This window comes from Bos mutus, chromosome 6 (genome assembly GCF_027580195.1).
Source record: "Bos mutus isolate GX-2022 chromosome 6, NWIPB_WYAK_1.1, whole genome shotgun sequence".
NCBI classification, from domain to species: domain Eukaryota; kingdom Metazoa; phylum Chordata; class Mammalia; order Artiodactyla; family Bovidae; genus Bos; species Bos mutus.
This window is the reverse complement of record NC_091622.1, coordinates 16,519,526-16,591,614: the sequence shown is the minus strand read 5'-3', so window position 1 is coordinate 16,591,614 and position 72,089 is coordinate 16,519,526. Positions and strand designations below refer to the sequence as shown.

The window sequence follows — 72,089 nt, the reverse complement described above, 5'->3', positions numbered from 1 at the left end:
TCAATCTCTAAGCACTGTAGTTTTTTGAGCTTTTAACTTTATATAAATGGAAGGAAGTGTGTACTGTATGTATGTCAATTCTCCACCAAATGATTTATTGATTCAGCAATCCCAATCAAAATTCCAACAATTACTTTGATAAGCTGATTCTATAGTTTATACTGAAGTACAAAGGGTCAAGGATTGGTGAGGAAGTCCACAAGAAAAGTAAAGTAGGAGAACCTGTCCTACTAGATGAAAAGACTTGTAAGCTGTACTGATCAACACATTGTGGTTTTGTTCCAGGGATGGATAAATAGACCACTGGAGCAGAGTAGAGTCTAAAACAAACTCACATTTGTATGGACACTAGATATATGACAAGGTGATACTCTGGAGAAAGGATGGTCTTTACAATAGATGTTTCTTTGACAACTGGGTAATCTAAACCAGAAAAAAGCTCAGATAGAAAAATCAATTCTAACTGGATTAAATATTTAAATGTGAAAGGCTATAAAGCCTTTAGAAAATACATTAAAGTATATCTTCCTGACTTCAGTGTTGAGAAGGATTTTTTAAGACACAAAAGCAGAAATAAAACTAGCTTGGTTCATTCCAAAGTTCATGCTCTTTCGACTGTGTTATGCTTTAGCAGAGGAACAAATATTAATATCTTTGTCCTGTGGCATTCCTTGATCCTGCATTTACATTCATGGAGGGTAAGGGAGAAAGAGAGACTTGATAAAAACTTGGAACAGCCTTGGAAATAAGGCTTTTCCTTAAACACAAAAATATTAAGTTTATACATATGTGATTAACATCACAAAGTAACATCTCCATTTGTGCAAAATTGTGTGGAATGGATTTAATTCTGCTTTCCAGGGGCTGAAGTTGAGTGGGGATGAGTACCAGCCTGAGGTTCAAGTTCTGGAGCTCGTCTCTGCTGAATACAGGCCTCCAGGGTCCTCATATCTGAATGCTTTGTCTTTGATTCTGGTTGGACAATGCCAAGCTTGTGTAATCATGTACCAAAGCCCAGGTGCAGTCGGGACACATGGGCTGTAGTGGACACTGCTGTGCTCTGCCCACGCCCCCTGGGACCTCACCAGGGGACATGTGTGGAAAGCATCCTGTTGCAAGGACCTGCATCTCTTCTGCTTGCTCTCAAGCCAAGTGTGGGACAGCTGCTGCTGCTGCTAAGTTGCTTCAGTCGTGTCCGACTCTGTGCGACCCCATAGACGGCAGCCCACCAGGCTCCGCCGTCCCTGGGATTCTCCAGGCAAGAACACTGGAGTGGGTTGCCATTTCCTTCTCCAATGCCGGCGGTATTGGCAAGTTGATCCTCCAGGAATAGCCATCAGCTCACGTTGCTTGGGAATTGGAAGATAAATAGATTTTAGCTTCCTTGAATATTAGCAAACTTCTGTAAACTCTGAGGCATTTTCCCACTGTCCCTCAAGCCCCCTGGGCGGGGTTGCACCCAAGCTGCCCAAAGCAGTAACCTTCTTCCTAACACACATGCCTGCCCTCCCTCCCTCCCCTCCCATCTCCCTGCCAGCACTCCTTGAGATAATCCACTTGCACAAAGGCTTTCCCAGGGTTTATTCCTGAGGAACCCAACCTAAGACCTGGGAGGATGTCTTGGAGATCAAGGCCCGGGCAAAAGAAAGCAGATGACTGACCTGAGAAATGTGGAACCAGGGACTGGAGGTCTGTAATCCTGAGCTGCAGTGAGAGAATATTTGCTCCCAGGCAGGAGACCTGGACTTAGCTAGGTTTTTCAGAAATGGCTGTCAGGACCGATAAGAACACACAGAGACTAAGAAAGTAGTCATGACGGGATCTCAGACAGAGAAAAGGGGAAAGCCAGAGCTGGGCTGTCCCAGGAGGACTGGGGGCAGTAATTCAGATGGTCAGACCACTCAGCTGTGATCTCCTCCCTTTTTATATACATCCCCATCACGTGGGCATCTGGGTGCTCTTAGTAGCATCCCTGCCATGCTGCATCCTTCTGGATGCAGAAAAGCAGTTCCCAATGGCCCCTCTGCAGGTATTTCCTCAGCAACCAATGGGAAAAAGGAGGCTCAGGTGGACTCCTTGTTTGATCGTCAGGAGTGCAAGCTGAGAGAGCCGTGCTGGCACCCACGTCTACTCCCACTGTGAGAGGATATTAGTATTCCTTGGTTGCAAGTAACAGAAGCAAATAACTTAAGGACAGGGAAGCCTGGCATGCTGCAATCCCTGGGGTCACAAAGAGTCAGACACAACTTAGCGACCGAACAACAACAACTTGAACTGTAACACGGATAAAAGGGGTGGGGGCGGAGGAATATGTCCAAGAGCAGGAATGCAGCCAAGCTCAGTGAGTGACTGGAAAGTGGAACTACGAGGCCCCAGGATTCACACCCTCTTCACATTTTTCTACCATTTTCTGCACAATTGCTTCACTCTGTGTACCCCTTTCTTTGTTCCTTGGTGCACAGTTATGTGACAGGTGAATATGCCTCTTTAACGTACATGTGAGTAATATTTCCTGAATTTACAAGTTATATTTCCAGCCCTATAAAAAGTTTTGGATCACTAACAGTTTCACATTTTTTTCTTTTCTTTTTTTGTGGCTTCAAATATTAAGAAATGAATGCCACAACTGTGTATGTACTCCTGATCTGATCAGTTACAGCAAGTGGACTAAGTTCACAGAGCACCCACATGGCTATTAGGGATCCACCTGTATTAAGTAAAATTCACAAAGGAGGTGGTGGGAGGTCATTAGCTAGTACATTTGACAGAGCCACCTAAAGATGTCTAGAGAGGGGGACTAGATGACCACGGGCATGTCCCTTAACCTTCCTAGGTCTCTATTTCTTCCCAAATAAAATGAGGAGTTGGGAGTAAACACTTTTGTGGTCAACTCCAGCTTCAATCTGAGCATCTATAAACTCAGAGCCCCTCCTTTTCACATTCTATGACATTCTCTAGAGACAGACAACCATTTCTGGGAACTGCGAGAGAGACATTTTACAGGAGAGCTGCCACATTTTAGGGACAATCCCTTTCCTTTCAAATTGGTTTGCATTATTTTCCTTCTGGAAATTGGAAGCAGACTAGGGAAACTATGAAGGTGGCTCAAGGGCAGGGCAGTCCAAGCAGCCTGGATGGAACCCTTCTGTCTCTTTGAACCCCTGGAAGAAAGGGAGATTGCAGACACCGTGTAGGAGGTAGGCAAATGATTAGAACCAGATGAATCCTACTTGCAGGTTAGCTTCTCCTTTCCTTGCAACATATCACACCTTCCTGCCAAGTGACAGACAGTTCATGCTCTTCTAACTGTGAACTTGACCCTAGATGACAATAGCAGGGAGAAGTGAATAAATAAGCTTTCTTCAGTTGCACTCTCTCTCTGCTCCTCCCGGCCCTGTTAGTTATCCACTTATACGCCCCAGTGTACGTCAGATTGTTTTCCAACGCCGGTCGAGTCCAGGTCTCATCACACTTGGAGCTGCTCACACTCTGGCAAGGCTCTAAGCTTTCGTTCCCACTGTCTCCTTTGGAGAGTGAGCAGGGCACTGGAGCTCCTCCCACTTCGCCATGGCTCCCCCATCTAGCCTCTGGGTGCCACCCCAGGCTCCTCCTACTTCTAACAGCCTTTTCTGTCCCCTCTAGGCTATCATTTCAGCAAGCGGAGCCACTGCTGGCCTTCTGCATCAAAAGGTCACCCATTGCTGCGTCCCTGTATTTTCCCTAGAATTCCTGGGCCTGGAACCGTCAGAGATCCTACCCTGGAGTGAACGGTGACCATAGATCCAATTTCCAAGCCGCAAGTCGTTGCAACTGTTCTTTATAATAATAACCATACCTATGGAGCACTTCCTCTTTCCACTCCCTTCTAATTTTCTCAAACAGCACGTGTCAAATGAAGGAGAGCTTTCCTGTGGGAAGACCAGTGCCAGAGGGTTCACAGATAGCTAGAGGTGACACCTGGGCCGGGGCTACAGATAGCGCTGCATATCCTCTCCATTCTCAAGGCAGCCAGCTTTCACCTCAACTCCCCTCCCCTTAACAAGGAGCCGGTAGTCATTTTCTTCTTTGCCAGCTCCTCTTATCTCCCCACTCTCAGTGCAAACAAGGATGGAGCAGGAGGAAAGCAGACATTTGTTTTTCTTTTTAATTGGAGGATAATTGCTTTACAATGTTGTGTTGATTTCCGCCATACAACATGAATCAGTCATGTCCCCTCCCTCTTGCCTCTCCCTGCCCACCCATCCCATCCCATCCCACCCCTCTAGATTGTCACAGAGCTGGCTTAAAATTCAGCATTCAAAAAGTGAAGACCATGGCATCTGGTCCCATCACTTTATGCAAATAGATGGGGAAATAATGGAAACAGTGACAGACTTTATTTTCTTGGGCTCCAAAATTACTGTGGACACTGACTGCAGCCATGAAATTAAAAGATGCTTGCTCCTTGAAAGAAAAGCAATGACAAACCTAGACAGCGTATTCAAAAGCAGAGACATTACTTTGCCAACAAAGGTCTGTAGAGTCAAAGCTATGGGTTTCCAGTAGTCATGTATGGATGTGAGAGTTGGACAACAAAAAGGCTGAGTGCCAAAGAACTGATGCCTTTAAACTGTAGTGTTGGAGAAGACTCCTGAGAGTCCCTTGGACTGCAAGGAGATCAAACCAGAAACCAGTCAATCCTAAAGGAAATCAACCCTGAATATTCACTGGAAAGACTTATGCTAAAGCTGAAGCTCCAATACTTGGGCCACCTGATGCGAAGAGCTGACTCACTGGGAAAGACCCTGATGCTGGGAAAGGCTGAAGGCAGGAGAAGGGGACAACAGAGGACGAGGTGGTTGATGGGATCACCGATGCAATGGACATGAGTTTGAGTAGGCTCTGGGAATTGGTGATGGACAGGGAAGCCTACCGTGCTGTGGTTCATGGGGTCTCAAAGAGTCGGACACGACTGAGCGACTGCATAACAACAACTGGGTTGAGTCCCTGTGTTTCATGGCAACTCTCCACTAGCTGTCTGTTTTACATATGGTAATATATATGTTTCAGTGCTACTCTCCATCTGTCCCTCCTTCTCCTTCCCCTGCTGTGTCCACAAGTCTGTTCTGTATGTCAGTAAAGGAGAATTTTTAACCATGTGTGAGGATACAGACTTTGGTGTGACCAGAGAAAGACAGGGAAGGGAGTTGCTCGGCAGACTCAACTATTCCACACACATCCCCATACACACACAGATACAACAGAAAAATTAATGTGTGAATTACATTGCTCTAATTACACCTTGTTAATAATTCTTCATGTAGCTCTTTCTAAAGAAAAATTTTTTCTAGATTTAGAGCTTTTACAAATAAGTTTTTCCATGGTAGCATTTCTCACTCTTTTCTTCTTTGGTTTCTAAATTGTGTAACATGTTTAGAAAGGCTTTCTGTTCTTTATGGTTATATATATTTTAAAATAAGTTAGTTTAGTTTTAAATATTTTAATCTGTTACCTAAGGGTGTTTAACCAAGTGAAAGGTCTGGACTGTGGATCTAGCTTCATTTTCCTCTTGGAGGCTGCCTCGTTCTCCCAGCCCCATTAAGAAATAAGCCACCAGTTATGAGCAGTTTAAAAACTGGACGTGGGACTTCCCTGGTGGCCCAGTGGTTAAGAATCTGTCTTGCAATGCAGGGGGCAGGGGTTTGATTCCTGGTCTAGGAACTAAGGTTCCACAGGCAGCACATGGAGCAACTAAGACCCAACATAGCCAAATAAATACATATTAAAAAAAGACAATGTGTGGTATCTATCAATTCAGTTCAGTTCAGTCACTCAGTCGTGTCCGACTCTGCGACCCCATGAATCACAGCACGCCAGGCCTCCCTGTCAATCACCAACTCCCGGAGTTCACTCAGACTCACGTCCATCGAGTCAATAATGCCACCCAGCCATCTCACCCTCTGTCGTCCCCTTCTCCTCCTGCCCCCAATCCCTCCCAGCATCAGAGTCTTTTCCAATGAGTCAGCTCTTCCCATGAGGTGGCCAAGTACTGGAGTTTCAGCTTTAGCATCATTCCTTCCAAAGAAATCCCAGGGCTGATCTCCTTCAGAATGGACTGGTTGGATCTCCTTGCAGTCCAAGGGACTCTCAAGAGTCTTCTCCAACACCACAGTTCAAAAGCATCAATTCTGCCTATTATACAGAGTGAAGTAAGCCAGAAAGAAAAACACCAATACAGTATACTAACGCATATATATGGAATTTAGAAAGATGGTAACAATAACCCTGTATATGAGACAGCAAAAGAGACACTGATGTATAGAACAGTCTTATGGACTCTGTGGGAGAGGGAGAGGGTGGGAAGATTTGGGAGAATGGCATTGAAAGATGTATAATATCATGTATGAAACGAGTCGCCAGTCCAGGTTCGATGCACGATACTGGATGCTTGGGGCTGGTGCACTGGGACGACCCAGAGGGATGGTATGGGGAGGGAGGAGGGAGGAGGGTTCAGGATGGGGAACACATGTATACCTGTGGTGGATTCATTTCGATATTTGGCAAAACTAATACAATATTGTAAAGTTTAAAAATAAAATAAAATTTAAAAAAAACAGAAAAACAAAAGCATCAATTCTTCGGCGCTCAGCTTTCTTCACAGTCCAACTCTCACATCCATGTACGACCACGGGAAAAACCATAGCCTTGACTAGACGGACCTAGTTTTGAGTTTTTACATGTACTTTGCTAGTTGTATTTTATATTATTGCTACAGAAGAGTAACAAATAGGTTTACATACATACTACACAAACTACTCAGGAAAAAAAAAAATTGCTCAATATGCTTAAGTATATTCATAGTTACAAAATTGTGGCTCTGGTGAGAAAGTGCAGTGAGGATACAAAAATAAAATAGCAATGTTTGATTAAAATAGTTAAAACAGCTGAAACAGAGGTTAGCATCGTTAACTAAAAAAGATGCACAATCTAAGAGTTGAGAGTTCAGTTTTATTTGGGGCAAAATGAGGATGGAAGCCCAGGAGACAGCCCCTCAGATAGCTCTGAGAGACTGCTCAAGGAAGTCATGGGGGAAGGTCAACATATTAATATGTGATTTTGTTGAAGGGGGAGTTCAGTGCAGTCAAGTGCTTATTTTACAAAACATTTTCCGCCTGTCACAAGGAGCTGATGTCACCATGAAGGGATTTACTGCTTTTCTAGATTGGAGGAAATGCAAGGGTTGGGTTCGTGAACTCAGTTCCTGAAAATATCTATCTAAAGACCTGTTCCACCAGTTTCCCTGGAGCCCTCTCCCCTGAATGCCCCTACCTCCTCTACCCTGAATGCCCCTCAGTGCGTGTTGAAGGTGGAACAGCACAGGGTTCACACGTGCTTTTTGTTGTTGTTCAGTCACTGGCAAGTGCCAATTTGTAGTTGGCAGCATTTATGAAAAGTCAGCAGAAATTTTCAGCCTCTGAGAAGCTACACGTACTTTCCTCTGTGAGTAGATAAAGACAAATTAAGAAGAGTAGTGAGATACATGAATCTGGAGAAGACAAATCTTGGAGGGAGGCAATTTTGAAAGGGCTTTTTCAGGTCAAAATGTAGGTGGGTAAGGCCAATTCTGTTATTTTGGTGGGATCAAAAATGCTCAATTCTCTGCCCCAAATGGGTTTTCATACAAATGGAGAAAATTAAATTGAATTGGTAACATAAGAGGGTGAAACACCCTTACATTCTCCTTACCTGCCTATAAATATTACAAGTATAATTATAAGTAGCCTTGGGACTGGATTCCTTTTCTACAATTGATTTTACCATTTCTTTATTTAATATTTAATACACCAAATGATTTTTGGAAAAGCAGTGAGGAGCAGCAACCTTTGAACCAGTAAAGGCCACGAGGAGTAAAGGCCTTGACACCCTCATAAACGCTGAGTTCCCCAAAGTCAATCTCAAACTCCAATAAGTAAAGGAAAGCAATGTGTTAACCTTGCAAAAGCTTCTCTAAGACCAGGACCCTAATTCTCAGCAATCTGATTAGAATTTCTGCCCCTTAAACCCTGCACCCTAGAAAACCACATTTCAAGTATCTTTATTTGATATATATATATATATATATAATTTATAAATAAATATATAATTTAAAAATCATGTGACTGTATTTTCCTAATTATGCCAATGCCCAGGGTGAGGGGGGGGGAACAGATATTTTGATGGTATCAGCACTAAAAATGTTCTGAGTAGCATTAAGAAGAAGGTTGTAATGAAAATATTTTTCTTGTTATTCATTTATTCATTCACCAACGAATAAATATGTTCCTGTTAGCAAATGTTGGCTTGCAAAAGTAGGAAAACAATTTAAATTAGCTTAATGAGCAAAAAGGATTTACTGGCTCATTTAACTGGAATGTCCAGAGGAAGAGCAGGCTTTAGGGTTGATTTTTTCAGTGGTTCAACGACGTGTTTCTCTTCAAGAGGTATTACTTTTATCCTCAGGCTGCCTAAGTGTCTGTATAAGTTTTAGATTCACATCCTCAAAACAGAAGAGTTCTGTTGTAGCATTCACTCTGCTGGGAACAGCTTAGGCCAGTGGTCCAGGGACTGGACCAAGGAATGGGAAATGCTGACTGACTATGCTAACAAGTGTGTGTATGTGTGAGTGTTGGACATCCATTTGGAAATCTAGCCCTGTAAAGATGAGGAAAAGAAGAAATGCGTGCTAGAGCAGCAGATGGGAAACATTTAGTGTAGAAATTGTTTGTGCTCCATTCCTTGTGTGTGCGTGCTAAGTCGCTTCAGTCATGTCCAACTCTGTGCGACCCTGTGGGTTGTAGCTCGCCAAGCTCCTCTGTCCGTGGGATTCTCCAGGCAAGAATACTGGAATAGGTTATCATGCCCTCCTCCAGAGGATTTTCCCCACCCAGTGATCGAACCAGCACCTCTTACATCTCCTGCATTGGCAGATAGGTTCTTTTACCACTAGCGCCACCTGGGAAGCCTGTGCTCCACTCATTGGAGATAAAAATGCAAATTAGAGCACTGGTGCTCTCCAGGACCTCAAAGGGAGATAGTTGAGAGAAGACTTACTTCCTGAATGACTACACATCAATGTGCTTCAATACACTATTACCAAACTTTTATGCTGTTACCAGTCTCAAGAGAGAGACCAGTGTTACATTTTGCTTGACTTATGGGCACTCAGTTCAGTCGCTCAGTCGTGTCCGACTCTGCCACCCCATGGACTGCAGGACGCCAGGCTTCCCTGTCCATCATCAGCCCCCAGAACTTGCACTCTGGAATCACAGCACTTGTCTAGTGAAAACACACCCACACACAAAATGTAAAGGAAGCGTTGGGTAAGAAGAGAAGAAACCTAGAACATCTAAGATTCTAATTCTTTTTGTTTGTATTTGTTTGTAACAAGTTTCTCATTCTGCATTGGAGAAAAGAAAATGAAACATATTCTTCCTTCCTAGATCTCCTTTATTTTAGGATATTCCCATGTATTTTAGGTGTTCATGTGACTTGTCTCTCACTTGCAAACTATCATTGTAGTAGACTGAATAATAGCCCCTAAGAGATGTCCTGTCCAAATCTCTGGAACTGTGAACATTACCTTATATCCGAAGGGACTTTGCAGATGTGACTAAGGATTTTTGAGATGGGGCGATTACCCTGGATGATCCAGCTGGGTCTGCTGTAATCACAAGGGCCCTAAGAAGAAGGAGGCAAGAAGGTCAAAGATGGAGGGGATGGGATGACAGATATAGAAGTTGGAGGGAGGCACTTTGAAGGGGGAGGAAGTGGATCAGGAGCCAAGCAATGCAGGTGGTCTCTAAAAACTGGAGAAAACAAGGAAACAGATTCTCCCCTGGAGTCTGCAGAAAGAACCAGCCCTGCCAACACCTTGCTTTTTAACCCCTTAGGATTCCTTTTGGACTTCTGACCTTCAGAACACAAAGAGAATAAATCTGTGTTTTAAGCCACTAAATTTGTGATAATTTGTTACAGCAGCAAAGGAAACTAAGATAGTACCTCTCCTCTACTTTCAAACTCACCCCTTTGCTCTCTACCTTGCAGCCACCGTAGAGAGATCTTTAGATTATATGTTTTAGGTAATATATAATGCAAACATGTTTGTTTAAATCTCTTCACAGGCTACTCCATAGTTTAGAAGATGAAGCCCAAATTCCTTTATAAATTGCCTTCATATACCTTCGCCACCCTTGCCTTTTCTCCCTCCTCCTGTCTTCCCTTTCCCTTTCTTTTCATTGGTTCTCATTCTAGACGCTGGGTGTTTGCCACGCTGTTTCTCTGTCTGGAAGGCGGTGTCACCCTTCTCCGTTTCTTTCAAGGTCTTCTGGACCATGAAAACGTCAGGACCGTCCTGGATAGAGTTGATGGCTCTTTTCAAAGTTTCCATCACACTCTCTATGCACCTTGATGATAGGTACACCTTCCTGACCGTGAGTCAGGAAAGGGGCAGGGCTCAAGTTTTAAAAGAATGATATAGCAGTTGACAGTATTCCATAAGCTGGTTAGAACCACCCAGGTCCACGATGGCAGAAGAGTGGACTTCCAGTAGACCTTGAGCCTCATTGTATGTCACTGTAATATATTAACGTATGCTACGCAGCACAGCCACAGGCGCCATGAGAGTTCTGAAGTGAAAGTGAAGTCGCTCAGTCACGTCTGACTCTTTGTGACCCCACGGACTGGGGTCTACCAGGCTTCTCCGTCCATGGGATTCTCCAGGCAAGAATACTGGAGTGGATTGCCATTTCCTTTTCCAGGGGATCTTCCTGACCCAGGGTTCGAACCCAGGTCTCCCGCATTGCAGGCAGACGCTTTAACCTCTGAGCCACCAGGGAAGCCCTAAGAGTTCTGAAACTGACCATAAAAGGCTAAAAAGTGGGTGGTGACGCAATTCCTGGAAATTCCCATCCCTTCCCCAAAACAGTCCTCCCACTCATTAGCCTAGGATATTACCCTGCTCATAAAAACTAACCACCCCCACACCTTAGGGCCTGCTCTCCCTTTCTGAGACAGAATGCATTCTGTCTATCTCTGAAGAAACCTACTTTTACTTTACAATGGCTGGCTTGCCGCTCACTTGGCAGCCAGTCCCAGGGTACTCACTTGAGACCTGGGACATGACCGTCCTCTCACATCCCATTTATCCCCTGCGGCAATAGCACATATGGCCTGGTGTTGTCCTTGTGCCATTTACATCTGATGCTTCTGAAAGGCACTGATCCTAGGCAAGAAAACCAGAAGAGCTCAAGAAATATTTGCCAAAGGGATCACTTATCATGACTGTGTCACCCAACCTGCCTCTAAGACTCCAGTGAGCCATGCCATCTCTCTTTTCCTCCTCTAGTGCAGTGTAGTTGGGCTTTTCAATGGTTCCTCTGAGTTGACATTTACCAAACAGACCTACATCTTCATAGGTTTTCACCCCTCTTCAGTCACAGACTTTCAAGCCTGAGAAATGCTCTAGGAGGCACTGGAGTGGGAGGCTGGGCCAAAGGCTGTCCTTAGTTTGAGCACACACCTTGTATCTATGGAAACAAATACAGGAAGAGCAGACCTAGCATGGGAATATTTTTAGAAGAAAAGATAGATAAGAATTCCAAGTCATGGGAAATTAAACTCAACCTTTCAGTTAATTTCAGTTGCTCAGTTGTGTCTGACTCTTTGCAACCCCATGGACTGCAGCATGCCAGGCTTCCCTGTCCATCACCAACTCTCAGAGTTCACTCATACTCATGTCCATTGGGTCAGTGATGCCATCCAACCATCTCATCCTCTGTCATCCCCTTCTCCTCCTACCTTCAATCTTTCCCAGCATCAGGGTCTTGTCCAATAAGTCAGTTCTTCACATCAGTTCAGTTCAGTTACTAAGTCATGTCTGACTCTTTGTAGCCCCATGGACCACAGCAAGCCAGGCCTTCCTGCCCATCACCAACTTCTGGAGTTTACTCAAACTCATGTCCATTGAGTCAGTGATGCCATCCAACTATCTCATCCTCTGGCATCCCCTTCTCCTCTCACCTTCAATCTCTCCCAGCATCAGAGTCTTTTCAAATGAGTCAGTTCTTTGCATCAGGTGACCAAAGTATTGGAGTTTCAGCTTCAGCATCAGTCCTTCCAATGAATATTCAGGATTGATTTTCTTCAGGATTGACTGGTTCAATCTCCTTGCAGTCCAAGGGACTCTCAAAAGTCTCCAACACTATAGTTCAAAAGCATCAATTCTTCGGCATTCAGCTTTCTTTATGGTCCAACTCTCACATCCATACATGACTACTGGAAAAAACCATAGCTTTGACTAGATGGACCTTTGTCGGCTGAGTAACATCTCCGCTTTTTAATATGCTGTCTAGCTTGGTCATAGCTTTTCTTCCAAGGAGCAAGCATCTTTTAATTTCATGGCTGCAGTCACCATCTGCAGTGATTTTGGAGCCTGAAAAATAAAATCTCTCACTGTTTCCATTGTTTCTCCATATATTTGCCATGAAGTGATGGCAAATCTTAGTTTTCTGAATGTTGAGTTTTAAGCCAACTTTTCACTCTTCTCTTTCACTTTCATCAAGAGGCTCTTTAGTTCTTCTTTGCATTCTGCCATAAGGGTGGTGTCATCTGCATATCTGAGGTTACTGATATTTCTCCCAGCAATCTTGATTCCAGCTTGTGCTTCTTCCAGTCCAGTGTTTCTCATGATGTACACTGCATAGAAGTTAAATAAGCAGGGTGACAATATACAGCCTTGACGTACTCCTTTTCCTATTTGGAACCAGTCTGTTGTTCCATGTCCAGTTCTAACTGTTGCTTCTTGACCTGCATACAGATTTCTCAGGAGGCAGGTCAGGTGATCTGGTATTCCCATCCCTTTGAGAATTTCCCACAGTTTGTTGTGATCCACACAGTCAAAGGCTTTAGCATAGTCACTGAAGCAGAAGTAGGTGCTTTTCTGGAACTCTCTTGCTTTTTCGATGATCCAGCGGGTATTGGCTATTTGATCTCTGATTCCTCTCCCTTTTCTAAATCCAGCTTGAACATCTGGAAATTCTCGGTTCACATACTGTTGAAGCCTTTTAGCCTTTAATGATTTCAAAGTACTTAAAAAAAAACTTACATGAGGGTGGTGATTCCTTCATTATTATTCCTCACCTTTCCCAGGATTGCCTTCCCCACTTCCGTACGTCTGCTTCCGGGGGTTACTCCTAAACAAACCATCTGCCCCCAGGTTCTTGTCTCAGAGTCTATTTTCCAGAAAACCCAAGATAAACTTCATGGTTACACATTAGTGAAAGTCAAGTCTTTGTGACTTAATCAAGGAGATGAAGCTAAGAAAATTTTCCTATCCTTTCATTTAGAAGTCTCACTGCCTATTCTAATCATCTGGCAACTTTGAGGGTACCTGTTTTTCTTTCCCCAACTGGCAGCAATTCCCTCTTGAGGGGCCATGTCTGCCTGCATTCCCAGGTTATAACACCCAGAATCAAGCCAGATTTGATAGAGCACTAATGTAGGACTATCTAATGCAAACATGTCATTAAAAAAATAAAGACTGTTTTCTATCACTCTTGAATTTGACCTGTGAAGCTTTCAAAAAGACATATGGAAGCAATCACAATGAAAGGATTTCATGCATTTTTGGAGCAAAGCTTTTTTATTCAAATTATATTTGGGTTTTGCCATATTAGAGGATTTTGGAGAAACTCTTAGGTTTTCTTTTCAGAGCTCTAGATTTCTTTCTTTTCATTTATTTATTTGGCTGCATGTGTCTTAGTTGAGGTGCGAGGGCTAAGTTACCCCGTGGCATGTGGGATCTTAGTTCTTCAACCAGAGAGGGAATCCCCATTCCCTGTGTTGGAAAGCAGATTCTTAACCACTGGACCACCAGGGAAGTCCCAGGGCCACAAATTTCTTTCTTTTTTTTTTTAGACCCCAAAACTTTAATAGACCCCAGAACTTTTCATAGTTTTCAATGTGAGGTCATAACATATAGCTAATACTATATACTCACTCTGGAAAGCTAAGATAAAGTTGCAATGTTAACAGGTTCTAAGAACTGTCCCGAACATAAAATCAGTGTATGGGTTGTTCAACATCAGATTTTTTGTTGTTTCTTTTCATTTAAATGGATTTTTCAACTGTGATAGGTTGAACTATTTATACAACATTTATGAACGGGCACTGATCTGATTGTATGTTCAAAAGCCACAAAACACCACATCAAAGCCATGTCAGTTTAGCAGCAACATAACTGTAATATACAAGCTTTTCTGGTGCATCTTATTTGAATTTACAAGAAATATTTCTCTGATTAATTTTAAAACAAGGTTTGGCAGGAGCATCGCACACCCTACAAAGCCAGAGTGAATAAACGTCTTTTTTCCCCTAAACATATCTGCCCTGATTCGTGAGCATATTCTCTTAGACCACAATTTATCTGTTTTTGAAGTTCACTGAATTTTTACCACTAAAACCTGCTGGCTAAGCCATGAAGCACTCAAACATTCACTCAATGCAGCATGATGGGGGGAAGGGAGGCTAAGTGGCGATGGTTTACCATTTCCTACATCAAATTTCTGCCATACTGTGCCCTACCACTTGTTCCTTGTCATTAGGCTCACTCCCCTACTTGTCACAAGTTTCTGTATACTCCTGTGGTTCTCTTGGGTTTGTAGTGTTCACGCCCTGCTCAGCTTGTTACCTCTTTGACTCAGCTTTGGCTCTTAATAATGCCATTTTTAAGAAAAGGCCACTTGTGCCATTATCAAATCTTTGAACTTTTACTGACTATACTTAAGCTTTGCCTCATACCTTCTTTTCATGTGTTTGTATACTTTGAAGGCAAAGCTAATGCAAGAGAGTGCCCTGGAATAGAATTTTTTGTTTATTTGTTTTTTATGTTTTTCTAAGAATCCTTGAAACCACTTGGTCAAGAACAACATCGAAGAAAAATGCTACATATTGTACCTTTCCTCAGGAAATTCAGTCCTAAAATGTTTTATTTAAGGATGCCTGCTCTGTAGCTAAGTCAAGTCTGACTCTTTGAGACCCCATGGACTGTAGCCTGCCAGGCTTCTCTGTCCATGGGATTTTCCAGGCAAGAATACTAGAGTGGGTTGCCCTTTCCTCATCCATATAGATTGCTTATTTGATATTTATTTAGAAATAAAGTGACTCAATTTGAAGTTTCAGTTACAATTTTGTGTTATTCACTGGAAATTTTTCCTATTGAATATGTAAATTATTCTTTTGTTTGAGGATCCTGAAGCAGTTGTTTGTAACAATAGCTTCTCACATTTTCATAGAAAGGCCAACTCCATTTAAATTACCAACTGTAGATGTTTTATTTTTTATTCAAATGCATCACAACCATCTTGACTTCTGATTTTTATAATGTTGAATGAAAGAGAAAATTCATCATCTTGCTCCTTTTAAAGCAGATGCATAATGACCTCAACGTTTAGAATAAAAATTATTAAATTAACCCGAGTTGTCATGCATCTGACTGTGGACTCCAAGAGCTAGGAAGGCTCTGCTTTTTCAGAAAATTGAACTTTGGCTCTTGACTCATACTGTAGTGTGGAGTCTCGACCTGACACTTTTTAACCTGAATGGGGGTAAGAAAACACCGAGTTCATGTGTTGCCCACAGAAACAGCTGACCCTCGCATTTCCTCCTCAAGGCTTGATTATAAACAAAGAGTGTCTCTGCCTGTTTCTGTAGAAATGGGAGATTCTCTACCCTGACCTTTCAAACACAGTTTAGGTCTGACGCTGAGCCACTTCATGCATACAAACAAAGTTCCTGGAGTAAAACACACTTTGACCACAGATCAGAAAGAAGGGGTCTTACTGGCTTTCACACTCATTTCATATATATTTGTCAAATATGAATATACTGTTACCAATCTACATAGCTTAAAAGAGTGAATTTTACTGTGTATAAACGATACTTCATATGTAATTAAACTCAAGTTAAAAAAAAGTTAATCAACACTTGGGAAACAGGTTTCGATGCAGAAAGACTGGAATAAATGGGTTTATTTCATTTAGAAAAGATAAATGTGTGAATTGTTTAATAATGTTTAATAAAATGCCAGTTTTCCCCTCCACCTTAAAGGTCACTATGCACCATTATATTTTATAAAAAGGAAAAAACTTAGATTCAACTATTTGTAGTCTAGTGGATTTCAGGAGAGTTGTAGTGGGCTTTGTCTTGCCATTCTAGAAGACACACATAGAGTGGTTATTAGTCCCCTGAAGTTCAATCTTCTTTAAGGACTCATTGCAAGGGTGATTTATGCAGATATATCTATTTGTTCTTTTAATTCTCCATAAGGTCACCATTAACGCCACAATACAGCTGCCAGAACTTACACAGGGCTGGGGAAACAGACTCTTGGAGGGCACAAACAAAACCATGTGCCCACCAGGACCCCGGAGAAAGGAGCAGTGACCCCACAAGAGACTGACCCAGACTTGCCTGTGAGTATCCAGAAGTCTCCGTGGAGGTGTGGGTCAGCAGTGGCCTGCTGCAGGGTCGGGGACATGGAGTGCAGCAGTGCATGCATGGGACCTTCTGAAGGAGGTCGCCATTATCTTCATTACCTCCACCATAAGTAGAGGTGGCCTCAGGTCAAACAACAGGGAGGGAACACAGCCCCACCCACCAACAGAAAATTGGATTAAAGATTTACTGATCATGGCCCCACCCATCAGAACAAGACCCAGTAAGCCTCTTATCCTTATCCATCAGTAGGAAGACAGAATGAAAACCACAGTCACAGAAAACTAACCAAACTGATCACATGGACCACAGCCTTATATAACTCAATGAAAGTATGAGCCATGCCCTGTAGGGCCACCAGAGACAGATGGGTCATGGTGGAGAGCTCTGACAAAATGTGGCCCACTGGAGAAGGGAATGGCAAACCGCTTCAGTATTCTTGCCTTGAGAACCCCATGAACAGTATAAAAAGGCAAAAAGATAGGACACTGAAAGATGAACTCCCCAGGTGGGTAGGTGCCAAATTTGCTACTGGAGATCAGTGGAGAACTAACTCCAGAAAGAATGAAGGGATGGAGCCAAAGCAAAAACACCACCCAGTTGTGGATGTGACTGGTGATGGAAGTAAAGTCTGATGCTGTAAAGAGCAATATTGCATAGGAACCTGGAATGTTAGGTCCATGAATCAAGGCAAATTGGAAGTGGTCTAACAGGAGATGGCAAGAGTGAACATCAACATTTTAGGAATTAACTAAAATGGTCTGGAATGGGTGAATTTAACTCAGAGGACCATTATATCTACTACTGTGGGCAAGAATCCCTTAGAAGAAATGGAATAGCCCTCATAGTCAATAAAAGAGTCCAAAATGCAGTACTTGGATGCAGTCTCAAAAATGAGAGAATTATCTCTGTTCATTTCCAAGGCAAACCATTCAATATCACAGTAATCCAAGTCTATGCCCCTGACCAGTAATGCTGAAGAAGCAGAAGTTGAATGCTTCTATGAATATCTACAGACCTTCTAGAACTAACAACCAAAAAAAAAAAAAGTCCTTTTCATTATATGGGACTGGAATGCAAAAGTAGGAAGAGAAGAGATACCTGGAGTAATAGGCAAATTTGGCCTTGGAGTACAAAATGAAGCAGGTCAAAGGTTAACAGAGTTTTGCCAAGAGAACACATTGGTCATAGCAAACACCCTCTTCCAACAACAAAAGACAAGACTCTACACAAGGACATCACCAGATGACCAGATGGTCAATATCAAAATCAGATTGATTATATTCTTTGCAGCCAAAGATGGAGAAGCTCCATACAGTCAGCAAAAACAAGACCAAGAGCTGACTGTGACTCAGATAATGAACTCCTTATTGCCAAATTTAGACTTAAATTGAAGAAAGTAGGGAAAACCACTAGAACTAGACCATTCAGGTATGACTAAATCAAATCCCTTATGATTTTACAGTTCAGTTCAGTCACTCAGTCGTGTCTGACTCTTTGCAACCCCATGAATCGCAGCATGCCAGACTTCCCTGTCCATCACTAACTCCCAGAGTTCACCCAGACTCATGTGCATCGAGTCGGTGATGCCATCCAGCCATCTCATCCTCTGTTGTCCCCTTCTCCTGCCCCCAATCCCTCCCAGCATCCGGGTCTTTTCCAATGAGTCAACTCTTCAGATGAGGTGGCCAAAGTATTGGAGTTTCAGCCTCAGCATCAGTCCTTCCACTGAACACCCAGGACTGGTCTCCTTTAGGATGGACTGGTTGGATCTCCTTGCAGTCCAGGGGACTCTCAAGAGTCTTCTCCATCACCACAGTTCAGAACCATCAATTCATCAGCACTCAGCTTTCTTCACAGTCCAAATTTCACATCCATACATGACTACTGGAAAAACCATAGCCTTGACTAGACGGACCTTTATTGGCAAAGTAATATCTCTGCTTTTTAATATGCTATCTAGATTGGTCATAACTTTCCTTCCAAGGAGCAAGCGTCTTTTAATTTCATGGCTGCAATCACCATCTGGAGTGATTTTGGAGCCCAAAAAAATAGAGTCTGACACTGTTTGCACTGTTTCCCCATCTATCTGCCATGAAGTGATGGGACCAGATGCGTTGATCTTAGTTTTCTGAATGTTGAGCATTAAGCCAACTTGTTCACTCTCCTCTTTCATTTTCATCAAGAGGCTTTTTAGTTCCTCTTCACTTTCTGCCATAAGGGTGGTGTCATCTGCATATCTGAGGTTATTGATATTTCTCCCAGCAATCTCCATTCCAGCTTGTGCTTCTTCCAGCCCAGCATTTCTCATGATGTACTCTTCATATAAGTTAAATAAGCAGGGTGACAATATACAGCCTTGACATACTCCTTTTCCTATTTGGAACCAGTCTGTTGTTCCATGTCCAGTTCTAACTGTTGCTTCCTGACCTGCATATAGGTTTCTCAAGAGGCAGGTCAGGTGGTCTGGTATGCCCATCTCTTTCAGAATTTTCCACAGTTTATTGTGATCCACACAGTCAAAGGCTTTGGCATAGTCAATAAAGCAGAAATAGATGTTTTTCTGGAACTCTATTGCTTTTTCCATGATCCAGTGGATGTTGGCCATTTGATCTCTGTTCCTCTGCCTTTCCTAAAACCTGCTTGAACATCTGGAAGTTCACGGGTCACGTATTGCTGAAGCCTGGCTTGGAGAATTTTGAGCATTACTTTACTAGCGTATGTGATGAGTGCAATTGTGTGGTAGTTTGAGCATTCTTTGGCATTGCCTTTCTTTGGGATTGGAATGAAAAGACCTTTTCCAGTCCTGTGGCCACTGCTGAGTTTTCCAAATTTGCTGGCATATTGAGTGCAGCACTTTCACAGCATCATCTTTCAGGATTTGGAATAGCTCAACTGGAATTCCTTCACCTCCACTAGCTTTGCTTGTAGTGATGCTTTCTAAGGTTCACTTGACTTCACATTCTAGGATGTCTGGCTCTAGGTGAGTGATCACACCATCGTGATTATCTGGGTCGTGAAGATCTTTTTAGTACAGTTCTTCTGTGTATTCTTGCCACCTCTTCTTAATATCTTCTGCTTCTGTTAGGTCCATACCATTTGTGTCCTTTATTGAGCCCATCTTTGCATGAAATGTTCCCTTGGTATCTCTAATTTTCTTAAAGAGATCCCTAGTCTTTCCCATTCTGTTGTTTTCCTCTATTTCTACAGTGAAAGTGACAAATATATTCAAGGGATTAGATCTGATAGAGATTGCCTGAAGAACTATGGATGGAGGTTCATGACATTGTATAGGAGGCAGTGATCAAGACCATCCCCAAGAGAAAGAAATGCAAAAAGGCAAAATGGTTGTCTGAGGAGGCCTTACAAATAGCTGAGAAAAGAAGAGAAGCTAAAGGCAAAGGAGAAGAGGAAAAGTATATCCATTTCAATGCAGAGTTTCAATGAAGAGCAGGAGAAATAAGAAAGCCTCCGTGAACAATGCAAAGAAATAGAGGAAAACAATAGAATGGAAAGACTAGAGATCTCTTCAAGAAAATTGGAGATACAAAGGGAACTTTTCATGCAAAGATGGGCACAATAAAGGACAGAAATGGTATGGACCTAACAGAAGCAGAAGATATTAAGAAGAGGTGGCAAGAATACACAGAAAAACTATACAAAAAAGATCTTCATGACCCAGTTAACCACGATGGTGTGATCACTCACCCAGAGCCAGACATCCTGGAATGTGAAGTCAAGTGGGCCTTAGGAAGCATCACTATGAACAAAGCTAGTGGAGGTGATGGAATTCCAGCTTAGCTATTTCAAATCCTAAAAGATGATGCTGTGAAAGTGCTGCACTCAATATGCCAGCAAATTTGGAAAACTCAGCAGTGGCCACAGGACTGGAAAAGGTCAATTTTCATTCCAATCCCAAAGAAAGGCAATAGTAAAGAATGTTAAGACTACTGCACGATTGCTTCATCTCATATGCTAGTAAAGTAATGCTCAAAATTCTCCAAGCCAGGCTTCAGCAATATGTGAACCATGAAATTCCAGATGTTCAAGCTAGATTTAGAAAAGGCAGAGGAACCAGAGATCAAATTGACAACATCTGCTGGATCATCAAAAAAGCAAGAGAGTTCCAGAAAAACATCTGCTTTATTGACTATGCCAAAGCCTTTGGCTGTGTGGATCACAATAAACTGTGGAAAATTCTTCAAGAGATGGGAACACCAGACCACCTGACCTGCCCCCTGAGAAACCTGTATGCAGGTCAGGAAGCAACAGTTAGAACTGGACATGGAACAACAGACTGGTTCCAAATAGGAAAAGGAGTACGTCAAGGCTGTATATTGTCACCCTGCTTATTTAACTTATATGCAGAGTACATCTTACAAAATGCCTGGCTGGATGAAGCACAAATTGGAATCAAGATTGCCAGGAGAAATATCAATAACCTCAGATATGCAGATAACACTACCCTTATGGCAGAAAGCAAAGAAGAACTACAGAGCCTCTTGATGAAAGTGAAAGAGGAGAGTGAAAATGTTGCCTTAAAGCTCAACATTCAGAAAACTAAGATCAAGGCATCTAGTCCCATCACTTCATGGCAAATAGATGGGGAAACAATGGAAACAGTGAGAGATTTTATTTTTGGGGGGCTCCTAAATCGCTGCAGATGGTGACTGCAGGCATGAAATTAAAAGATGCTTGCTCCTTGGAAGAACAGTTATGACCAATCTAGGCAGCATATAAAAGCAGAAACATTACTTTACCAACAAAGGTCCATCTAGTCAAATTTATGGTTTTTCTAGTAGTCATGAATGAATGTGAGAGCTGGACCATAAGGAAAGCTGAGCACTGAAGAATTGATGCTTTTGAACTGCAGTGTTGGAGAAGACTCTTGAGGGTCCCTTCAACTGCAAGGAGATTGAACCAGTCAATCCTGAAGGAAATCAGTCCTGAATATTCATTGGAATGACTGATGCTGAAGCTGAAACTTCAGTACTTCGGCCACCTGATGGGAAGAACTGATCATTTGAAAAGACCCTGATGCTGGGAGAGATTGAAGGTGGGAGGAGAAGGGGATGACAGAGGATGAGATTTTTGGATGCCATCACCGATGCGATGGACATGAGTTTGAGTAGGCTCTGGGAATTGGTGATGGACAGGGAAGCCTGCCGTGCTGCAGTCGATGGGGTTGCAAAGAGTCAGACTCGACTGAGCAACTGAACTGAATACTGTTGGGACACCTGGAGCAGTGTAGATCTGTAGGACACCTGGGAGATCTGTAGGTTGTGGGTGTCCCAAGGCAATGGAGTCAGGGCAGAGCCCCACCATGACCCTTCCCGTTTCCTTTCCATCCTGAGCTAGATTGCCTCCTTCCCAGACCACCCTACCCTGCCTTTGGACTTTAAATTCAAAACACTCCCACTCAGGGAAATCTGTTTCCTCTATTTTCTCACCAGTTTTTTCAACCTCAGTCTTTGGGGGGAAGGAATTCACAGTTGCTCAGCATCTGGGTGGGATATGTGGGTATTTTCGAGTTGACACCTCGGAGCACACTTCATTGTTTCCTGCTTAAGAGTAGATGTGTGCCTAATATGTAGAATTTTTCAATTTTTTTTGTTTGTTTTTTTATTTTTTTTTCCTGACAGCACAAGAAAACAGTTTTAAAATGCTGTTTACATGTTCAGATACCTAAGTGAAGATTATGCTTTTCTGTCTCCAAATAAAAGAAAATGTGTTAGCAGACTCACAAACAAATCTCTTCTATGCTTAAAAGAAGGATCCCCTTTGAATGGATGCTTGTGGGACCCCACCCAGACAGACTCATCAGCTTGGTGTACCCATCCCCCAACTCCTGAAAGTGAAAGTCACTCAGTCCTGTCTGATTCTCTGCGACCCCTTGGACTGTCGCCCGCCAGGCTCCTCTGTCAATGGAATTCTCCAAGTCAGGACACTGGAGTGGGTAGCTGTTTCCTTCTCCAGGGGATCTTCCAGACCCAGAGATCGAACCCAGGTCTCCTGCATTGCATGTGGATTTTTTACCTTCTGAGTCACCAGGGAAGCCCTATTTTTTCTTTCTTTAGCCTGCGCAGGCTCTAGAATGCATGGACTTCAGAAGCCCTGGGGTATGTGGGAATCTTAGTTTCCCTGATCAGGGATGGAACCTATATACCCTGCAGTGGAAGGGCTGATTCTTAACCACTGGATCATCAGGGAAGCCCCTCCTCCGATTACTCTTAAGCAATGGTTGCTGATGGCTCAGGGCTCTCCTTTCTCTGGAGAACTACCCTCTGCCCAAGGGAGTTGGCTTTCTAGAGTTGTCTGGAAACTTTGTCCCCTCTTTGTCCTGCAGCCAATGACGGCCTGATATGGAAGCCCCAAGGAGCTTCTCAGTTCTGCCTTCTTAGTGCAGCAGGCAGCGCATCAGTCTCATAATCTGTAGGTCCAGAGTTCGAACCCCAGAGGGTGCAGTTCTTTGGGGGCTTCCTTTGTAGCTCAGTTGGTAAAAAGTCTGCCTGCAATGCAGGAGACCAGGGTTCAAATCCTGGATCAGGAAGATCCTCTGGAGAAGGAAATGGCAACCCACTCCAGTATTCTTGCCTGGAGAATCCCATGAACAGAGGAGCCTAGTGGGATTGCAAACAGTCAGACATGACTGAAGAGACAGCACGCGCACACCCTTGCCTGAAGCAGGCTTAATTGCAGGTGGTCATCTGCATTCAGATCTGGTTGGGTTCCAACTAAGGATATCTTTGCTGCCTTCTTTCCAAGACCTCTTGCTTCCCCTTACTTCCTTAACCTACTACTCCTGAAAGCACCTCCAGTAATTCACTTGCACTAGAATCCCTGTCTCAGACTCTGCTCCTAGGGAACCCCACCTGGGATAACCTTCAACTAACAGAGAATGTATTAATGTGCTCTTGTTTCAGAATGAAGAACATGGGAAGACTAGTGAACTCTGTGATCCTGGGCCCTCTTCCACATTTTGTTTTCTTTGAAATGCATTCCTCAGGAGTGTGTAGTACCATGGCAGTGGAAAATGACTTTGTAAATCCGTGGATGATGGTTTAGGTAGAAGCATTTCAGGCAGGAAAGGAAAACTCATATCCAGAGTAACTGTCTCCTAGTAAAATAAGGCACTACCCCTTTCATATTTGAAGCAGGATAATTTAAGCAACACATCACCAGGCAGCTGGCTGACTCCCTGGGGAATGGGGCCATGTTGGAGGTTGCGTGTTGGCCTCTGCTGTTGGCGGACTGGGCACTCAGGAGTGGCTGCGGCCAGATTGACCTGGGTGAGCGAAAGCCCCTGTTGCTGAGTTTCCAAGTAACCTCCATCCCAGTCTCCAGGGCACTTTGTTTGTTGCCTCATTGGACGATCACAAGAGTGTTGAAGTGATTGAATCTGCCCATCACGGAAAAGCTGGTGTTTCTATAAAAGCAGTCTGTACAATTGAAATCCTTTAGAAAAGAGATATAAATAAAGGAGCAGTTCAAGGACTTTCGTGGCAGCTGAGTGATTAAGACTCAGAACTTTCACTGCAGCGGGCTGGGGTTCAGTCCCCAGTTGGGAACTAAGATTCCACAAGCTGCATGGTGTAAGAAAAAAAAAAAAACACAACAAATTGTAAATCCCAAGATAGACATCATAGGTTAAGAATTTCAGGAATATCACAGAGCAATATTTTAAGAATAGTGAAGAATAAAAGCAAATAATTGAATATACAAAAGGAATGAGGGATTAGTGTTCTCTATCTTCTTTGTTTCCCCTTTTTAATTTGTATCCCACCAAGAAGAACATAAGCTATGTGTGATGTAGCAGGGCCAGTTAAAATCAGGGAGTCCTCATGGTCTTCTGAAGGAACAAGTGTTAGGGGCCTGTGGCTCTCTGAAAGTCATTTTGCTTTCTAAAGCTGTACTTTCTGCTTCTACAGCCCCATTTCCACTTCAAGTTATATGTTATTGTTGCAATTTTTTTCTTCCCAGGGGAGGAAAATGCACCCTGGATTTTTACTTTCCTTATTGTAACTATTTCAGTTCAGAGATGATGTTGCTATCGGTATATAAAATAGTAAGGATGTAGAAGTCAGCATTTGGTGGCCCATGTTTCATTATGTTTAGGTCAGCATTAACTAGTAGAAGTATTGTGTGTATTTGTTACTGGGTCACTTGAATGGGTTTTCCTAATTAACATTTTGGTGTGTGTCACTGGCTGATAAACTGTTTTCCTTTTGCTCGCTAAAATTAATAGTTCAAAGCCAATTCATAAAAATAACTGGTTTTAGAACATTTCATTAATAGATTTAACCATCCATGGCATTGTTTACTTGTATGCCTCTGATCCCAACATTTAAAAATGATGTAGAGGAAAAATCACTGGCCTGGGAGTCAGTGGTCTGTGTGGCAGTCCCGGCTTCAAAGACGTGGGCACCTCATCCAGCCACTCAACACCTGTGGTCTTCAGTTTATCCATCAGTCAAACTAGGAAGCCAAACCAAGGACCCACTCTAGAGGAGATACTAAAAGGATATTCTTCAAGAAAATAGGGAAAATAATTCGAAATGGAATGAAGAAATGGAGAACAATAAAAAGCATACATATTAAACAATACATATATATATATATATGCCTAAAATTACAGATTTAAAATTCAAAATAGTAACATCAGAGGGAGATAAATAAAATAAAAATATTCTAAAGTCTTTTCATGGATCGTGCCTGTGAGCTCAGTTGCTTCAGTTGGGTTCAACTCTTTGCAACTGCATCGACTGTAGCCAGCCAGGTTCCCCTATCCATGGGGTTTTCCAGGCAAGAATACTGGAAAGAGTTACCATTTCCTCCTCCGGGGGATCTTCCTGACCCAGGGATGGAGCCTGTGTCTCCTGTGTCTCCTGCTTTGCAGGTGGATCCTTTACCACTGAGTCACTGGGGAAGCCCTTTGTGTTGATAAGGAAGAGGGTAAAAATCCCAGTCAATATTGCATATTGGTTTTTCTATATATGTTAATATATGCATTTATTTTTGGCTGAGATGAGCTGAGTCGAAGTTTTCTCTAGTTGTGGCAAGCAGGGGCTCCTCTTGCTTGCAGTGGCTTCTCTTGATGCAGAGCAGGACTCTGGGGCACACGGGCTTCAGTAATTGTGGAGCATGGGCTCATAGCTGCAGTTCCCAGGGTGTAGAGCACAGCCTCAACAGTTGTGGCTCATGGACTGTTGCTCCACTGCATGTGGGATCTTTCCTGACTAGGGATCGAACTCAATATCTCCTGCATCGGCTCACAAATTCTTTACAACTGAGCCACCAGGGAAGTCCTGCATATTGGCTCTTAATGAGTATGGGTTTAGTTTGCTAGAATTTTGTTTAGGATTTTTGCGTATATACATATATACATACTATATATAGAATAGATTATCCTGTATGTAATCTATATGTATATACATACATATATAAAATAATGGATTATGACCAAATTGGGTTGATTTCAGTTTAGTTTCACATTTGAAAATTAATCTGTATACATTACCTATGTAATTTTTTGTTTTTTGGCCAAAAATGTTTAACCTGAATTTAATCATGAGGAATTTTATATAAATTCAAACTGAGACATTCTTCTAAATGTCTAACTGGTTGAAGCATTCTAGGTGAAAAGAGACTAAACAGAAGTGACAACTAAATGCTGTGAAGAATCTTTGATAGAATTCTAAATTTGGGGGACTTCCCTGATGGTCTAGTGGTGAAGACCCTGCTTCCACCGCAGGTGGAGGGGATTTGATCCCTGGTTGGGGAACTAAGATCCCACATCTGAGATGTGCTGTACATCTCAGCCAAAAAGAATTCTGAATTAAAAAAAAACAGCTACAAAGGACACTACTGACATAATTAAAAATGTGAATATCAATTATATATTAAATATTATTATAAACTAATATTAAATGCCCCTAATGTAATAATTGACTTGTAGGAGAATGCCCTTGTTTTGGGGAAAGATAAAAGTGAAATATTCAGGGTAAATTGCCTTGATGCCAGCAATTAAATTCCCAATGGCCCAAATGGCTTAGTCAAAGCCCAAAAGTACATGTGTAGGCGCACAGACAGGAAAGTAAGTGGAGCAAAATATGAACAACTGATGAATCCCAGTGAAGGCTACATGAAATATATGAAACTTTCCTGAAAGTTTAGAAGTTTTCAAAATAAAAACTTGGGGAAAATATATAGAAAAAATTAAAATATAATAACAATATAACAAAACAAATGGCTATAGATGTGAAGGAAATTAAGTGAATGCCAAGTGATAATATAAGGTGGCTTTAAGAAAATACATAGTTATCCTTCAATTAAAAAAATAAATTAATTTAAAAAAATACATAGTAAAAGTAATTCCTTAAACAGAAGACTGGACTCTCTGATGAGCAGTTAGTAAGAAGAGATTATGCTGTAGAAAGAGAGGCAGCTGATCTTCTGGAAGCCTCAGTAAGACACGTTTGCTCGAGATGGTGGGAGATAAACCCTATGAAGCAGAGAAGGCAATGGCACCCCACTCCAGTACTTTTGCCTAGAAAATCCCATGGACGGAGGAACCTGGTAGGCTGCAGGCTAAGAGTCAGAAACGACAGAGCGAGTTCACTTTCACTTTTCACTTTCATGCACTGGAGAAGGAAATGGCAACCCACTCCAGTGTTCTTGCCTGGAGAATCCCAGGGACAGGGAAGCCTGGTGGGCTGCCATCTATGGGGTTGCACAGAGTCGGACACAACTGAAGTGACTTAGCAGCAGCAGTAAACCCTATGAAGAATCAGGGATCTATCACTTCAGTAAAGTGAATGATGGCCCCGTGCTTGGCACACTCAGCCAGGGAAGATCTTCCCAGTGCTAGAACTTTGAAAGGTGCACCTGGTCTTCAATGTCCCATGGGGGAAAAAAAGCAAGCATATATGTGAAATCATGAGCACTGGGGAGTGGTTGCATGGCTGGTCAGGAGCCTGAAAGAATTAGAAAGTGTGTGGCAAAAGGAGGTGTTGGGAAGAGGCATATGAATGAATATATGGAATAAAAACCACAGGTTAAGATTTTCTGTGTCACATGTTCATGTCCACCAAAAAGCATCCACTAACAGAAGAAGGCTGAACAACCAAATAGACAAAATGACTTGGCCGGTTGACATCAGACACTTGGACATTAGCCACCCCCACAATAGGCATAATGGCACATGAGCAGGGTGGCCAAGGCGGCAGAGACGGAAACAGTTTCTTTCAAGGAGACAAGTACTTTCTCAGCACACAAGGAGTGTTCCCAGGAGTACTGACCTGTGCTGTAAAAGGTCTAATGGTCTTGGAATTAACCTTGGTTTCATAGAAGCAAACCACAGAGACCTTCATGCTTTCTCCTCTCTACCTGGGAATCAATCTTGGTGCAATCCAGCTCAGACCCATAGTCAATTATACATTTAGGAGACGAAACTATTTTAACAACAAGACCTTGCATTTTCACAGCATTTTATTATGGTCAACTCATAAAGGAAGCTTTTTACATTTAATTTCCCCCCCAACATCTTTCTCAGCTATCATGAAACGGCCATAGCAAAATTATTTAACTCATCTTTATAGAACAAAAACCAATGCACAGGGAATTCCCCGGCGGTCCAGTGGTTAGCACGCTGTGTTTCCACTACCACACTACCAGGGCCCAAGTAGTGTTCAATTCTTGGTTGGGCAGTTAAGATCCCACAAGTCATGAGGCACAACCCCAAAACAAAGAACGCTTCCCCCCCAAAAAACCCAACATACAAAGCTTAATAACTGTTAGGAGGGCAATTGAGAAATAATGAGAAGTCAAGGCTAAAAGTCAAATTTCTTCCAGGTCAGTACTCACACAAGCCTCCAAGTCTCATGGCACTTGCACATTTAAGGAAGAGATTCTTGAAGATCTCTCTGTGTGTCAGGGTTGATAGGCTGGATGAGAAGGAGAAGAGGATTGCTTGCAAAGTTAATTTCTCATCTAGTAGCTAAGTGACTTGCCAAGATGACAGTCTGATTAGCCAGAGCCGAGGTGAATGTGGTGCTCTGGCTACTGCTCCAGCTCCATGTTTAAGTGTTTCTGTGTCTACTCCTTGTCTGGCCTCTGCACCTGTGCCCTCATCCCCAGAGGATCACGATTAACCTAGTTCCCCAACAAGAGTCCAGATTATTCATTCCCTTCTTCACATTTGCTATGTGATTTTTCCCCAAATGGCTTTTGACTTTACCACCCAACTCTATGATTCTCCGAGAAAGAACAGTACATACTTCTCTAGTCAAAAAAAATTTTTTTTTGGTTCTTATCATCTTTTATTTTATTATAGCCATAAATATTTATAAATTAAATCATTAAAGAATTCAATATTTTAAGGCACTAAGTCTCCAAAGTTCAGGAACCTACTGTACTTTACTCTGTCATGTCAAAGATTAAAACATCAGAAGTAAAACTGTCAACTTAATAAATATTTCATTTGAAGCTTAAATTGAGTAGAATAAAGGAAGTACTTGCAGAAATCTCAAGTAAGGAATTAATAGGCTAAATGCTGAACTAATAGTCTTGACATGGTTTGATTATCATTTGGATTAATCTTATGACTCACTGACTTTATACCTCTGAGTAAATGCAAACATTTCTTTCAGAGGGTACAGCAGAGCTTTAACAGCAGGGACTATCTGCACTCATCCTCTGTAACTCCGGACATTTATCTTGTAAAACGCTCATCTCTCACGTCCTGAGCCTCTTGCTGAGCAGTGAATCTGTGCACAATCCATTTCTCTTTTGGCTGGGATTTTCTCTGGATTCCAGGCTGCTGTCTCTGAGCAATTCTGACTGTGCTTCCTTGGGCATCTGTAAGACAAGCGTACAAATTCCAGAGGGCAGCCCACTGCTAACGCGCCCAGCCTCCAGCCTCCGCAGAGCTGACCCCACAGGAATGCGGCGTGTGGGAGAACACAAAAGCAGCACAGCACAGCACAGGAGTGCTGTGTTAGGGCGTTGTTCCTCGCTAACCCCGATTACTACCTTCCACAGACACCAGAAATGTAATAGCAACCTAAAATCTGGGAGTCCAAGCCAAACTCAGAAAGGCATGCTAACTTTGCCAGCTCCGCAGTGGCATTTCTGGTGGGGGAACTCTTTTTTCAGAGTCCCTTTTCAATAAGCTCCTTTTCAATGCTTATAGGCTTCCTGGTGGTGCTAGTAGTAAAGAATCCACCTGCCAATGAAGGAGACGAAAGAGACACTGGTTCCATTTCTGGGTTGGTAAGATCCCCGGGAGGAGGGCATCGCAAGCCACTACAATATTCTTGCCAGAAGATGGACAGAAGAGCCTGGTGGGCTACAGTCCATGGGGTTGCAAAGAGTCAGACACAACTGAGGGTCTGAGCACTTTCCAAAACTTGCTAGGTTCAGACAGCCGTGATTCTGCCCCAGACTCTCTATGCGACTCTCACACAGCAGAGGGGAGCTGATCCCTAGCATTGGTTTGTGTTGCACCAAGAAACAGAAGCACCCTGTGAGCTGATCATTTGCCCTCATTCAAAGGGCCTCATGCTTTTCACTCAGGGAAAGGGCTTTTCTGACTACACTCGATGTGTAGGCGGACTCGAGGTACCGAGGGTTCCTTTATGCGTCAGAGTCATAAACAAATAACAGATTATGCAACAGAGACTCTCAAGGTTTTGCCTTTCTGTTTCCTGACCTGGGGAGCCCTTTCTTACAGCCTGGGGAGCTTAGGGAGAGAATGGGGAAGCCCTCTGCTGGCAGCACATCAAATGCAGAAACTAGGCCACTCAGCGCCAGACAGTTCCCAGGCCCTGTTGCCAGTCGAAGTTTCTACTTTAATTCAATGGACAATCGAACTCTGGCATTTTGAAGTCACACCGCCGAAGCTTTTGTTGATTAAGAAGTGGGATGTGGGACTTCGAAGCAGTATCAAGCATCACTCAGAAAAACAGGAAGGAGTTCAGGACATTTGCTATCCTCTCTCTCTATATTTTGAAGGCCCTCTTTGCAAGCCTGAAGGTTATTATGATTATTTTCAGCATGGGAATGACCCTGTAAAAATGGTTGTTTGCTTTTATAGATGTCAAGTGGCATGACACTTGCCTTGGAATTTAATTGTGCACTCAGAATTGCAACAGTAAGCCAACTGTAGCAAAGGTGGGTTTGTTCTAAAAGTCACTGTACAATTTTAAAACATTTGCATTCCTTTTTATCAAATTTCTCCAATTTTAAACTTTTCCCTTAAATATTAAGCAAGTGACTCTTACCTTGGTTCTGCAAGGAGTATTCTTAGAGATCCCACTCTCAGTTTCAGCTCCAGTGGCTTCTTCTAAACCTTCATCAAGGTAGATAAGATGGAAAAAAAACATAAAACATAAATATAAGACATTTTAAAAAATCCTTAAGAAAAACAAAAAACCCATTTTGGTAACTACAGGGATACTCTTACTAGAGAAAAATAGAGAGGTCCACGTGTTTTAAAATCACTTCTCTTCAACTTTTTTGCAGCATTTCACCATTACACGTGACTCTCAGCCTGCATTAGCTCCGTCTCATTCACATTGTTAAAAGAATTGTCCAGACCCACTGCTAAAAATGTTCAGGCTCTGAGCTGAATTTTAAGTAATAGTGACATTTGTCCCAACATGTACTCTGATCCACCTGGCCTTCAAGGGACCAGAGGAAACAGGTGTGTGAGGACTGCTGGCCAGGTTTGGGCGTCTCTTAGTCCAAAGACAGTGACCGTATTACAAATAACTTGGGGCTGCCTCTCAACTTTCCAATATTAATGATCTATTTTGTATACTGCACTGATTCCTGGCTTATCAGCCTTATCCCAACCCCAAGAGGCTGAGTGGGAGCAGAGAAGTAAAATCTTAAAAATATACCTAAAAGCTCCAACATTTGAAAGGGCTTTATGTTTTTCAGTATGGTTTTACATTGCTCCCTTACTTAGCTAATCTCAATTTATGAAAAATAAATTAACCTAATTATTTAATGTGTATGCTCGGTCACTCAATTGTGTCCAACTCTTTGTGACCCCATGGATGGTAGCCCACCAGGCTCCTCTGTCCATTGCGATTCTCCAGGCAAGTGATTGCCACTTCCTAATTCAGGGGATCTTCCCAACTTAGGGATCAAACCTGCATCTCTTGTGTCTCCTACATTGGCAGGTGAATTCTTAACCACTAGCACCACCTGGGGAGAAGACAATGGCACCCCACTCCAGTACTCTTGCCTGGAAAATCCCATGGATGGAGGAGCCTGGTGGGCTGCAGTCCATGGGGTCGCTAGGAGTCGGACACTACTGAGCGACTTCACTTTCACTTTTCACTTTCACGCATTGGAGAAGGAAATGGCAACCCACTCCAGTGTTCTTGCCTGGAGAATCCCAGGGACAGGGGAGCCTGGTGGGCTGCCATCTATGGGGTCACACAGAGTTGGACACGACTGAAGCGACTTAGCAGCAGCAGCAGCACCACCACCACTTGGGAAGCCCAACCTCATTATTTAACAGAGGTCAAAAAAGATTAATTCCTATGACAGGCTATAATTCTGAATGATGAACAAATCCTCAAAAATGAAATTGCAGTAAGTGAAGCACAAAGTCAAATGAGTCAGGGAATAGCAAATAACTGTTAACCTATAGCCTATAAGTTTTATTAACAACATTTCAAGTATTTTCAGGGTATAAAGCTCAAAGACTCTTACACTGCAACATCTATGGTTTGTGGTACAATGAAGACATGCAATTATTTTTTTAAAGTGAAAATAAATGATAATATAAATTTATACAGTCATTTCCACCCTCCTTCACTTCTACCATGGACAACAAGATGCACTGTCGTGTATGACCAGGATGGAGTTGTGGGGGGCATCTTATTTAAAGATCTGTGGACAGACCTGTTAGAATACCATCAAGTTGTTCCACCATAAACTTGGCATCTTCCTCAGTGAAGCACATAGGTGGTTTTATTTTAAGGACGTTTCTGTGAGGTCCGTCGGCACTGAGAAGCACTCGCTTTTCTTTCATCCTAATTAGTGCAGGAAATACATGTGAGTGCATACAAGCAATAACTAAGATGATTTCAGAATGATGTGAACAGACAGCAATTTAGTGTATGCATGAAAGAAGTCATGTTTGTAATTGCAAGAGTCTTAAACTTTCCATATTCAGGGAGAAGAGAGGAAGTAAAAACATTCAAGAGGGTGGACATCATTCAAGCTGAGATACCAAACAGGTGAGGGGTGGTTTACTTGTAGATGATGTGCTGAGCTTCTGCTGTGGCGGGGGTCCTTTGCTGATGGTCCTTCACTAAGTCAATCCCAATAAAAAGGCCAACGCCCCTGAGGGAGATAAAGAAAGGAAACTTGACATATACTCTATCAAGCACCACATTGTCACAAAAAATTAACACAGTTGTCAAACTCAAGTTTGATTTGAGGCTGAATATGAGTCTCTTTAAAGGTAGTTGTTACTAGTTCTAATTAATCCATGATACCAATCCAGTGTCCACAGGACTCCTTAGTTTCTGAAATTAGTTTTTGTAATCCAGTTTTTTTTTTTCATCACATAATTGCAAAAAAAAAAAAAAAAGGCTTAAAAACAATCTTATACTATTTAGTTTCATATTACATCAATGATGATAAATACATATATGAAAAATAGTGATGTTTCTTAGATGTCATTTAAATTATTTTTTCATAGATCATATAGAGTTACTTTAAGGTTCTTCTTTTCACCTTCTAGCTGTTGAAATTATCCTGGCTTAATTTTTTTTAAAAAAGTGTAAGTCAGGAAAGATATATACCCAAAAGTTAAAAGTGATATATCTGGGTACTGAATGAAAAACGTTTTTTCAGTGTTTTCTAGATTTGGTTTTGTGTAATTTATTTTAAATTTATAAGCTCACCAATATTCATTTGGACATACAAATAACTACAATTCCTTGATAAACATACCTGATGTCTCCTATCAAAGTATGTTTAGTCTTCTGCTTATTCAGTAACTCAGTAAGATAATTCCCTACTCTTGTGGCATTTCCTTGAAGATCTTCATTTTTTATTACATCCAGGACGGCCAAACCAACAGCAGAAGATACTGGATTTCCTCCATACTGCAGAAAAAAGATAAATGAGAAAACAGACTAGTTGAATTCATGCTGTTGCTTCATCTATGAGAAATCTGGCTCATATTTAAGCAAGTAAAGATATAATTTCAATAAAATTTTCCCTTGTGATATTAGTTTTTTAAGTTTAGAATATAGCATAATTCTATTCATTCAGGATTGAGAATATAATTCTAAATTATATATATGCTACATAACTGGTATGAAGGACTACTGGAGAATGTATAAGTTCATCCAAACCAAACACAGATATTGTGTTGGGAATTAAGGATTTCAGAGTGTGGTTTAGTTAGAAGGATGTGGATTGCAGCACTTGAATATCTGTGTGGAAAAAAAAAAAAAAGCCAAAAAATGACATTTTCTCCAAATAATTTATGTTCCTAGATTTTGATTCTGAGTTTTAGCTGCAACAAGTCCTATTACACATATTGCACAAACTATAACAGTCTTTCCAAACTTGAGAATTTTACAACTTTTGGGGGCAAAATCAAGGAAATAAAATTTCCCAAAGATAGAAATTTAGTTAGTATCTCCTATGACAGCCATATAATATTTATAGTACTGAATCATCTAAACACTTCAGATGTGTTTTGAGAATTTAAGTGTGATACAAAACAAAAAAAGATCATATCATCTGTTAATGAAATATCATAACCTCTAGAGTTTACCAGGGCATCCATCTATCACTGGAACAATCAATAGGAACATTTTAGAAAGGGGAAAGATACAATAAAAAATACAAGGAGGATTGTGCCAAACAGAATAAAATATGGTTAGATCAAAGTCTGGCTTCGGTTCTGGGGTCATTAGCTGGCAACAGTGAGATTTATTCTTTATTACATTGGAAAGAAATGTAAGAACACACATAATTTTTCCCTCTTAGCATTAAAGTGGGAGGTCAAAATTTACCGTGTTGAAATACTCCATCCCAGAGGCACTGAAGGCTTCTGCAATTTCTTTGGTTGTTACCACGCATGCCATTGGGTGCCCATTGCCCATTGGTTTTCCCATTGTGACTATGTCTGGAACGAAGTCTTCGCCAAACATTTGGAAACTCCAGAAATGTTTCCCAACTCGGCCAAAGCCTACTTGAACTTCATCAGCTATAAACACACCTCCTGCTCCACGGACATATCTGAAAAGCAAAAGGGCAGCATGATGCCTTCAGGTCACTGACAGCCCCCATATCCTCCCTTCAAGATTCGGATTATTGAGGACTTAAAAAGAATGGTGTTAACCTGAAGTCTGTAATCTTTGTTAAAAACATTTCAGTGCTCAAATCCCCAGTGACATCTATGTGATGTCATTGACTTTGAAATATAATCATGTCATTTCCAGATAAGATATAGTTTATGTTGTTTGGGTTTATGCTGCTTAAAGTAAGCTCTACTGCAGTATTTTAAGTGGCAAGAGAAAAAAGTGAACAAAAAGTAATGTTAGCAGAGTTAGTCTTCAACTTTTTACTAATCAGCAAAGCTTGGACACCAATCAATCAGAGAGGATGCCGGGTGGGTAAAGTGGGGCAGAGCCCGCAAGGACCCCCCGGCTAGACTGTGTTCAAACCCTTTATTAGCTGGGATCTTGGAAGGTGAGGAGTTCCAGGAGTCCTGGGCGGCAGGCACTCCCAAGTGGCTATTTACCATCTAGTCCCTGGTGGCTCAGCAGTAAAGAACCTGCCTGCCAGTGCAGGAGACTTGAGTTCGATCCCTGGGTTGGGAAGATCCCCTAGAGAAGGAAATGACAACCCACTCCAGGATTCTTGCCTGGGAAATCCCATGGACAGAGGAGCTTGGTGGGCTACAGTTGGTCGCAAAAAAGTTTGACATGACTCAGCTACTAAACAACAATGGGAAGTACTTCCATACTTCGCGAACAACCAGATGACCCTGCGGAACTGTCACAGTTCCTTCTGTTTGACCAAAGATGCCCAAGTACATACTCTGCCACTTTCTGGAAGTAGCCTGCTGGAGGAATTATTTGTCCGCCACAACTCTGCATGGATTCAGCAATAAAGGCAGCAATCTATACAAGAGAAGATGGGGTCAAAGTCCATTCGGTCCCCCTCCCGTACCCCCTAAAAAAAAAAAAGGACTTCTTATAGAGAGGGTGACTTAAACATGGTTGGGAATGGACCCCTGGCAAGAGGCAAATTGGCCATTTGATTAAAAAGAAAAGATGTTCATGCTGGAAAAACAAGTGATCTGAAGCATTAGTTTCTGAAATTTTAGGTTTCTTATGAAACTACCACTAGAAATGGTGGAAAAGGTGCCTTCCATCTCTCCATAATTAATTTAAATGCAGTGTTTGCAGTAGGATCAACTGAATAATACGGATATCTTGATCAGTCTTTGATACGAGCCTCTACAAAATCACCCAGGTTGCAAACATATCACTGTAATGCCTATTTATTCAACTTGTTGAATTAGGACTGCCCGAGTCTGGACTTTTCACCAGGGAGGTGAGAAGGTGACCTGTGGTCACAGACCTTAGTTACTGGGCTCTCTTTCTGGTTCTTGCCCTGAACCAGGCTTACAACTTGACCAACATAGGCAATTCACCATAGACCTGCAGAGGAAATAGTCTAGAGGCTAAGAAAGGAGAAGAAAAAAATCACTAAATTCAGAGGAAGCATGGAAATAGTATGAGATAAGAAGTCAAGCCATCAACTATACTTCAATTAAAAACAAACATACAAGGGAACCAAGGTTCTACTCTAGACTACCTCTTTTAAGATATGAAAAATGAATGGGTTAGGAAGAAAAAGAAGAAAATAGCTAAGAAAGGCAAATGACTCTCCAGTCATTAAGATAAAAATACTTGAACTGGAAAACACAAAGTCTTCATTTTTCTCTCAATTAATAAGTTTTTTAAATTGCCATATTGATGCCATAAATCAATTTAAAGGCAAAGCATATGTCAAATCACATTAAAACTTCATGTAAGTAACCCCTACGTGGGTTGAGAATTTAACATTAGGCTGAAGGCGGAAGATGGTAGAGTGAAGGGCTGAGAAAACAAAAGCTCTTCCTACTCGGTAGGATTTTGGTTTGTTTTAGAAGTGCAGACCCCGGGATGTCCCTGGCAGTCCAGTGGCTGGGACTTCACCTTCCAATACAGGGAGTGAGGGTTCTATCCCCAGGGAGGGAGCTAAGATTCCACATGCTTTTCAGCCAAACAAAACAAAATAAAACACTAAAACATGAAACAGAAGAAATATTGTAATAAATTCAATGAAGATTAAAAAAAAAAAGTGCAGACACAGATTGGAAGAGCATTTTCCTGCTTGGTCTTACCCAGGCTCAGCACCTTCAGGAAAGCTGAACCAATCCTAGGGAAAACTAAGGCTCCCAGGGTCCAGGAGCCTGCATTGATCCTGAGGCCCTGGGGCTACCCTGCCTCTTCACCTTACGTTAGCCCCTCATGTTACTCTCATTTGGAATGTTCTGTCCATGGGCTATCACCTTTCTTAATTCTCTCCTCCTATCCCTTTGCACCAGAGTCTGCATCCCACTGGGAAGGTTAGAATCTGACCACCAGTTCTGAAACAGGTACAATAATTACATTTCCAGGATAAATAAAAATAGTCTTAGAGGCATGACTACAATAATGCATTTTTTGATATATGAACTAAGTGAAAATGTAACCAGAGAAGAACAGAAAGGATTTGCCGTCTAATCCTTTTCCACCTCTCTAGTGTATCGTGATAATTTCAATCTATTTTATGAAAGATGTTAACGTGTTTCCAAAGCTGCAAATACAAACCTTCCTTCCGCTGTTATGAGCTTCGTCAATAATTTTCTTCACTTCATCTGCATAAGCACTGGCCGGGTCTGCATGGTCTTCTCTGTATTTTCCTCTGTAAGTATCTGGAGCTGGTGCCTGAAAACATCAAAAGATATAACAGTTTCTCATGATCTTTCTCCTGGACAAATGAGCTTTTAAGAAAGGGTATTTCCCCACAAGAGCATAATAGAAAGGTGACCTATGGATTTATGTGACTCGAGGTTCTTCTGCTCTTTTTCCTTAACATTTCTGAATTCAGTGACACTTGAAATCTTTGCATTGTGAACAGGAGCTTGGATTTACTTCTAGGCCCTTGGAAGTCAAAATTGCATCCCTGATCACATAAGGGGCAATTCAAACAACAAATGTGATTATGTTATTTGAAAATTTCAATGAATGGGAACTGTACTAACTGTTCTATGTAGAAAATAGGGACCTCCCTGGTGGTCCAGTGGTTAAGACTCTGAGCTTCCAAAGCAGGAGTGTGGGTTCGATCTCTGGTAGGTGAACTAAGATCCTATGTGCTGTCTGGTGAGGCCAAGAAATACTTTTTAAAAAGAAGAAGAAAATAAACCAGCACTTACCAACTATATAGCAAATTGTAATCATTCAGAAATTCAGAGTGCTTTAGGAGTAATTTCAGATCTTAAAATTTTGAAAAAATGTATTCATGATTCTCTTAAAAACGTCCACTGATCCTTAATTAGGCCAAATGAGTTTTACTGCTTCAACAACTTGGTTTCTTTATTTTCTTTCATTTAATTATATTTATTTGACTTAATAAATTTACATAATAATTTAGCATAGAGTAATTTTAAGACAGTCATACACACCGGATGCAATTCTGAGTTTCAAGTTGGCTTCAGTGATAGAAAAAGTAATTGAAGATCCAGGGGCAAGAAAAATAAAATAAGAGCTGTGAATAACAGCTGTCACTACCACTGTACTGATTTGTATGGTACTCATCAATGGATTGTAACCCACATCTTGTCATTAGCTCTCTGACTTTTAGCAAGTCATGTAACAGCTCTGTACCTTGGTTTCCTTTTCCATGGTTTCATTTCAATGCAAAGACTGGTCTGGATTATCACTGGGCACTCTTCCAATAGTAACGTTCTGATTCTTGAATTCCAAGACACTTACCACATGCACAAATTCTTTCTTGACATCTTTGCCCTTTTGAAATTTATATGGACTGATCTCAATTAAAGATGATAGGTGACCGTGGTAAGCGCTGAAACAAAAAGGAACGGTAACCAACATCATTCAAAGCAGGATGCTCTTCCAGGATGTGAAAAATAGTATTGTGTATCATCCAGGGAGAATCTCAACATTGGTGCCAGATTTAACTATATGGAATCCTATTTTTCATGGTAGGACTGGCCATTAATTTGTCCAGCTCTCCTGATTCAGGCAATAAAACACATAGAAAGCCAAGTATGTATCCTTGTAGGCAGTTTTTAGCCAGAAAAAAGCTTAATTTCTTTGGCTTGTATTAGCTCTGCTAAATTAGATTAAGTATAAAATATTATTTTCTCTAGTTTCATGAGAAATATCAGATGTATGTATTCTTTAAATGCATTTTATAGTTATATTCTAGTAAATTTTAACAAATTTATATCATAAAATGGGCTGTGTTTCTTTTTTTTTTTAATTAATTTTATTTTATTTTTAAACCTTACATAATTGTATTAGTTTTGCCAAATATCAAAATGAATCCACCACAGGTATACATGTGTTCCCCATCCTGAACCCTCCTCCCTCCTCCCTCCCCATACCATCCCTCTGGGTCATCCCAGTGCACCAGCCCCAAGCATCCAGCATCGTGCATTGAACCTGGACTGGCATCTCGTTTCATACATGACATTTCACATGTTTCAATGCCATTCTCCCAAATCTTCCCACCCTCTCCCTCTCCCACAGAGTCCATAAGACTGTTCTATACATCAGTGTCTCTTTTGCTGTCTCGTATACAGGGTTATCGTTACCATCTTTCTAAATTCCATATATATGCGTTAGTATACTGTATTGGTGTTTTTACTTCTGGCTTACTTCACTCTGTATAATAGGCTCCAGTTTCATCCACCTCATTAGAACTGATTCAAATGCATTCTTTTATATGGCTGAGTAATACTCCATTGTGTATATGTACCACAGCTTTCTTATCCATTCATCTGCTGATGGACATCTAGGTTGCTTCCATGTCCTGGCTATTATAAACAGTGCTGCGATGAACATTGGGGTACACGTGTCTCTTTCCCTTCTGGTTTCCTCAGTGTGTATGCCCAGCAGTGGGATTGCTGGATCATAAGGCAGTTCTATTTCCAGTTTTTTAAGGAATCTCCACACTGTTCTCCATAGTGGCTGTACTAGTTTGCATTCCCACCAACAGTGTAAGAGGGTTCCCTTTTCTCCACACCCTCTCCAGCACTTATTATTTGTAGACTTTTGGATCGCAGCCATTCTGACTGGTTGTGTTTCTGTTTAGGATGGTTTCTAAAGGATGTCCAATAGCACATTTTGAACAAATGCAAATTGGTAAGGAATAGGAGGTTTTTTCAAAAAGAACTAAGGTTGAGAGGTGATCGAACTTAGTTCTTCCTAAGGTTGTGAAATTCCTTTCTTTCACTTAAAATCAGGTGGCTATGCTATTTCCCTGAATGTTTTTTTCTTCCAAGATATATATAATCAGGAAACTGGAAATTATAAGGGCTTCCCAGGTGGTGATGGTGGTAAAGAATCTGCCTGTTAATGCAGGAGACATAAGAGACAGGGGTTTGATCCCTGGGTTGGGAAGATCCCCTGGAGGAGGAAATGGCATCCCACTCCAGTATTCTTATCTGGAGAATCTCCATGGGGTTGCAAAGAGTCGGGCATGACTAAGTGTCTGAGCACGTGCACACACAGTAGATCAAATGTTGATATCTCTCTTTCTGTGCCAGCACATAACAGGCTCTGTCTCTCTCTGGAAATTATAAAAGGCCCATGAATAGATAAAGCAAAGAGGGAGTACTTCCTCTACCATAGATTAAAACATCCTACAAAGCGATAACAATGAAATTAGTATGGTATTGGAATAAGAACAAAGTTATGACTGGGACAGAAGCAAGCTCAGCCATACGTAAATGGCAACACAATGGCCTCTAGGTGGAGTTAATTGAGGAGCAGTTACAGACAGTAGAAGAAAATGAAGAGCATCTTTGTGATCTGAGGGATGGTGATGGGTATGTATGGGGGAAAGATTTTAACAAAACTTAGAAAACCAAACCATAGGAAGAAAATGCAAACTCTTGGATTCAATCAAAATTTTTTTGGGTAGATGGATGTCATAGACAAAGTTAAAAGGCAGGTGATAGATTGGGAAAAAATATTTGTAATGTCTCAAATAAAAGAGGCTAACTTCCAAAATGGTCTGTGTGCATAAAGAATCACTTGGGAAACTTGGTTTCTGGACTCTGCCTCTAGAGACTCTCTTTAACTGGTCTGGGGTGGGGCCTGGGCACTGACTGGCACTATAAAAAGAACATTTCCCCAGGTCTTTCTAAAACACAGTCCAGGCTGAGATCCTCTGATCCAGTCTATGCATGCAACCACAAAAACAAGGATGGGAATCCCAGTAGAAAAACTGGGTAAAGAATATAAGCAGATAATTCTCGAAAAAAAGTGGGTCAGTCGCTTAGTTGTGTCTGACTCTTTGCAACCCCATGGACTATAGCCCGCCAGGCTCCTCTGTCCATTGGATTCTCCAGGCAAGAATACTGGAGTGGGTTACCATTTCTTTTTCCAAGAGATCGTCCCAATCCAGGGATCGAACCTGGCCTCTCTCATTGCAGGCAGATTCTTTACCATCTGAGCCACCAGTGAAGCTAATTCTCAGAAGGGGAGAGTCACAAATGTACAATAAGCATATGAAGAGATACTCAATCTCATAATTAGAAAATTGCAAATACAAACAACATTGATATTATTTTATACTTATTAGACCAGAAACTATTAAAGGAAAAAAAGGCACAATCCTCTCAGGCTTTGCCCAGGATATGGGGAAATGGAACATTTCATGCACTGGGTAGAGTGTTTCAACCACTCTGGAGACCGACCTGACAGCATTTAGTCAAATCAATAATGTTTACAGTATCCCTATGGCCTAGCAATCCTGTTTCTGGGTGCTTATTCCTAAGAGATCCTCAGAAAGGTTCATAAGGGCACATGTCTAAGGGTGCTTACTGCAGTGCTGCCTGTGGTAGCTGGGCATAGAGAGCAGTCAGTGTCCATTCTGCGATAGGCAGCATCATGCCTGCCCTCCCCAAAGATGCCCACGTTCTAATCCTCAGAACCTGAGAATATGTTACATGGCAAAGGGGACCTTGCAGATGTGATTAAGCATCATGAAATGGAGTGATAATCCTGGAGGGGCCAATGTTATTACAAGAGTCTTTATAAGTGAAAGAAGGTGGCAGGGGGATGGTGGTCAGAGACAGGGATGTGATGGAAGCAGGGGCTGGAGTGATGGCATGGCTGGCTCTGAAGGTGGATGAAGGGGCCCAAAGCCAAGCAAGGCAGGCAGCCTCTAGAAGCTGGAGGCAAGGCAACACATTTCCCCCTAGAGTCTCTAGGACTGCAGCCCTACTGCCACCTAACTTGCAGCCCAGTGAGGCCCATTTTGGACATCTGACCTCCAGAACTGTAAGAGAATAAATTCATGTTGCTTAAACCACTGTTTGTGATAATTTGCTGCAGTCACAATAGAGAATGACTACATCAACCAACACATAAAACAAGAGAAGCCCTATAGATGGGCAAGAAATGAGGTGCATGTTCAGTTCAACCCTGTGTGTGAGATTAGTGGGGTGGGCAGGCAGAAACAATTAAAAAAAAAAAATCTCAGTTAAGATAGAAGTTGTCAAATTGTAATGAATTTGGGACTTCTCTGGCAGTCCAGTAGGTAAGACTTCTGCTCCCAATGCAGGAAGTCTGGGTTTGATTTCTGGTGGGGGAACTAAGATCCTGCATGCTGTACAATGTAGCCAAAACCGCCCCCCCCCCCTTTTTTTTTTTAAACTTGGCTGCTTGTAGTCATTAAAATTTGCTCTAAATTACTGTCTTTTAAATCAATTACATGGATAATCACATTGCAGTGGCTCAGTAAATAGTTAATGTGTGAAAGTAAATTCTAATTCATACAAAGCCCATGAGACCATGACCACAGGACCCAAAAGAGCCTCCAGGTGCTTGGAAAGAATTAAGTGTTCTCTAGGCCAGAGTTGGCCTTGAAATCTTAAACATAATAATAAAAAAAAATCCTTGTGCCATCCAGCCTCCTCTGTACCTACTTCTGGTATTAGTGTAGATAGGATCAATGTGTTTTCATCTCGGAAGGACCTTTCTGCTGAGAAGTTTCGTGTCCAAGACTTACTGGTCAAGAGTGATCACATCTTGGTGGCCTCTGAACTGCCGAGCCAGGCGTAAGGCTAAGTCATTGGCTTCCGATCTATTAAGATAGTAGAGAGAGAGGAGCAATGTGACATAAGCTCTTTAAAAATCCTTTGAAATGCTATTTTCAAAGTTGAGGATTTCAACTACACAGAACTGCATAAATAAATAAGTTGAGGTCATCTTTTCCCCCTCAATCTTGCCCAGCCAGCCATCTCACATCATCCTAAGTTCCCCAGATGTCTTCAAAAAAGAATGAGACGCACGTGGAAACTCAGCACAAATTAAGGATATACTGCTTATTTCAAATTCTGGCCCCGTTCAGCCATATCATAGGTGACTAAGTTTGAGGAGCCCAAGAAACCTATATTAAGTGTGATCTCAATGGGAGGAATCGGAGTCTAAGGTCCCACTAACCGGAGGGCCGCTGAACCGTGTTGTGCTGACCTAATACTTGATTAGTTTCTTATCTGGAAAATGAAGATCAGGGCTTCCCTGGTGGCTCAATGGTAAAGAATCCTCCTGCCGGTGCAGGAGACAGGGATTCAACCCCTGGCCCAGGAAGATCCCACGTGCTGCTGCTGCTGCTAAGTCGCTTCAGTCGTGTCCGACTCTGTGCGACCCCAGAGACAGCAGCCCACCAGTCTTCCCCGTCCCTGGGATTCTCCAGGCAAGAACACTGGAGTGGGTTGCCATTTCCTTCTCCATCCCGCATGTTAAGGAGCAGCTAAGCCCATGGGCCACAACTACTGAGCCCACTTGCGGCAACTACTGAAGCCCGTGTACCTGGAGCTCATGCTATGCAACAAGAGAAGCCACCAGTGAGAAGCCCACATACCACAACTTGGAGAGCAGCCCCGCTCGCTTCAACTAGAGAAAACTCCAAGCTGCAACGAAGACCCAGCATCACCAAAAATAAGTAGATCGATGGATAAACGAGACTTTAAAAAATGAAGATCGTAATCTTTCTATCTGCTGTAGAGAGTCTAGATATACTACTCAGACACAGGTGGAAAAGTAATCTTTTGTGGAATGTTTATCATGCGCCAGGTATTATACTGTTTTACTTATACCGATTCTCATAACTACTCTTCAAGGCAAGTATTGTCATCTTTTTATGGGTGAAGGCTCAGAGAGGTTAAGTAACAAGGATAAGTTCTCACAGCTACGAAGAGGTAGAGCCAGTGTTGACTGAAGCCTGGTTAACTTCCAGAATGTTCTTTGTATGAATACTATTCCAGGCTCTGTTACCTCCAGTCTTTGGTGACAGTGCTCTTTAAGGCTAATCATTCTTTGACAGCATAGGATTCTTTGGAAGGGAAAGTCAAATACTACGCTATTTAATTCACTGAAGGCAAGAATGCTTTAAAACAACAAATTAGATCCTAACATGTCTTAATTCTTTACAAAGAAAAAAAAAAAAGAACAATTTTCTGGTTATAAATTGGGTTTTAGAATACCTCATTGAAAAGAGAAGTGTGGAAGCCCCCTGGCAGTCCGATGGTTAGGACTCCGAGTTTCTACTGGAGGGGGCTGGGTTCAATCCCTGCTGGGGAACTAAGATTCCACAAGCCTCAGGCATGGCCAGAAAGAAAAGGAATCACAGAATCTCTTTTAGTTTTAGTATATATGTACATATATATCATTTAAAAAATAAGAGTCTGTGTTGTATAGACAGCTTTCCTCCTAATAGGTAAGCTTTTCACCTGTCTATAAACATGTATTTTCAAAAACATACTTTTTTTTTTTTGCTGCACTTCCCGGCTTGTGGGATCTTAGTTCCCTGACCAGGAATCAAACCCAGGCTCTCTGAAGTGGAAGCTTGAAGTCCAAACCACCGGGCTGCCAGGGAGTTCCCCCCAAAACATACTTTTTAATGTCTGCATAATATTCAACAGAATGGGATACAATCATTTGAATTTATAGAATTTAAAAGTTGTAACACATCTATTCACTTGAATTTATTCCTTCCTCCTTTGTGTTTGTGCTGGGGAAATGTTTAGGGATCCCTACTGGTGCACCTTCCCCATCTATCACCAAAGAAGCGTGGTAGTAAAAAGTCTTGAGTGACTCGCACATGTTAATCATGGGACTGCACGTTCAGGCTACATCAAGAGCCTTGGAACACAATGTAAGGTATCTTATCTACAAGGAGCTGGTGGGCCCAAGTGAAAGAACCAGGACATCAGGTCCCCCATGCAGGGTCATTAGTAAGAGTCTCAGGCAACCTGTTTAGGTATTCCTACTCCACCAGCAATCAAAATAGAAAAGACGTGTGAGAGAGGAAACAAGGAGATTCATGGGAATGGGGATGGCTGGAAAAACCTTGAAACCTACCCTGAATTTGTAAAATAGCAAACAGAGAGTCTGTCCGGCAGGGTTGCTGAGAGGCGCTTGGCATACTCAACAATGTTGTCGTGGAGGAATCGAGAATTTGTATTTAGTAGTTCCATCTGTTTCTGGGCAGCTTTGACCACTTCTGGGTGGCAGTGTCCCACTAAAATTTAAAAGACAAAAGTCCTCAAAATGAGTTACAATTCGAAATGCCTGGGAAGTGAGGCAGATTCTGAAGCAAAAAAAAAAGAAAAGTTGATCCTGTTCCTCTCCCAGATTTTGTTCTAGCTTTTCCCAGCCTAGGACTAAGGGCCCTGTTCAGCCGAGGAACTGCAGCCACTGCAAATCCTGGGACAAATATCAATGGTGCCAAGGCTGCCTTAATCCATAAATGTATCCTTCAAGGCACAACAAAGACAGCACATTACCATGGGCAACGTTGTTGATGCAATCCAAGTACTGGTCACCTTTCTCGTCAAACATGTACTGCCGCTGGGCTCGCACTATTTTGATGGGATCCGCAGCAAAGAAAACTTTGCATGAAGGCCTAGAAATAATGAAAGGAAACACTTTGGTCTGGTAGGACTGCTCAGTGTTTGCCCTTCTCGGTCAAGGTCACGATGGGTGGAAAATTACAATTACATAAAAGAAAGGGAAAACACAACCTAGGTGACATTTTTTTTTTTAAATTTCATATTAGCCTGGAAACTTTTACCTTAACCCCCCATCCGTGACATTGCTCACATTTCTTATGCTTGTTATATTAAATTTGCCATGATCTGACAATACTTTTTAGAGGCCCATGGATCAACTCTGACAGCTCTAATTACACAAACCAAGAACTAATTTTCCTTTGGGAAATTTTGTTCAACTAGGAAAAAAAAAATTTTTTTTTGAGCCTTCCTATATATTAAGAACTGATAGCTATTACAAATATTATCTCATTTAATCCTTCCAACAATAATATAATAGGAGTTATCATCATTCTCACTTTTATAGGTGAGAAAACAGGCACAGAAAAATTAAGAAGCTTGGTTCAAGCCAATAAGAGAGAAAACCAGAATTTGGAAGCAGATTTTTGTCTTGATTGTAACTAGATTTACCACGGTGACCAAATTGAAATGTATGGAAATATTGAATCGCTATATTGTATAGTAGGAATTAACACAGTGTTGTAGGTGAATCATGCTTCAAAATAAACTCATAGAAAAAAAGAGATTACACTTCTTGGGAAGAGCTGGGAGGCAGGGAAATCAGATGAGTATAGTCAAAAGGCGCAAACTCCCATTTATAAGGTAAATAAGTACTAAGGTAAATAAGTATCATGTACAACATGATAAGGGCGTCTTACCTTTTAACATGATTGATTATAACACTGCTGTATGTTTTATACGAAAGTTGTTAAGAAAGCAAATCCTAGGGGATTTTCTATTTCTTAAATTTTGTATTAATGGGATGATGGATGTTCACCAAACTTAACTGTGATAGTCATTTCATGATGTAAGTCAAATCGTTATGCTGTGAAACTCAAACTTAATACAGTGCCGTACGTCAATTACATACCAATAAAATTGGAAGAAAAAAAAGACTGTCTTATGCCATTGCCCAAAATAGAGCTTGCTTGTCATCTAATCTCTCCCTCAAACCTACCTGTAAAGAAATGAATAGCACTAAAACCTACTACAAATAACTTAGTGTTAAATAGTGTGCAGGAGATTTTACAGATCATTTTCATGTCTTTTAATTGGTTCTTGTTCTGCAGCAAATAGATTTTCCATTCTTAAATAATACGATCCAATTATTATTCTAACCTTTTAACCCACTCTTTTGAGTCTAATAAAATGTCATCCCTATTTATGGTTACTTGGTGGCTGTCTGGAGTACAAGTTTTAGCAACATGAAAACATTACAAACATTTCTGATCTTGGCTCCATGGATGTTTAGAAACTAAACAAAATATATTATTATTATTTATATTTATTTATTTATTTTTTTGGTCATGCCATGAGGAAATGTGGGATCCTAGTTCCCCAACCAGGATTGAACCCAAGCTCCCTGCATTTGAAGCAAGGAGTCCTAATCACTGGACCACTAGAAAAGCTCCCAAAATATAGTTTTATTTTGGTGGCTTTGCATGCACAGAAAACATGTTCCCATGTGCACTAGAGTAGTTTAGAGGGTAAATAGTTACGTATTAAACTGATACACAACAGTTTAGAAAGTACTGTAATTATTGTGAATAAGTAATAAAATTTTTAAAATACCTAAAATTAAGTGTCATCAGCTAAAATGAAACTAATGAGAATTTCTTATTGGTTCAAATTCAGTTGTTAGTTTATTAACTACAAGTTAAAATCCAGAAAAATTCTTCCTTATGAATGTGGGCTGAAAACTGTGGACTTGACCTTGCCTTTTTGTTAATGTACTTCCCACCTTGCCACTCAGACTTTCATAGAAGAGGAATTTAATGTGACAGAGATCACAAGGTAACTTGACACTCTTCTAGGACCAGAGCCCAGGTCTGACTTAAGTATGGGTCCTGTACGCTCACTCACCAAGTCGTTTATACTATTAATGTGAGCAAAACGAAAATAGACCCGAGAGAACCCTGCATCTTTACGTTGTAGTGCGGGCACATCTGGGGAGACCAAGGTGAGTAAGGGCATCTTACCCTTTAAAAAGTGTCCACGCTTCCCACCCCCACCCCCCGCCTCCACTGGCTAGATTAACCTTTTACTTCTTAACGAAGCGTGCAAGAAGGAAGAGTTGGCTTTCAACAAAAGTTGTCAGAATTACTTTTCATAGCCATCGTCAAAAATATTTCAGAGTTCATACTTATGGAAAACTTTCGAGTAGGTGAGCGTGGCGGAGAACTACCCTTCTCCCCTTCCAGAGCCCAGCCCTGGAACGGTGTTCTTCAGTGGCTATCAACCCTCATGGTCAATTCCCCCAGCCAGCCCGCAGCCCTCAGCCTCGCCGCGGGCTGCAGAGCGCGGGGATCACCCGGGACCCGGCTGCAAGGGAGCCCCCCTGGGGCGCGGGCAGCGGCGCGTGCACGCAGGTGCGGCGGGCAAGCGGCAGGTCCCGCTCCCCGCGGGACCCCAGCCAGCCAGCTCCCGGCCCCGCTTCAGTTCTCCGCTCCCTGCGCTGGTGACCTGGTGATTCCCACTCTCTGCGCCTCTCTTCTGGGCTGGGGAGCCCTTACCCGATGTGTTTTCTCCTCAGAGCCAGGGTCTCTTGCTTGCTGTACAGCTCGCACATGGTGGCAGGGTGCCGGGCGCCCCCAGAGGTTTCCCTCTCCAGTCCCTGCGCCCGCGTCCGGAGCCCGCGGACGGCCTCAGCTGCGGCCCTTCCCTGTTTTCCCTCGTTGGGTCCCCTGGCCCTGGGCGTCGGAGGTCGAGGTCGGTGTCAACCCGCTGGGGTCATCTCCCTTTTAAGTCTTGCCCCGCCTTTGCCCTTCGCCAAGCCCCACCCTCCTCCTCCCTCCTCCGCCTGGTGCCCGCCTGGCCAGTGCCTGGGCTAGCCACTCAGTCGCCACCCCCCACCCCCGCCTCCGCTCTTGCCCCAGGCTAACTCGCTCCCTTCCCGCCCTGCTGCCCACTTCCCCTCCCCATAGTTGTTCTCCTAACTCGCCTTTTATTTTTCTAAGCCTGCCTCGCCATGGCCTTTCCTCCTTTTCTGCCTATGAATTCCCTCCTTCCCACTCTCTTTTTAAAATATTTATTTATTTATTTGGCTGCACTGAGTCTTAGTTGTGGCACGCAGGATCTGGGCCGCTTGCATCGAGAGCAGGAGTCTTAGCCACTGGACCACTTGGGAAGACCTCCTTTCTTTTTTTCTTTCTTTTCTTCCCTCCTTTCTTCTTTCCTTTCTCCCTTTATTTGTACACATTCAAAGATAGGCACTCCCTGGAGATAACAGGACTTTTGTCTCCATTCTCCTTTTGAGCAAGTTTCAATACCAAAATCTGCTTAACAAGAGTAAGAAGTCACACACCCAAAGGGTTAATCACAGGAACTCAGTCTGTTATTTGTTGGGAGGGATAATATATACCCCGGTTTCAAACACCTGCTTTAGAGATAATTGCACTTGTAGTTTCTCTGAAACGGTACAGATTACAAAGCATTGTAACAACCCTGACTGAGGTAAGCCTGAAAGTTACCACCTTATTTAACATATGGGAACAGTTATTACAGGTTTACCTGATGGGGAACCTGAATTCATTCCTAGGTTTCTTGACTTCCTTCAGGGTTCTCTTCTCTCACTGATCAAATTTAAAGTTAAATATGTGGACAGAAGGAAACCTAATTAACTATAGCACTAAATCATAAACTATTTGAAGAAGTAGAGATCATCTGATTTATCCCCTGTGCTTTGTAGATAAGGACACGTAGGTACAGGAAAGGTAAAATCTTATTATTCAAGGTCACACAACTGCTTAGCCATAGAGTTTAGATGAGATCGTTTCATTCTTTGTGTTTTTAAGACAGCAGAGAAAGCTTATTTTACCAGTAAGAACATGCTTGATAAATGTTTGTAACTTACCTTTCTCTTGAATAAAGTTATTAATTAATATTGATTTCCTGCAGGATTAGTAGGATTATTTCATTGCCTAAAATAGGTTGAGAAATGGAGTTCTATGAGGAAAAACATGTTAAGAATTCTAGGTGTTATCAATGAAGGGGAGAAGACATTTAGGAAGCTTGCAAGAAATCCCAGTCATGTAATCTCGGTCTTGTTCACACACTTGAAAGATACTGCCAAGTGTACATCGACTCTCAAACCAGCTAGTGAAGCCACATACAGGCAGGCTCCCTCCATAAACCTCCAGTTATTTCCAGTGCTTTAAAGTATGTTCTTTAAATAAATAATCCTGAAAATAAATAAATAAATAAATAATCCTGGTCTTGAGCTCTCTTTTATTATTTATTCTGGCTGCCCTGCTGTAATGTGGGGGTCTTAGTTCCCCAACCAGGGATTAAACGGATGCAGCCTGCAGTGGAAGCTTGGAGTCTTAACCACTGGACTGCCAGGGAAGTCCCTAGGGTCTTGGGTTCTTGACCTAGTTCTTGCATAAACTAGCTGGGTTTCTTGACCTTTTGGAGGCCAAATTTCTTTAAAATGTTCAAATTTCGTATTAAAGAAAAAACCTCAATCATTCTCTAACTAAAAGCATTACAAAGCAGGGCTAAAAAGAGATCATGATTGTGAAATGTGTGTCGGGATAATTGTTAAGGTCTCAATGCTCTTGTATTCTTCGTTTTTTATTCTCTGTTTTTTTTTTTTTAAACCAGAACTTTCAGCAGGGCTGGCTACTCCTTTCTTCTTGAAACTCTTCATTTTTTGATTTCTTGACGCGACCACACATTCCTGATTTTCTTCTCTAGCTCAACATTCTCAACATTTCAATGTTGGTATCTCTGCGCATGGGGTCCTAGGCTTTCTCTTTGTTCTGCACTCTTTCCTCAGGTAATCCAGAAATGATTCCCTTGGATTTAGAAATCATCAAATACCAAAATTACATATTCACTCAGATTTCTCTCAGTCCCAGATTCTCATCTCCTCTTTCTTTCTTCCTTCCTTCCCTTCCTTCCTTCCTTCCACCTTTTCCTTCTCTTTTTCTCGTTCTTTTACCACCACGTCCCATCCACTTCCTTTCTTGACATCTTCATTGTGACGTCTCTTAGATGCCTCCGACCAAGTTGTCTGGACCAAGAGGAATCCAAGTGGAAGCTTTGAGCCCATCCCCAAAATTATGGCCTCCAGTACACACCCCCATCACTAGGCATCTGTTTGCTCATTCGCGATATATCAAATACTCTCTATGTGCCACTGAATGTTTCAGTTGCTGGAGAAGAACAGTGAACCAGACTGAACATGTCTGCCTTGAGTGCCTGCTACTGCGGATCTGCAGTGCCCACCCAGTACAAAGCCACTAGCCACAGGCGGTTATTAAGGACTTGAACTGTTGCTAGGCTGACTTGAGATGTGCTGTCGGTGGAAAAGACACACCATATTTTGAAGACTCAGTATAAAAAGAGTAGTAAAATCTCTCATTATTTCTGATTTTGTTTGCTTATTGAAATAATATTTTGGATTTATGGGATTAAGTAAAATATATCGTGAAAATATATAGTGGTTAAGACTCAGTACTTCCATCACAGGGGGCATGGGTTCAATCCTAGGTTGGGGAATTAAGATCCTGCATGGTGCATGGCCATATATATATATATATATATTATATATATAATTTAAATATATATAATTACACATCTTCTTAATGTGACTATTAGCAAATTAAAAATTTTAAATTACCTATGTGCTTTGCATTACTTTTAATTTTGATTTTTAAAAAATTGAAGTATAGTTGAATTACAATGCTGTGTTATTTTCATTTGTACAGAAAAGTGATTCAGTGATATGTATATATATGCTTTATATATAAACATATTCTTTTTGAGATTCTTTTCCCTTACAGGTTATTACAAAATATTGACTATAGTTCCCTCTTCCCAGTTGGTTCTTGATGGTTATCTATTTTAATATATGTTGTTGTTGCCAAGTCATGTCCGACTCTTTGCCACCTATGGACTGTAGCCCATCAGGCTCCTCTGTCCATGGAATTTCCCAGGCAAGAGTACTGGAGTGGATTGCCATTTCCTTCTCCAAATTTATATATACAATAATGTATATATGTTAATCCCAAACTCCTAATTTATCCCTCTTCTCCCTTTCCCCTTTGATAACCATAAGTTTTTTTTTTTTTTTTTTCTGTCTGTGGGCCTGCCTATTTCTGTTATGTATACAAGTTCATTTGTATCTTTTTTTTTTCTTTTTAACATATAAGCAACATCATACGGTATTTGTCTTTCTGTCTTTGGTTTACTTCACTCAGTACGACAATCTCTAGGTTCATCCATGTTGCTGCAAATGACATTATTTCATTCTTTTTTATGGCTGAGTTATATTCTATTATATATATGTACTGCACCTCCTTTATGCATTCATTGGTCAGGGGACATTTAGGTGCTTCCTTGTCTTGATTATTGTAAACAGTGCTGCTGTAAACATTGGAGTGCGTATAGCTCTTTATGGTATATGCCCTGGAGTGGGATTGCTGGATAATGCATTACTTTTCACCTGGACAGCATTATTCTTCCTGGACTCAGTTCAGTTCAGTTCAGTTCAGTCACTCAGTTGTGTCCGACTCTTTGTGACCCCATGAATCACAGCACGCCAGGCCTCCCTGTCCATGACTAACTCCCACAGTCTACCCAAATCCATGTCCATTGAGTCAGTGATGCCAACCAGCCATCTCATCCTCTGTTGTCCCCTTCTCCTCCTGCCCCCAGTCCTTCCCAGCATCAGGGTTTTTTCCAACGAGTCAACTTTTCCCATGAGGTGGCCAAAGTACTGGAGTTTCAGTTTCAACATCAGTCCTTCCGGTGAACACACCAGGACTTTAGAATGGACTGGTTGGATCTCCTTGCAGTCCAAGGGACTCTCAAGAGTCTTCTCCAACACCAGAGTTCAAAAGCATCAATTCTTCGGTGCTCATCTTTCTTTATAGTCCAACCCTAACATCCATATATGACCACTGGGAAAACCATAGCCTTGACTAGACGGACCTTTGTTGTCAAAGTAACGTCTCTGCTTTTGAATAGCTATCTAGGCTGGTCATAACTTTCCTTCCAAAGAGTAAGCGTCTTTTAATTTCATGGTTAGTGGAGAGTGAAAAAGTTGGCTTAAAGCTCAACATTCAGAAAACTACAATCATGGCATCTGGTCCCATCACTTCATGGGAAATAGATGGGGAAACAGTGGAAACACTGTCAGACTTTATTTTGGGGGGCTCCAAAATCACTGCAGATGGTGATTGCAGCCATGAAATTAAAAGACACTTACTTCTTGGAAGGAAAGTTATGACCAATCTAGATAGCATATTCAAAAGCAGAGACATTACTTTGCCAACAAAGGTCTGTCTAGTCAAGGCTATGGTTTTTCCAGTGGTCATGTATGGATATGAGGGATGGACTGTGAAGAAAGCTGAGCGCCAAAGAATTGATGCTTTTGAAATGTGGTGTTGGAGAAGACTCTTGAGAGTCCCTTAGACTGCAAGGAGATCTAACCAGTCCATTCTAAAGGAGATCAGTCCTGGGTGTTCTTTGGAAGGAATGATGCTAAAGCTGAAACTCCAGTACTTTGGCCACCTGATGCAAAGAGTTGACTCATTGGAAAAGACTCTGATGCTGGGAGGGATTGGGGGCAGGAGAAGGGGACAACAGAGGATGAGATGGCTGGATGGCATCACTGACTCGATGGATGTGAGTCTCAGTGAACTCCGGGAGTTGGTGATGGACAGGGAGGCCTGGCGTGCTGCAATTCATGGGGTCGCAAAGAGTCGGACACGACTGAGCGACTGAACTGAACTGAATTTCATGGCTGCAGTCACCATCTGCAGTGATTTTGGAGCCCCCCAAAATAAAATCTGACACTGTTTCCACTGTTTCCCCATCTATTTCCCATGAAGTGATGGGACCAGATGCCATGATTGTAGTTTTCTGAATGTTGAGCTTTAAGCTAACTTGTTCACTCTCCTCTTTCACTTTCATCAAGAGGCTTTTTAGATGGTGTCATCTGCATATCGGATGTTACCGATATTTCTCCCGGCAATCTTGATTCCAGCTTGTGCTTCTTCCAGCCCAGCGTTTCTCGTGAAGTACTCTGCATATAAGTTAAATAAGCAGGGTGACAATATACAGCCTTGACATACTCCTTTTCCTATTTGAAACCAGTCTGTTGTTCCATATCCAATTCTAACTGTTGCTTCCTGACCTGCATACAGGTTTCTCAGGAGGCAGGTCAGATGGTCTGGTATTCCCATCTCTTTCAGAATTTTCCACAGTTTTTTTGTGATCCACACAGCCAAAGGCTTTGGCATAGTCAAAGCAGAAATAGATGTTTTTCTGGAACTGTCTTGGTTTTTCGCTGATCTAGCGGATGTTGGCAATTTGATCTCTGGTTCCTCTGCCTTTTCTAAAACCAGCTTGAACATCTGGAAGTTGACGGTTCACATATTGCTGAAGCCTGGCTTGGAGAATTTTGAGCATTATTTTACTAGCGTGTGAAATGAGTGCAATTGTGTGGTAGTTTGAGCATTCTTTGGCATTGCCTTTCTTTGGGATTGGAATGAAAACGGACCTTTTCTAGTCCTGTGGCCACTGCTGAGTTTTCCAAATTTGCTGGCATATTGAGTGCAGCACTTTCACAGCATCATTTTTCAGGATTTAAAATAGCTCAACTGGAATTCCATCACCTCCACTAGCTTTGTTTGTAGTGATGCTTTCTAAGGCCCACTTGACTTCACGTTCCAGGATGTCTGGCTGTAGGTGACTGATCACACCATCGTGATTATCTGGGTCGTGAAGATCTTTTTTTGTACAGTTCTTCTGTGTATTCTTGCCACCTCTTCTTAATATCTTCTGCTTCTGTTAGGTCCATACCATTTCTGTCCTTTATGGAGCTCATCTTTGCATGAAATGTTCCCTTGGTATCTCTAATTTTCTTGAAGAGATAGCTAGTCCTTCCCATTCTGTTGTTTTCCTCTATTTCTTTGCATTGGTCGCTGAGGAAGGCTTTTTTATCTCTCCTTGCTATTCTTTGGAACTCTGCATTCAGATGGGAATATCTTTCCTTTTCTCCTTTGCTGGACTCAGTAAGAAAGTAAACAAATCAACAAGATAATGCCTTAAAAAGCTTTAATTGTGGTAAATGCTTTGAAGGAAATAAACTGAAGGAAATTATCCTAAGCCAGAAGACTAGGAGCCCTGGATAATCTTATCTTTTTCTCAACTCTGTCCTCCTGTTGAATTATTTTAAGTCCTGCTGCCTCCACTTTAAAATATACCTTTAAATCTATGTGCTATCACCCGATCTACTACCACCCTGTGTAAGCCTTCTGCATTTTGCCAACTCTGTAAATATACTCTATTAACTCATTTCCTTGCTTCCGCTTCCGACCCTATGCAGTGTCCATTCCCTCCTTGAAACCCATCAGTGACTTCCAGCTTTATTCTCCAGGCTCATTTTCGACACCTTCCATCCCACCCCTACCACCCAGCACACACACACCACACCTATCTCCCTTGTCTTTAATCAAATTCATATACTATATTTGTTTCAGTTTATATTCCATAGTCAGCCTCAGAGATATCATCCTGGACTATTCTGTTTCAAACAGTTCTTAGTGAATATAAAAAACTAATATCTCTTCTGTTTCTCTGTCTTAATTCCCTCTTTGTTGGGTCTTTATCTGTTTTATTCATCAATGTACCCCAGCACTAGCCCAACCCTTGGCATATGGTGGTGGTGGTTTGGTTGCTAAGTAGTGTCCGATTCTTGTGACCCCACGGACTGTAGGCTGCCAGGTTCCTCTGTCTCTGGGATTCTCCAGGCAAGAATTCTGGAGTAGGTTGCCTTTTCCTTCTCCAGGGGATATTCCCCACCCAAGGATCAAACCCGGGTCTCCTGCATTGCAGGGAGATTCTTTACCCACTGAGCTTTGAGGGTGTATGGCAGGCTGATAAATGTTTGTTGACATACTGAAAGGAAAACCCATTTAAAGACTTACTAATCTTGTTTTGAAGATTTTAAAGTTCTTACCATCATTTAGCTCTTGGGTGTTGACTGCCAGCTTACCTCTTAACCATTTTTTTTTTAAGGAGAGAAATACTTAGACTCATTGTCTTTAATGGGAAAGCAAGTTAACATAAAACATCATTTCCCCAAATTGTTTAATTTCTTTCACACTGTAGGATATATAAAATTAACTAAGTACCACAAATGGTCTTTAAATATAAAGACAGACACATAATAGCACCAGAATAAAGATGGATAAAATCAACAGATTGCCCTATGCAATACTTTGTCAAATACCAGAGGTATTTTTGATATATTTTCTCTTGTGCTTCTCCATCCTAGGACTGTTTGGTTAGGGGTGGGTGCAGAAGTGCCTTCCTCCCTTGACGTTCACTCAGCTTGGGTCCTGACCCTATTGATTGGCTCACCCTGCTGAGTGGGTTCTGACCTGAACATCACTGATTTCTCAACCATCTAGGTTGGATCAAGCAAACCACACTGGTACATACATGCCTGAAATGAGAAAGCACAGCCCACACGAGTCTGGGACTTAAAGAATTCCACCCAGTAGTTTGCTGAGAAGAGTTTGAACAGCAGGTTTTAATGTTTTGGTCAGTGAGAAACGTGCAAAGGTGAATGCAGTGTATGTGCCCAGCAACAGAGGTTCTCCAGCTGTTGCCGGACTCAAGTTTGTGGGTCCGATGCACAGCAAGGCCAAACAATCTGACATGTCAGAGTTTGGAACAGAGAAAGGTTTACAGCAGAGCCAACAAGGAGAATGGGTCCTCAGAAACCGTGAAGTCACTGATGCTTTTCAGAGAAGGGTTTTTAATAGACAAAATTTGGAGTTAGGGCTGCAGGGTATGTGACTCTCTAATGATGGGTTAGTGGTGAGGTAACAGGAGTCTTATGCTCAGCCTGAAGTTACCATCTTCCACCAAGGGGAGGAAGAGCTTAGTTCTTGCAGAAGAACTCGGAGATATATTGTTATGGATATTCCCTGAGAAGGAATCAGGACCCTAACCCACTGGTTTTCTTGACTTCTTGTTGTTGCTCAGTCATGTCTGACTCTCCGTGATCCCGTGGACTGTAGCACACCAGGCTTCTCTGTCCTTCACCTTCTCCTGTTTGCTCAGTCTCCTGTCCATTGAGCCATGATCCTATCCAACCATGACCTTTCCCAGAATCAGGGTTTTCTTTTTCCAGTGAGTTGGCTCTTTGCATCAGGTGGCCAAAGTATTGGAGCTTCAGCTTCAGCATCAGTCCTTCCAGTGAATATTCAGGGTTGATTTCCTCTAGGATAGACTGATTGGATCTCCTTGCTTGACTGCTCCTCCCCTGTTTCTGCATTCCTTTCCTCCCCTGATTAGCACCTGTTTAATCTGCTCTGTGGAACTCAGGGAAGGTCAAGGAGGCTGAATGAACTCTATTTCCTACAAACAAGAAATGGGAGGGAGGGCCAGCATACTAAAAGGATTTGTACCTGGGAGGTCCCCACAGGGTCCTGCTTGGTTTCAAGATGAGGACACAGACATACACATGTACAGAGGGAAGACCATGGTAAGACACAGGGAGAAGATGACCATCTGCAAGCCAAGGAGCAAGGCCTCCGAAGAAACCTCTGAAGAAACTTCTAGCTTCCAGAATTGTGAGAAAATAAACTTATGTTGTCTCAGTCATTCTATGAGCTTCCCTGGTGGCCCGGTGGTAAAGGATCTGCCTGCAAGGCAGGAGTCTTGGGTTTGACCCTTGGTTTGGGAAGATCCCTTGGAGAAGGAAATGGCAACCCACTCCAGTATTCTTGCCTGGAGAATTCCATAGACAGTGGAGCCTGGTGGGCTACAGTCAGTGGGGTTGCAAAGAGCTGGACACAACTGAGTGACTAAACAGCAGCAACAACCATGCCATTCTATTGCAGGAGAATGGGACAGGAAAGAATGGTCACATTCCAGGTCAAATCCTTGTCCCAGGCAACTCCCTGGGACAGCCCACCAAGTGGGGGTTCTCGGCTTCAAGCAGGAAAGAATTCAAGAGTGAGCCACAGTATAGGGAGAGTGAGTTTATCTAAATCCACATCATATAGCAAAATGTAGTCTGCGTCAGATGCTGAAGATGAAGCTCTGATACTTTGGCCACTTGGCGTGAAGACCCGATTCATTGGATAAGACCCTGATGCTGGGAAAGACTGGAGAAGGGGGTGACAGAGGATGAGATGGTTGGACGGCATCTCTGACTCAATGGACATGAGTTTGACCAAACTCAGGGAGAAAGTGAAGGACAGGGAAGCCTGGCATGCTGGAGTGCACAGGGTGGCAAAGAATTGGACATGACTTAGGGACTGAAGAACAACAACAATAGTCTGTTTCAGAAGGTGAGAGTGGCCCCGGGGTATGGGGTCATTTAGTTGTTATGGGCTGGGTAATTTTATATGCTAACAAAAAAAGGAATATCTGTTAAACTAACTATTTTGTTATGCTAATAATTATGCTAACTATTTTGAAGAAAGGGCAGGAATCTCCAAGAATGGGGCCACCACCCACTTTTTGACCTTGTATGGTCAGCCTGGGAACTGTCATTCAGCATATGCTAATATTACAATGAGAGTACAGTGAAGTTCAAGGTCTACTGGAAGTGGAATCTTCTGCCATCTTGGCCCTAATTGGTTGTAACCAGATTTCCCCCCCACCCCTTAATAAAAATATGGAATGCTTCATGAATACTCATCCATCCTTGCTCAGGGACCATACGAATCTTCTCTGTATCATTCCAGTTTTAGTAAATGTGCTGCCAAAGTGAGCGTTTTTTTTTCCCCCTTTGAGGTAATCATATGATTTTTATTATTTGATTTATTAATAGTGGCAGGTTACACTAATAGTTTTCTAATACTGGCCCATCCTTGTATTCTTTTTTCCTCTTTTCTCTTTTCTTTTATGTTGGAGTGTAGCTGGTTAATAATGTTGCCATAGTCTTGGGTGCACAGCAAAGCGGCTGGGCTGTACATATTCACACGTATGTATCCATTCTCCCCCACTCTCTTCCCATTCAAGTTACTACATAATATTGAGCAGAGTTCCCTGTGGTGAGCACATTTTGTAACCAGTTTTTGTGGTATCCTCAAAGGCTATTCTTTTAAAGGTTCTGCCCTTGGGACTTGCCTCATGGTCTATTGGTTAAGACACTGTGCTTCCAGTGGGGGCATGGGTCCAATCCCTAGTTGGGGAAGTTCTGCATGCAGTGCTTAGTCACATAAATAAATGCATAATGGAGGACTTCCTTGGTGGTCCAGTGGTTAAGACTCCATCCCTCTAATGCAGGGGCCATGAGTTTGATCCCTGGTTGGGGAACTAAGATTCCACATGTCTGGTGGCACAACAACAAAAAGTTGTCCCCTCCCCCTTGCCGCTTGTCTCAATTCAATCTGTGGTACTTCCTTATTACAGCCTGAACAAAGTAGTATACCATAATTATTTTGGTTTTTCATGTGTGAAAACTGAAAAGCAAAGAGATTAAGTAACTTCTCCAATTAATAACTGAAAGAGTCAGGACTTGAACTTTGGTAGACTGATTCCTAAACTTTTCCTTCTGCCCACTGTGCTGTGCTCTCTGTGTAGATAAATTGATAGAGGATAACTGGATGGATGAAGTGCAAAAAACTCCTTCTTACTCCACCTGGATCATATGCAACTAAGATAATATTGGAAAGCATTTTCCAAGCACATAATCCATGTAAGGTCTTGATGTTTTCCTCTGTAGAAGCTGGCAGAGGTTGGGGGCAAGTAAGACGTCCCCAGGTCAGCAGTTGATGGTCGGGGGAGATGGGCTGAGTTCCGCAGGATGTTTATAGAACGAATATAGAGCTAGATTCTAGCTCCATCTATTGTTCTACAATCCTGCTGTTCCTGGTAGTTTTTGCAGAAGTACCTCCTTTTTGCCTCTCTTGACAGCTGCACATAAATTAATACTACAAGAAAAAAGAAAAAAAAAAAAAGAAGAAGACTCCCCTGGTGGTACAGTGGGTAGGAATCCTCCTGCCAATGCAGGGGACACGGGTTAAATCCGTGGTCTCAGAAGATTCCACATGCCACAGAGCAACTAAGCCCTGGAGCCACTACTACTGAGCCCGTGTGCCACGACTACTGAAGCCCAAGCTCCTAGATCTTGTTCTCCACCACTAAAGAAGCCACTGCAAGGAGAAACCCGTGCACCGTAGCTAGAGGGTAGCCCTTGCTCTCTGCAACTAGAGAAAGCCTGCGTGCAGCAACTAAGATCCAGCACAGCCAAAAATAAAACAAATAAATTATTTAAAAAACCCAAAACAAAGAGAAAAAAGCTCATGTGTGAAGAAACACACCTAAAACCCACAAATGTAGGTAACCTAAAATTGGACCTGTATTACAGAAGAAGTGCCAAATAGGGAATGCATTCTGTGAACGGTGAGATTTCTCCTGCATCCTCTGCTGACTGAGGTCATGAAAAGCACCATCCTTAGAAACTGAATTATTTTGCAAGGGAAAGGAAGGTCTATTTCTCAGTGTACACTGCAGGGTAACACGGGACAAGTTTGTCTACTGAAAGGAATCCCTCAGGAAGTTTGTTTAAAGTATGGATGTCTAGCAATCAACAACTTAATATCTGGTGCTTACATTATAATAAAAAAGCTAATTGTCACATGTTTACAAATATAATAAGGAATTCTTAAAAATCAATAATAGAAAAATAAACAACCAGATTAAAAAAAAAAAAAAAAAGTACAGATTCCCAAACTCCACCCCATTGCAGCATGGGACTCTGGGAACCTGTATTTTTAATGAACGTCACAGATTCTTATCAGGCAAGTGTGAGGAACATTTCAATAGGAGAAAGGCCACAGGGCCATTTCAACATGGCTGTTATTCCTAGTCTGAGATCTCATCATCTCTTGCCTGAATTACACCAGCAGCCTCTTTATTACTGCCCCAGGGCTCCTCATGGGTCCCTTCCAGTGCCTCATCCTCAGAGCAGCCAAAGAGACACCTTTAGCATGAGAGCTGCATCATTCCCCGTCCCTGCAAATACTTCATGATTTCACATTCATCTTCGGAACACAATCCGCAGTCCCAAGCAAGGACTGCTAGCCCTGTGTCCCACAGCCTCGCTTCTTGCTTGTTCCCTCTTTTCAGCTCACCTCCAGGCGCAATGGCCCTGCTTGGAGCTGCTCTCATGATGCGCACCCTACCCTCATCTCTGCACACTCCGCTCAGATCCCAGCTTCAACCATGCTCGATGCTGGTGTCTTCAACCTCCATCAGCCTCGCTGCTCCCCACTTAGGAAGCCAACGTGGCTGTGAGTCAGCCTATCTTTTTCCAGTATTTTCACAGCATCTCATCCTTTCCCTTTGTAGCACTTGTCATGATTGTAATTAATAAATTAGGTGTGTTTAAAGCCGAATTTTTCCTCTCAGGAATTAAAGGTCCATGGGCCAGAGACAGGGTCTGATCTTTCCCCACTGCATCCCTCGTGTTTTGTCCAGAGCCTGGCATATAGTAGGTACTCAAAATAATTCTAAGAGTAAATGTAAATTTAGGGACTTCCCTGGGAAGGGAACCCATTGGCATGCTGCAACCACTGAAGCCCATGTGCCCATGAACCACAGTGAAGAGTAACCCCTGCTTGTCACAATTAGAGAAAGCCCACATGTGACAACAAAGACCCAGTGGATCCAAAAAAAAGAGTACACAGGGGAGATGGGAGCGCCAGAGACCCAGGTCAGCCGCCAGCAAGCAGCCTCCCAGAAACTGGCAAGCCTTCAGAGCCGAGTGGCTGCCAAAGACTTGGTCAACGAGATTCCTTTCTTCCCCCTTTGCTGCTGGTATTAAGGGATGTGGAGATGCAGCCTGGAGCAGCCAAGGTTATGAAATATATATGTTTTATTTTTTAAAATGGCAGTAAATTGGTGTCTAGTTTGAAACTATAAACTTCAAAAAAAAAAAAATATGCTGAGGTTTTCTTGACATTCAGCTTTTGTTGCCTTGAAATTCCTCCCCAGCCCAGGTTGACCTGATGGGAAGATTCGAGGTGGGTTTTGTAGTGGGGGCAGCTGCTGCGGCCAGAACCAGAGTCATGCCTTCTCTGAAAGGGAGAACTACTGTGGAAAGGAAAATGCCTTGAGGAGCTTTCTGGATCTGAGACTGTAGGCATCAGGGAGGGTCTTGGGTCAGAGGGGTCATGAGACTGAACGGCGCTGCCTGGGAAAGTGGAGGGATTCTTGTTCCGGAGATTTGGGGTTCAAGGTGAAGAGAGCAGGGGGAAGGAGAGAGAGAGGAGGGTCATCAGTGGAAGCTGGAGCTCGGGTGTAGGAGAAAAAAGTCAAGGAAACAGTTTTTTAAAGAGCAGGGTTGTCTGGTACGCACACCTGGGGACTGCTGTGGAAATCAAGGGACTGGGGTTGAATTCCATCATGGGGTCCATGGTGGAGAGTGGGAACCAGGACTCAGCACAGGTGGAAACTGGAAGCTGAGCTGGCCAGGAGAAAACACTTCAACCCCTCCTGGGACTTCTCCCAACATGTACAAAATAGTTTATAGACACTGTTTCCTAGATTTCAAGGGGGCAGGGGAGACCCCAGCTGACATCTGGTTTGCGTCTGTGGAGAGTTCCTTTCCCAGACCTGTCGCTCATCTTCATCTTTGGCATCTCTTTTCCTTTTAGGGAAACCATGGTAGAAGGAATAGGAGTTTTGGAGACAGACTGACCTGAATTTGAGCTCTGTTTCAACTGCTTAACCCATTTGAGCCACAATTTTGTGAGCTGTAAAAAGCATCTCCCAGGACAGGATTATGAGTAGGCTTAAATTAAATGACATATCATACGTTCATGGGTTAAGAGTTTAGGTCTTGGAGTCAGATTGCTTGATACAAATGCTGGCTCTGTTGTTTGCTGGCTGTCTAATTTTTGGGTATATGATTCAATTTCCTTTTATGAAAAATAAGGCAAAAATTAGGTTGTTGGGAAGATCAAATGAGATAAAACAGTAAAGCACTTAGAATTATGCTTGGCATTACATCTTGTGTTTAATAAGTGTTAGCCATTACTGCAGTTGTTACTATTATTATATATGTAAGATGTCTGGTTTTGATAGGACATTAATTAATGACTTCTGCTCTTTAATTTGTAGGAATGGAAGACCTGAGAATTCCCGTGTTACAGACATCTCATTTTCCCCGAGGAATTAACTAAAAGAGAATCAACTGATCACATACATCAATTATGAAGGTTCGTAGAAGCTTTAATCATTTCTTTCCTCACTTTATCCTTCATAAAGATCTGTCGCTAAGGGGTTTAAGATGCTGTTGATACAGAAATATTTTTATTTGGAAAAAAACAATGCTGTCAGTTTTAAGAAATATACTCTATGTTTTTCTTTGCTCTTCAACAAATCTCCTTGTAATTTAAATCGCCAGGCCTCATGCTTTCCTTGTGAAGGGTCTGCTCTGCCTCTGATGCTCTTTGACTTTCTTACATTTAAATTCCTACTATTGGGATTTCCCTGGTGATCCAGTGGTTATGGATCTGCCTTGCAATCCAGGAGACATGGTTCAATCCCTGATCGGGGAACTTAGGTCACAGGTGTTGCAGAATAACTAAGCCCACACGGGGCAGTTACTGAGCCTGTGTGTTCCGGGGCCCACGTGCCACACCTAGAGCGTCCGTGTATCCCAACGAAAGGTCCTGCCTGATGCTAAGATCCCGAGTGCCGCGACGAAGACCTGACAAAGCCAAACAAATAAATATTTTTTAAAAAGTAGATTCCTATTATTGCTTTAGGTTGTTTATTATCAGATTCCTTTATTTTAAATATAATTTTATTTATTTATGGCTGTGCTGGGTCTTCCCTGGTGCTCAAGGGCTTTCTCTAGTTGCAGAGAGTGAAGGCTACTCTTCGTTGCAGACTCTAGAGCATGTGGATTTCAGTAGTTGTAGCACAAAGTCTTGGTTGTTCCACAGCACGTGGAATTTTCCTGGACCAGGGATTGAATACATGTCCTCTGCACTGGCAGGCAGATTCTTATCCACTGCACCACCTGGGGAGTCCAGTTGTTACCCAAACTGCAACATTCACATGCCAAGATTGTGAAAGCCATTCTATAACTTTATTTAGTTATTTATTTCTGGGTGTGCTGGGCCTTATTGCTGTGTGGGCTTTCTCTGGTTGTGGTGAGCGGGGCTACTTTTCTGTGCAGTGAGGGCTTCTCATTGCGGTGGCTTCTCTTGTGGAGCACGGGCTCCAGGGCTCTCGGGCTTCAGTGACTGAGACGTATGGGTTCCTGGGCTTAGTTGCTCCATGGTATGTACGGTCTTCCTGGACCAGGGATTGAACCAATGGCTCCTGCATTGGCAGGTGGACTCTTAACACTGAGCCACCAGAAAAGCCCTGTGAAAGCCTTCTAAATAAAGGGTTTTTACAAGCACGCTTTCCAGGCCCTGTCACTGTGGAGCGGCACTCTTTAGTGCCCTGGCAGTGGTGGTCCCTCCTGGGGTAAGCATAACTAGGTGGGCAGACGGCCTGAGTTCAGGGCCTGGCTCTGAGCGTAGGTGTGTGATCTTGGGCAAAATGTGGTCTTACGTTTTCTCTTCGTCAGTTTCCTCAGGTAAAGTAAGATAGCTGATGCTGGAAGGGAGGGAGAGGAAATAGATTATCTGTATAGTCCTGAGATGTGATTAATGCTCTGCAAGGGTTGGGTCTTGCGATTAATGGCTAGGATACTTTAGTAAATTATTTCGGGCCCCAAACCAGACTCTTTCCCGCCCCTGGCTCAGGAAGTCACGAAGTCTAGTAGTGCTGGAAGGCCAGGAAAGGCTCAGAGTTGGAGGTTGGTCTTAATCCCCAGCCCTGAAAGGGTACCGTCCTCCTCTATATCGCTGTCTTCATTTTGTATAAAATGGGTCTGAGGCTCCCTCCTCATTACCTGCAGTCCAGAGATCTTCTCAGACCCGTGTACTTTCTCCTGCCTGGGGCGGGATTCAGTCCCCCCCTCCTGTGGGGGACTTACAGCCAGGCCATTTCATTTTCCCCAACTGGTTCTTATAGATTCTATAAGATTCAGATGATAAAATCAATGTGAAATGATTTTTAAATTGGGAAATGTTAGAAAAATACGTTATCTTATAATAAGTTGGTAATAATGCTTATAGTAATAAATACCCAGGCTTATCTGGAGCTTGTTTTTGCTTGTAGTCATAATGCTGGTGCTCTTAGGCATCCAGTTCCCTTCCTTTTGCAATGGTGGTCACACTGAGCAAGGTTCTATATCCAAGAAAGTTTGTGAAATACGTGTTAGTTGATTTTTGCTGATTATTAGCCAGAGGATATGATTTGAAACAGGAAGATAGAGATTTTTTTGCCGGGGCGGGGGCGGATAATTATGGAGAAGGAAATGGCAACCCACTCCAGTGTTCTTGCCTGGAGAATCCCAGGGACGGGGAAGCCTGGTGGGCTGCTGTCTCTGGGGTTGCACAGAATCAGACACGACTGAAGCGACTTAGCAGCAGCAAACTATCCATGTGTTTTAAATTTGGATAACCTTGAAGAGTGTAAAAGGGGTTTATTTTCAGGCATTATGTTATAGATAGTTGATTTCAAGCTCCGAAATGAGTGAAACTTTCTTTATTTCCAAACGTCTGTTCTGTTTTGGAACCCTCAATCTGCTTTCTCATTTGCACCTCAGGAAGCACAGCTGGTCATCAGTAGAGGTTGTGGGAGAAAGTGCATGCCGTTCTCCTCAATCTAGCTGCACTCTTTACTGGAATGTTTGTAAGTCTGAGCAGGACGACCAGTCTCCATGTTTGGTGGGAAACCCCATTTCAAATTCCTCTAACCTTGAGAGTCACCACTGCCCAAAGTCACCCCTTGTTTCAGGGACAAGCCCCAGGACTCTGGTCTTCTCCAGGACAGGCTTCTGTTCTGCCTGTACAGTGTCCATCAGTAATGTGGGTTTTTCTACACTTCCTTATATGAAAGGTTTTTCTATAAAAAGTCCATACGCAGACACAAACTCATTTGCAAGTAGACCAGAGCCTCCGTTCCTCTCCAGTCAGAATGTCTTCATGTGCTAAGAAAAATCTGATTCAGGGGTTGAAAATCATGACCATAAAGATTGAAGGCAGGAGGAGAAGAGGATGACAGAGGATGAGATGGTTGGATGGCATCACCAACTCAATGGACGTGAGTTTGAGCAAACTCCGGGAGATGGTGAAGGACAAGGAAGCCTGGTGTGCTGCAGTCCATGGGGTCGCAAGGAGTTGGACACGACTGAGCAACTGAAATGAACTGAACTGAACTGAATATGAAAGCACCTTTCTTCTGTTTAAGACCCATGAGTTCAAGAACTATTTAATATTTCTCTTGATTTCCCCCACAACATTTTCTTTGTGTTATCATTATTAAATTTATTGTATGCGCCCAGGGCTTTCCAGTGGTTGATGGTGTCTATATAGATTGCACATACCTTGAGGACAGAAACTTCCCTTTGCTCATCATATCTGGGAGCTTTATATGTGTTGTGTGCTAAAGTGTTTTTGACTGGAATAAAGTGTGGGGTTGGGAAAGGTAGCTTGAGAAATATTGAAAGACAGCTACTAGACAATTTTCACTTTTTGAACAATCAAATGGTTTTATATTAAAAATGGCTATCAAATCAGTCATGGTAATTTTATAAAAGATAAGGTTATTGGTTATTGTTTTAAAAAGCACAGAATTCATTTAATTTTAAAAAATCAAGGATTTATTAGTGGGAAGACCCTATATACCATGAGGCAACTAAGCCAGTGTAGGTCACAACTACCCACCTGTGCTCCAAAGCCCGTGCTCCAGAACAATAGGAGTCACCCCATGAGAAGCCCAAGCACTGCAATTAGAGAATAGCCTGCATGCAGCAATGAAGACCCAGTGAAGCCAGAAATAAATAAGTAATAAACAAAGTAAAACCCCAAAAGAATTTATTAGCACTAAGGCAAATTTTTTTCTGCCAGTTTTCAAGTAGGTGGGCCTTTCTAGGGCAAATATTTTATTTATAGCTTATTTATTTTAACCGATCTTTGCCAGTTAGCCCTCAGATTTCTGAGTTTTATCAAATACACATCTGTCCTTGGGTTTGCTGGGAAAGCCTGCTAATGGTATAAGTAAGTTTTATTCTAAAAAAAAATCCTTGCATTATTGGGATTGGGAATTTGTAGAAGCATGTAGTTTGTTTTTGATACTGTTCTCTTAAAAATAAGACCTTACTTCAAATAAATGAAATAAATTTGGGGTCACTAATACAACCAGGAGGACTGGCAGCTATAACTCTTTATTATATGTGAGCTTTTAAGGAAACTGGGTCCAAGGGCATTTAAGGATACAGTTTTCTGGGCATTCAGGGTCTGCCCTCTATTGGTGAGATTATTTAAGAAGCCTTTACCCCTCAGAATTCTGTGATGGGAGGACAGAAAACCTTTTTAGCAAGTAGTGTGATTCCTGATTTCGGTTCTGGTCTTAGAGAGGAGGGGATGATCACCCTTCCAGTTCCCAGTTGTTAGAAGCATACATTTGGAGTCTTTTAGGGTTTGTAGCCCAGGAGAAGGAAATGGCAACCCACTCCAGTATTCTTGCCTAGAGAATCCCGTGGACAGAGGAGCCTGGTGGGCTGCTGTCCATAGGGTCACGCAGAGTCAGAAGCGACTTAGCATGCATGCATGCATTGGAGAAGGAAATGGCAGCCCACTCCAGTGTTCTTGCCTGGAGAATCCCAGGGACAGAGGAACCTGGTGGGCTGCCGTCTATGGGGTCGCACAGAATCGGACACGACTGAAGCGATAGCAGCAGCAGCAGCAGCAGTGTTCGTAGCTTCCTTCCTTGAATCCAGTCATAATCCTTTCCAGCATTCTTGACATGCAGAGTGAGAAATGAAGGTAGTTTTGCCAAAATGTCCCTTTGTGCCACACTATACACCCTGAACACACCTCTAACTTTAAATTGACTGCAAGGCCATTAGTTTTAGCCTCGTGGTGAGCGTGGAGAATCAGCTTCGTTTCAGATTCTGGCGCTGCTATTTTCTAGCTGTGTGAGCTTGGAGGAAATCACTTAAGATTTCTTTCAGTTTTGTAATGTGTAAACTGAGACCAATGGTTTCTGTTGTTGGTCCCTGGTGGTCCAGGGGTTAAGAATCTTCTTGCCAATGCAGGGGACACAGGTTCTATCTCTGGTCCAGGAACTAAGCCCCTGCGCTGCGACTACTGAGGCCCTCTCACCCTAGAGCCTATGCTCTTCAACAGGAGAAGCCACAGCCGTAAGTCTGTGTACCGCAACTAGAGAGCAGCCCCTGTTTGCCACAACTAGAGAAAGCCCAGAATGAAACGTCAAGCAATGAAGACCCAGCACAGCCAAAAATAAACATAAAATGTAAAAAGTCATATCTAAATCCCAGGGTGATATAAACGAGATAACGTTTGTGATGACTTAGCATGCTGGTAGGCAGTGCACACTCATTAAATGACAGCTATTACTATTACCTCTGTACTTGTAGAATCCCTTTGTGTCTTATTTTTACAGACCTTGATAGCAACTTCTGTGACTATTTGTTGAGCTGAACTGATGGAGTAGAGTTTGGTCACAGAGCCCATGTGATATTGAACTAAGAACCCAGTTAGGTTTGGATGGGTTGGCAGATCCCTTAGATTCAAGCCGTTGGTCTTGAAGGACCTTGAACCAGAGTGCTTTCTTGGTTTGTTGTGAACCTATTGCTAGTATCAGAAAACAGCTCAAGTGCATGTGAGTGAGAGGCATGGCCTCTGCAGAGGAAACAACATTAGAGTTACTTACCGATTTCTTGCTGAGCTTCAGTGCTAGCTGGCTTTTAGATAAAATGCAAATGTCTTTAAGAGAACACAAGTGTGAACTGAACTGCTATATGACAGAAGAGTTTATGAGTTAACCTTTATTAAGTGTCAATAAAATTCTGCACTATTAACTTAAACAGGAAGAGACTATTTCATGACAGTCTCAGTACCCTAAGCTTGGTGTTAATCTCTTTGTCTTTGTTACTATTACAGTACATCATGTAGTGCCAGCCTTGGAACACAAAAGTTCAGTGTTCTGGCGTATAGAACTGCTCAAGAAAGACACTGGAATTCTAGCTTGTCCAGCTTTGATTACACTGTGCATACCACACAGGTGAAAATTTACCAAAATGCCTCTACTTCAGTGGTTCTTAATGCAGCTGTCTTTTGATGGTCTTTCCTCTCATTGTTCATTCCTGAGCCTCATATATTTCCCCTGTCAATACTAAACTATCTTTAGTGGTGATATGCATTGTTTTTGAACTCAAGTTGTAGAGGAAAACTACCTGCAGTGTTATTTACAATTGTCAAGATATGGAGGGGCTTCCCTGGTGGCTCAGTGGTAAAGAATATGCCTCTGCCAACGCAGGAAACACGGGTTTGATCCCTGATCTGGAAAGATCCCACGGGCCTGGAGCAACTAAGCCCTTCCACCACAACTCTTAAGCCTGGGCTCTGGGACCTGGGAACCACAACTACTGAGCCCATGTGCCCTAGAGCTCATACTCTGAAACAAGAGAAGCTACTGGAGTGAAAGCCCAGTAGCCAGAGAGTAGCTCTAGCAGCTAGAGAGTAGCCCCGGCTCGATGCAACTAGAGAAAAGCCGGTGCAGCAACAAAGACCCAGCACAGCCATAAATAAATGAATACAATTTTAAGAAAGGATATGGAAACACTCTAAGTGTCTATCAACAGATGAATGAATAAAGAAGATGTGATATGTAGTAAGAAAGAAAAATATTGTGTGATCTCACTTATATGTGGACTCTAAAGAAGTTGAACTTATTAAAGTAGAGAGTAGAATGGTAGTTTCCAGGGTCTAAGGAGTAGGCAAAATGGGTGCAAAAAGTCCAAAGTTTCAGTTATGTAAGATGAATAAATTCTGGAGGTCTAGAGTACAGTTTCATGTAGAGTCTAATGACTATGGTTAATAATACTGTATCTCATCATGCACACACACCAGTGGTAACCATGTAGGGTGATGAGTATGATAATTAGCTTGATTTTGGCAGTCATTTCAAAATGTATACATATATCAAAACACCATATTATATACTTTAAATATATACAATTTTTATTTGTCAATTATATTTCAATAAAGCTGGGTTGAGGGGAGAAGAAAACTACTTATCCTTCTCATTAGCTCTCCTATCGGAGTTGGTGCTTACGTTATACAGATGCTTTTGTGACTGTAAAGGCATCACTGACATGCAAGAGAAAGCATTTAGCTTTTAACAACAAATATAGATTGGAACCTTCTAATCACTGTAATCTTTCACTAAGATAATAGATACGCAAGGCTTCTGCTCTGTAGAGAATAATAGCTAGTGCTTACTGAGTACTGACTCTGGGCCAGGCTCTGACTGAAGCCTGTGTACATATTAAGTCGCTAGTCTAGTCTAGAGTTAGTTGCTCAGTCATGTTCGACTCTTTGCGACCCCAGAGACTGTAGCCCGCCAGTCTTCTCTGTCCATGAAATTCTCTAGGCAATTCTCCAGTATTGGAGTGGGTTGCCATGCCCTCCTGTAGGGGATCTTCCCAGCCCAGGGATCTAACCCAGGTCTTTCACATTGTAGGCAGATTCTTTACCATCTGAGCCACCAGGGAAGCCTGTATTATTAACTCCCTACCTCGAGGGAGTGAAATGAATCCCATTTTACATACTAGGACACTGAAGCCCACTGACATGAGATAAATTGCCATGGTAAGGGGTCAAACAGGGATTCAAATACAGGCTTTTGACTCCAGCAACTGAGTTCTTAAACATTAAATGACTTGCCTTTTGAATGCCAAGAAAGACTTCAAACATCAATTAAGAACATTCTAGAAATAATTTACTCCTAATATAACCCCCTTAAAAGAAACTCAGAAGAAAATGATGAGACTTTAGAATAGATTATTTTCTGCCCCCAAACATCTCATGGAAATACACGTTAAAAAGGCTTTTGGAATATTGTGTGTTTTGCAGGTTTTCTCACTTATATTTCTTGGTGTAGGTCAGTGTTCTAGAAGTTAGGAGACTCTGGTTCTATGGTCTGCTAGGAAAAACTGTGTCACCAGGGCCAGTCCTCCTCTTTGAATCCTTTTCTCACATAAAATATTAATATACTGCTATTCATCTTGTATGTTGTGAGAATCAGATGTAATTGATATGATGATGGCTTAAGTACACAAAATGCTCTGTAAATTTAAAGTGATATTATTGTTGTTTACCGTCACTAGTCACATATGGAATCATGTCAGTTCAGGGTGGAAGAAATGGTGGTGGCACCAAGAACCTCCGAGAGGGCAGAGAGCTGGAACTGTACAGCGGTAGAACTTTCCAGAGCTGTCATGTTTGTCTTGCATTAAGATACTCATGGGGTCACTTATTTCTGGATAACCAGTGTTCCAGCTTCTCTGAGTCACAGCTTTTCTATTTGTAAAAGAGAGAGAATAATATTTGCTTCTCAGCATTATGTGGCAGTATGTAAAATAATAGCCGGTCACATGCTCTTTCAGGAAATCCTCAAATAGCTTAATATGTTGAAGATGATAGAAGTCAATAAATATTTAAGTATTACCATATTGAGAAGAGTTTCAAGTATTCTTACTAGTATAGCTTGAGAAAGGTATGAGATATAGATGGCATCTTTATTTTATAAAAAACATTGGTGCTATAACTACTTAAAAATTTTAGCAAATGACAATACTACAAAATCTGATAAAATTATCAGTTCCTTTGAATTTATTTATATACACAATCAAATAATTCAAATAATCTGTGAATAATGGCATGTAGTGAGCAGAATAATGAACCCCCAAAGATGTCCATGTCCTAAATCTCTGGAAAATATGAATATGTTATGCTATCCACCAAAGGAGAATTAAGATGCAGAAAAATTAAGTTTGCTAACCACCTGACTTTACAATAGGGTGAATCCTAGACTATACAGGTAGACGCATATAATCAAAAGGTCCTTAAAAGAGGAAGAGGGAGGCAGAAAAGGAAGAACCAGAAAGATGGCAGCCTCAAGAATTGGCCTGATGTTGGCTTTAAAGACAGAGGAAGGAGGCTATGAGCCAAGGGGTGCGGACAGCCACCAGAAGCTGGACAATCCAAGGATGCGTCTTTCTCTCCCTCTAGAGCCACCAAAAAGGGATGCTGACCTGCTAACACCTTGACTTTATCCCAGTGAGACC

General features: G+C 42.1%; 1 protein-coding gene and 1 non-coding gene across 3 annotated transcripts; both read right to left on the bottom strand.

The window, feature by feature from the left end:
• Positions 1–27,978: 27,978 nt before the first annotated feature.
• Positions 27,979–48,617, bottom strand: ETNPPL (ethanolamine-phosphate phospho-lyase). Of its 2 annotated transcripts, XM_005896236.3 has the most exons (13): positions 48,403–48,617; positions 45,626–45,744; positions 45,201–45,360; positions 42,847–42,921; positions 38,577–38,667; positions 37,413–37,529; positions 35,590–35,672; positions 34,560–34,785; positions 33,484–33,638; positions 32,779–32,868; positions 32,425–32,555; positions 30,789–30,856; positions 27,979–29,364 (listed from the first exon to the last, which is right to left on the bottom strand). In XM_005896236.3, exons 1-13 carry the CDS (start codon positions 48,456–48,458, stop codon positions 29,242–29,244), a joined length of 1,494 nt encoding a protein of 497 aa, XP_005896298.1. In that variant the 5' UTR covers positions 48,459–48,617; the 3' UTR covers positions 27,979–29,241. The 2 variants fall into 2 exon arrangements, with proteins under 2 accessions (XP_005896298.1, XP_070228125.1); XM_070372024.1 differs by lacking the exons at positions 45,201–45,360; positions 45,626–45,744.
• A 9,912-nt stretch (positions 48,618–58,529) lies between these two features.
• On the bottom strand, positions 58,530–58,635 carry LOC138988369 (U6 spliceosomal RNA). The gene has a single exon (XR_011464671.1). It is a non-coding gene; the product is annotated as a U6 spliceosomal RNA (small nuclear RNA).
• Between the last annotated feature and the right edge of the window lie 13,454 nt (positions 58,636–72,089).

What these genes read in the sequence shown, in the direction of transcription:
- ETNPPL (XM_005896236.3), bottom strand. Translation starts at nt 48,458, where the DNA reads ATGTGCGAGCTGTACAGCAAGCAAGAGACCCTGGCTCTGAGGAGAAAA. An exon ending in CATCAACAACGTTGCCCATG is followed by an intron (nt 45,361 to 45,625) that starts GTAATGTGCTGT and finishes TTTAAATTTTAG; the next exon opens with TGGGACACTGCCACCCAGAA. An exon ending in CTCATAACAGCGGAAGGAAG is followed by an intron (nt 35,673 to 37,412) that starts GTTTGTATTTGC and finishes TCTCTTGTATAG; the next exon opens with ATTGCTGCCTTTATTGCTGA.